General features: G+C 34.2%; 2 protein-coding genes across 2 annotated transcripts; both read left to right on the top strand.

Moving 5' to 3' along the window:
- Window positions 1-25642: 25642 nt before the first annotated feature.
- Window positions 25643-27618, top strand: LOC128984628 (protein enabled homolog). The gene is made up of 2 exons (XM_054403963.1): window positions 25643-25781; window positions 27203-27618. The coding sequence occupies exons 1-2, from the start codon at window positions 25643-25645 to the stop codon at window positions 27616-27618; spliced, it is 555 nt and encodes a 184-aa protein (XP_054259938.1).
- Window positions 27619-39597: 11979 nt separating this feature from the next.
- On the top strand, window positions 39598-40343 carry LOC128984627 (uncharacterized). The gene is made up of 2 exons (XM_054403962.1): window positions 39598-39729; window positions 39936-40343. Exons 1-2 carry the CDS (start codon window positions 39598-39600, stop codon window positions 40341-40343), a joined length of 540 nt encoding a protein of 179 aa, XP_054259937.1.
- The last annotated feature ends 31746 nt before the right edge of the window (window positions 40344-72089 follow it).

Below are 72089 nucleotides of genomic sequence, written 5' to 3'. Positions count from 1 at the left end.
CACAAAAATTTAACTGTTGTTTGCCACCAACTTAAGAGGTTTCTTACATACTGCTGTAATAAATTTTACTAACCAACTGATTTGTGGTTTATACTATTTTATATAAATAGATAAAAACATTAATTCTTGTGTAATATTTTTCAGTCTATGAATAACCCAGAATTTACCCTACCTGCAGCAGCAGCAGGTAGAATCTAGACATTACGGAGTGAACTACTAACTATAGCCAACCTTGCCGGAAATACGCTAGAAGGATATTCCTACGCATGTGGTCTACAACCTACAGCTATATCCGCTCTATGGGAGGACCTCCGTAGCACTTTAGAGGGTGTGCTAAGGCAGGCTACTAGCCAAATAGATACTATGATACCACAAAGGACCCCACGACCATCAAACCCCCCAATTAATTCGGTAGCATGTCAAATTTGTCTAGAGAACGCACCCACGGTTGCTTTACAACCGTGTGGACATACGTTATGCCCTAATTGTGCACACAGGGTATATAGATGCCCTTTTTGTAGAGAATTTATAGCCGATAGACTGAATATATATCTTTCTGAATAAACCTAGTATTTTTATTTATCCTCAAAAACCCTGTATTATTAATACACTTGCATTATAATACAAATTCACATACGTATATTAGGTGTGAGAGATTATGTGTGGTGGATCATTTTGATCTTATCGATGAGCGAGTAGTAGAAGGGGCTCACACGTTCACTAGGTGTTGGAAGTATTGTAGGAGTTGGTTTCACGACGACGTAGTGCGGTACACCCTTCGCACAGTGGAAGTTAGGAACGCATTGGGATATGTGGCAATTCTTTTAGGTGCGGATGTTTGAGTCAAATTGTATTTTTGCCTAAGTGTGTTTAAGGCTCCATCATTGAATAGTTAAAGGGAAATTAAGGGTCAAAACTGTTGAATGTTAAATTTTCCTTGTATGATGTAGGAAGGGCAATAAAAGAAACTGCTGGAGTTGAGTGTGAGGAAGTTAAGCTGGATAGGAAAGCTATTTAACAAGCCATGTACTTGCAATTGTTTGTAGTGTAGTACGTTATTAGAGATATAATTTATTACTAACAACTTATAAATAGTAGTGTTAGTTACACAATTGTAGAGGAGAAACCATTCTTAACAGTTTCATTAATCAACAGGATTGAGGTAAACTCGGAAGGGGAGATGAAAACGGATGATGAAAGTGTTGCTCGAGCACATTCTAGATTTTACCGGTCGTGATCTGGACCTTTTAATGAATTTAACGAATTAAGAAATATATTCAGTGGAAACTTAAAAACGGCGATGAGGAAAATAAGGACTTGTGTTTTTTGTTAATTTCAGTGGGATCAAAAATTAAAAGTAGTATTCAAAACCTTTTAAGTGACTATGGGGCTTTAAAGTTCAATATACTTAGAGAATGTACTTATATCAAACCAGTGACAGATGAAATTCAGCTTAGAACGTTTAAAACATAAAATAAGGCTGTGCTGGAAAGTTCTTCAATAAACACTCAATTTTGAGAATGTTTCGTAAGCTGTGTAAAGAAGAACACGAATACAAAGGGAGAGTTCGGGATGGACACTATCAACAGTTGATGGATTGCTTCTGAGATTTATTTAGCAGGTATAGGCCAATCTTCCTTCTTACTTAAGAACACGAAATTTTAAATACTAATTCATAATATCTCAATTATTATGTTGTAGAACAACTGACTTTGTTAAAAGCCATAGTTGCTAAACTAGGGTGTATAAATGATTTTTGAATTAACAAACATTCTGCACTGAGCTAACTTGAACTATCGACCGCAACGTGTCATTAACTTCAAGTGTCCGGTGTATATAAAACAGCCCGGTGACTGATTGGCATTTATTCTATTCTATTCTCGAGTAATCATCTGCACCCACTCACTCGTGACGACCCCCCTCAGGCAAGAAGTTACTCTGGCTGCTGCAAGGTATGTCTGATTAGGTGTCTGGCTCGTTCAGTCAATTATTCCCTCCCTTAAAGTAAATTAAAATCTAAATTAAATTCAGATTGGGTCCTGGTATTTAGTGCAAAAATCATGTTACGTATTGTATATTAGTATTGTAGTATATTTAGGGTCAAATAAAGAATATTTGTTGTTTGTCACTTTGCATTTAATTCACCCTGGCTCGCCAACCTTGACAGTTAATGTGAGGTGTAATTTTTTTTTTTTTTTTTTTTTAGGAGGGCTTGTTAAGGGGCGAGATTAGGAGTAATAATTTATTTTGTAAACCCTAAGCCTAATCTTTTTTTTTTATTGTTTGTTCAAATGTCAGAAGAAATTACTTTGCTCAAGGATAAGTTGTTTTTTGATAATTTTGAATTGGTTGCTAATAGTAGTCAAGTTGTTTTGCTAGTTACATTTCACTACCGATTGGGGCATACGTATATTAGGTGTGAGAGATTATGTGTGGTGGAACATTTTGATCTTATCGATGAGCGAGTAGTAGAAGGGGCTCACACGTTCACTAGGTGTTGGAAGTATTGTAGGAGTTGGTTTCACGACGACGTAGTGCGGTACATCCTTCGCACAGTGGAAGTTAGGAACGCATTGGGATATGTGGCAATTCTTTTAGTTGCGGATGTTTGAGTCAAATTGTATTTTTGCCTAAGTGTGTTTAAGGCTCCATCATTGAATAGTTAAAGGGAAATTAAGGGTCAAGACTGTTGAATGTAAAATTGTCTTTTGATGTTTAATGTAATTTAACTTAGAAGGAAAGATTATGTACTAAATGGGTGGTAATCGGGAAGTTCAACTTTGGTATATTAATCATTCGAAAGAACGTAGGAGACAACTATTGAATGCTATTGTTGACCAAGTACTTGTAATTGAACGGACTATCGAAGGGTGTAAGGCCATGTTGATCCAATTATTGCAACGCGAGTGTAAATTAATTCTAAGTAAGTCGTAGATGTCCAACTGTTTCAGTAAGGCGGCGTGTGCCACCGCGGGCGTTATCGCTGCGGGAAGCCGGAAAATGATAAGCCTCTGTCTCTGTTGTAACTTTGCTGTTGTAACTTCGTATCAAATATGAATATATACTAACCATAGAATATTTTAGATATTGGTTTTAACATTGCTATGGTGTAGCTTTAATGCTTAGACAAGCAGAGAATTCCCCTTAGAGCATCTCCTATATTTGTAAGGGCCGAGGATCATTTAACATAAACAAAACAAATAGTTCTTTCAAAATTCTTTTATTTTTGGTAAAAGTTAGACCACTTGAGTGTGGTCTCACTTTTAGAAAGAAGGGGCGAATGTTGTGTATTCACATGGGTTAATTTATTAGTTTACAGTTTGAGTCCGTTTATATCTGGAGCAGGGAGCTCAGTCAAAAGTTAATAGTTTTCAACTTTGAGATTTTGTAACATTATTTAGTACCAAATATGGTTTGAGGTAATTCTGGAAACCAGCATTTGTGTCACAAGCCCCCACCACTCTTGAGGTTAGATATGGTTGATCCTTGTGAACCACCAACTTACATTCAGAGTCGTCTGGACCATCCTAGACTACAGTCCACCTCCTTCGGTTGGACATGACTCTCCCACTGTTGATCTTAGCAGGTATGTGGTGATAGGCTATTAGGAGATATACATTGCCCGACCCTTGGTTCAGTAGTAGGTAGCCCTCCCTCTAAATTATATCTTATAGTAATGGGGAATTTCTCTGTGATATTAGCGTAGTCATGTAATTGTAAGATACTATCATGTATTAATATACTGCTTATCCGCTTAATAAATTAACCCAATTAATTTACGCCCGAGTATTTATTCTGGACACCCCACCCACTAGCGGATACAACATTTCCTTTAAAGAAAATTAAGTATAAATTAGTTAATATGTTTACACTACACTAAACTTTTCACACAAAAATTTAACTGTTGTTTGCCACCAACTTAAGAGGTTTCTTACATACTGCTGTAATAAATTTTACTAACCAACTGATTTGTGGTTTATACTATTTTATATAAATAGATAAAAACATTAATTCTTGTGTAATATTTTTCAGTCTATGAATGACCCAGAATTTACCCTACCTGCAGCAGCAGCAGGTAGAATCTCGACATTACGGAGTGAACTACTAACTATAGCCTCGTAAATTAAACCGGGTAAATTAAATCATGTTACGTTGTATATTAGCATTGTAGTATATGTAGGGTCAAATAAAGAATATTGGTTGTTTGTCACTTTGCATTTAATTTACCCTGGCTCGCCAACCTTGACAGTTGGTGTCAGGTGTAAATTTGTTTTTTTTTTCTTGGTAGGAGGGCTTGTTAAGGGGCGAGATTAGGAGTAATAATTTATTTTGTAAACCCTAAGCCTAATCGTTTTTTTTTTTTTATTGTTTGTTCAAATGTCAGAAGAAATTACTTTGCTCAAGGATAAGTTGTTTTTTGATAATTTTGAATTGGTTGCTAATAGTAGTCAAGTTGTTTTGCTAGTTACATTTCACTACCGATTGGGGCATACGTATATTAGGTGTGAGAGATTATGTGTGGTGGATCATTTTGATCTTATCGATGAGCGAGTAGTAGAAGGGGCTCACACGTTCACTAGGTGTTGGAAGTATTGTAGGAGTTGGTTTCACGACGACGTAGTGCGGTACACCCTTCGCACAGTGGAAGTTAGGAACGCATTGAGATATGTGGCAATTCTTTTAGTTGCGGATGTTTGAGTCAAATTGTATTTTTGCCTAAGTGTGTTTAAGGCTCCATCATTGAATAGTTAAATGAAAATTAAGGGTCAAGACTGTTGAATGTTAAATTTTCTTTTGATGTTTAATGTAATTTAACTTAGAAGGAAAGATGATGTACTAAATGGGTGGTAATCGGGAAGTTCAACTTTGGTATATTAATCATTCGAAAGAACGTAGGAGACAACTATTGAATGCTATTGTGGACCAAGTACTTGTAATTTAACGAACTATCAAAGGGCGTAAGGCCATGTTGATCCAATTATTGCAGCGCGAGTGTAAAGTAATTCTAAGTAAAATTAACTAAAAGTGCTGGCGATCTGTCGGTCGATGTTGGCGGAAAACAGTGAAGTGAAGCTGTCCTGTTTGTTGGATGTAGGCATTGATGATATAGAGTTCGATATTTTGCTATTTTTCCTTCATGTATGCATTATTATTTTAGTGGCTGCCCATAGTTGATTAAGCTGGGAAATAAGGGAGGTAAACTTAAAGAGCCGTGTATGGAGCAGGCATCGTCATCCAGACCATTTGGTACTGCTCCAGGAGAGTTAAGTTCGACACAATCAAGAAATAAATTTGAAACGTCTTTATTTACCCGAGTTGGGTCAAGATCTGCCGTTATCACAGCCTTTTACGATCACGAACAGCCTCAATCTAGTACCGGATCCAGTAATAGTCAAGTTAGTATAAGAAGTTTGCCGGAACCGACACAACGCGCCCCACCTATTCCGAAAATTAATAGGCCTACACCGGTAAAATCGGAAGAAGACCCAACATACGTACCAATGTACGAAGTTCCAAAGCCTAATGTCCGCTTCTAAGAAACCGGAATATTATATAACAGTGATCGATTCCGATTTGTTAATTGAAGGTTGTCAACATTTTGTTGCGTGCATTAGTCACTAGAATTATTGAGGGTAAGATAAATAACCGTACCAACTATACATCCGAAGCGGGTATCAAGAGAGTTAAAGTGACGAAAATTGTGATAGAATATTTGAACTAAATGTAATTAAGACATGGCTAAATAATTTTGTATTTGATTATATTTATTTTTTTCTTCTCAAAAGTGTAGTGTAATGATGAAACTAATTTAATTTTTTTTTGTTGAATTTTGTTGTAATATTTTTACATTTTGATTTGATATTTTTATATTAGATTAATTAAATGTGGTCTTTATTTAAGGGAATTGTCATTGGGGTAATGCTAGGATTGAGCACCGCGATTATTTGTTTCCTAGTGTTAACTCTTATCGCAGACCACAATTCATCCACGTGTGTACGTCACTTTGTAGTAAATAGTACGCGACGCCTTATCAATTAATGAATGATAAAGTCGATAGGAGATAGAAGGTCCCCTTATAAATCTACATTGACATATTTAAACATGCCCGGAGACGGGGATTAATTGGAGCAGGCGGTTGCGCGTCTTGAAAAATTGCACACCATGGATTTAGGGGTGGCTTCTATGCTGGAAACGTGGGGATGGGACAGGACCATCAATTTAGGATTTCCTGGGTCAATTAGACCAAGCTGCCATATTAGGGGGATGAAAACAACAATTTAAGGTTGCAATTATAAGATTAAAAACACGGGGACCTGCTGAAACATTTTTAGCTTCAAAATTCGATTTTAGCAAATTATGGGGTGATGGCTTGCCTGAAGCTAAGGAGGATGAGGTGCGTAAAGCTTTGTTAGAACGATTCACTAGTAAGAGAAATGATCACTTTAATTACATGTAATTGCAGAGTGCGTCACAAAAACGTGGCGAGGGGGTCGAGCAATTTGCCGAAAGGGTTAGGCACTTAGGGGCTCTCACGGAACGGAAAGTATGAAAGGAAGTATGGTATGGAAAGTCATGAAGACTCAGGACCTACCGCCAGCTGGACGAGCCACGAGGGGGTACACCTGCATATCCCTCGACCAGAACAGCGAAGACATCCGAGCGCCAGGGTACATCAGCCTCGGGGAGATCCGCAGTTGCCATCATCAACGGAAGGGACATCTTTATGAACCGCATGCCTTAGTTAATTAATTGTAAATAAGTATTAAGTAAGAGTAGAATATGAAAAAAATCAATATGGTATTTTAGCAATGTGAGATTTCAAAAACAATTGTGTTATTAAAAGTATAAACACTCGTGTGCCGAACTTCGTGTGCTTCGTGTGCACTCGTGTGCTCGTAGCCTAGAGGAGGCTACGCCCCCCCCCCCCCCCCCGAGAGGTAACAACCGCAGCCTACCTAGAAGTCAGCAAAGCGGAGGTGGTAATAACTCATTCAGGAAGCCGCCGCAAGAAAACGCTCTCACAGAGGTGCCCAAGCCTCAGCATCTCAGTAAAGTAGCGTCGGAGGAAAAGAACGATCCTCTCTACTCAGAGAGCTTCTTTACCGACGAGTCCCAAGCCTTGGCAACCGAGCCGGACCAGCAAGAAATACACTCCGGTTTCGAATGTTTGGATCTTTTAGCATCAACGATTCACGGATACTGCGTCTCCCATCAGACTGGGTTTGCAAAACGCGTTCCTGAGTCGGTACTAGCATACTACTGCGCAGTCTATGTATACGCTCGTATGTTAGATGTCCAGCAGTCAAATTTCAGAGGCCTTTCTCATGATGAGAAAGAATTTTTATTCAAAGTAAAACAGTTTGAGAATGAGATACCCAAATCATTGAGCACAATCTTAGCTGGACTAGGAAATACAGTCTGTCCCAATGGGAGAGAACTGAAATTCCGGATGCTACAACCAGAATACGCCGAAGGTGAGTTCCAGGATGTCAACATTCCAGGGTACTTTGGACAAGCAGGCCCTGAAACTCAACCTTTCTACAAGGCGTACCATTGTATTGCAGTGTATGCTCAGCGCATACTTGCTGACATTGGAGGTCACCAGAATTGGGATCTACCACAAGGGATAAGACCTGATGACGCCACGGCCGTACATCCCACATCAAACATGTTGGGGTACAAACCATCCGTGCATTTATCACACGAGCAGTTAGCGTTTCCGTCGAAAGTCGGCATTACGCACAATCAATTCCCGTTCCATAGTGGAACCATTGCTCTTAACATTTCACTAATCCTCGCAGTTCAACGCGAGCTAAGTCAAGTCTAAGGTCTCGATTTAAATTGTGGGAAGGAGAGCGGAAGCCGCAATCTATTGTTGAGGTCGGCACACGACATGATTAATTCACCATTGTTTATTCGACAAGGCGCGCGCCAGGGAATGTAAATTAGTGAAGGGGGAACCGTGTTTGTGTTTGAGAGAATTGGGATAATAAGTGTGTTTGTATATAATTGTTTTAAATATAAATTCCTTGTATTGATTCCTTTCATTGTAAAAAAAATGTATCTACATTAAGTATGTTTATAAAGTTTGTGTTTATGTTCTGTTGCCATTTAACTTATTTGTTTTTCTTAAATAAAGGAATAAAGGATTTTAATGAACTATCCATGGTATTGTGGAGTATTATTGTGTGTGTACTTGTATTGAGATTTTTAGTTTTCATGTTAATTGGTGTGATAGGAATGTAAACCAATCTATTATCATTTTAGCAGAGTACTAAGTATTGTGTATTTTTATTGTGTGTATTGTTATTTTTTATTGTGTGTATTTTTAATTAAAATATTTTGGGATGTCTTAGTAATTTAGTAGGAATGCTTTCCAATTGAGTCAATTTGATTTGTTTATTGTAAAAAAAAACCTACTTCGTAAGAACCTGAACATTCGTGGGTTACAAGTAAATGAGCTCATCCAAATTATTTGTGAGCCAAATTATTTGAGTTATCGAGTTGAAATTTGGTATGGAGGTCGATGGCAGTGTCTAGTTTGTTTTAATACACAAAAATCCGATTAGTGGATGGACCTGCGTGTTTTGCATGCAATTGTGTGAATGTTTTAAATTCACATTACTGGTTACATAGGGGGTTAAACTGTGCAACCGTTCAGATGAGGACTTAATGGTAGAGAGGGTAGACAGTATTGCACAATTAATTTGTGAAAATTTTTGCTATCCACTGGTGTATGAATTGGCTTGTATGGAGGACAAAGAAAGAGGCGCAGGAGGTTTTTGTTCTACAGGGCGATATATTGTAATCTTTAATTTAGCATTATTAGCAATTAAATATAATGAATATTTCCTTACTCGTGTGATAATAACATAACACTAGTAAATTTATTTATTTACAGTAATGGCTCTGACACCATCAAAACAAGAAGGCATAGCTTCAAAACATCAAATGAAAATGCTGCAAATATTTAAAAAATATAAGAAAAAGTTTTATAAGCTTGTTGTATAATAGGATTTCTGGATAAGTAGGTTTCTTTTGATAGTAATGCAATAGATTTAGTAATGGGTTAGTAGTGAGGATGTAAACTACATTTAAGTTTAAACCCCAAAGCTCAAAACCAAATATTAATATTTCATAAAATGCTATTGTAAGTTTTAAAAAATTTAACATTCTTTACACATTTGCAGTCATGATTTCTCAGACACCATCTAAACAGCCAGTTTAAGAGGGCATTAAAAAATCTACAGTGGACATGATCAGTCCACTACATATGGTACAAAATCTAATTACTCTTGGATTAAATTCAGTAGAACGGTGGCTGAATGTAATTCCAAAATTACGAGACTCTGAACGATTTTATTCTCATCCTGAACATGCAAATCTCCAATTATTGCTAACTCAGATATATCCGAATGTTTCCCAATGGTCTATCACAAGAAAAACTCCTAAGACTCTTGGCCAAGGAAATCCCACCAAAAGATCTAATTAAATGCATCAAACCTTTGCTAAAGAAAAAAATTCAGAGATAGGTTCTTCTCAATTGAAGCAAGCAATTTTTTGAGCAGTACAGTGGAAGATTATTTGGCTGTTTTACATTGCGGTTTACCTGAGCCTGAGGTTAACATGATTGATCAGGATGATAATGATAAACCTTCAGTTCCAAAAAGGAGCCATGAGTCCAGTGTTAAGGTTTCCCTCAAGAGGAAAAGAAATCGTTCACCCTCTCCATCTGAATCATCTGTAGCATCATCGGGCGATGAACCTTCCGATGAACCTGATTCTGGGTCTGAATCAGATAAGTCAGACAAACTTGATCTATTATTTGTTTTAAAATCTACAAAAATTCTCAAACATTTGAAATCCAAAAGAAAATATTAAGGAAGAAACTTATTGCACCCGGTGAGGAGGGGCGTTACATGACACAAATTGAGCTAACTGACCCTAAAGACCTTAGGAAATGTCCACCAAGCAAGTTTTGGACTTAAGTATCAACAAAAGCTATTTTCTTGACAGAACCAAAAACACAAATTTTCAAAAAGATTAAGAATGCCTTGTATGATGTAGTAAGGGCAATAAAAGAAACTGCTGGAGTTGAGTGTGAGGAAGTTAAGCTGGATAGGAAAGCTATTTAACAAGCCATGTACTTGCAATTGTTTGTAGTGTAGTACGTTATTAGAGAGATAATTTATTACTAACAACTTATAAATAGTAGTGTTAGTTACACAATTGTACAGGAGAAACTATTCTTAACAGTTTCATTAATCCACAGGATGGAGGTAACCGGAAGGGGAGATGAAAACGGATGATGAAAGTGTTGCTCGAGCACATTCTAGATTTTACCGGTCGTGATCTGGACCTTTTAATGAATTTGACGAATTAAGAAATGCATTCAGTGGACACTTTAAAAAGTTTTAACTTAAAAACGGCGTTGAGGAAAATAAGGACTTGTGTTTTTTTGTTAATTTCAGTGGAATCAAAAATTAAAAGTAGTATTCAAAACTTTTTAAGTGACTATGGGGCTTTAAAGTTCAATATACTTAGAGAATGTACTTATATCAAACTAGTGACAGATGAAATTCAGCTTAGAACGTTTAAAACATAAAATAAGGCTGTGCTGGAAAGTTCTTCAATAAACTCAATTTTGAGAATGTTTCGTAAGCTGTGTAAAGAAGAACATGAATACAAAGAGAGAGGTCGGGATGGACACTATCAACAGTTGATGGATTGCTTCTGAGATTTATTTAGCAGGTATAGGCCATTGCGAGGAAGCACCTATATTCATGTATCAAAGGAAATCGCATTAAAGAAAGCAGTCATCAACCCCTAAAATCATCAGGATACGAACTGTTTTGAATGGTCTCTCCTAGCAAAATACACTAATGAATATAGAATATCTGCTAAAACTTTAGAACACAGACACAAATGTGACTTCACAGAAATTTCCTTTCCCACACCAATCAAACAAATAAGTAAATTTGAAAAACAAAACCACGGAACCAGCGTTAACGTTTAAGGTTTAAATCAGCAGAACATCGTCTATCCTTTAAGAATAACCAATGAAGACAAACCTAACCATTTTGACTTGCTGTTTATCTAAAAAAAAATAGGATTAACCATTACTGTTATATTCAAGATTTAGTAGATTAATTAGGTAGGAGTAAGTTAACTTAACAATTAACTACCAACACTGGAAAATTGTCTATCTGTAAACGATGTTTTAAACATTACCAAGGTCCTAAGAGGAAAGTAAATCTAACTGCCCATTTATCTGACTGTTCCAAACAGACCCGTCAAAAATTTTGAAGTTCAAAAATCATTACTATTTATTTAAACTGTCAATTGTTTGCTATGTAGATTATGAGTGTTTGCTATTAAAAACAAACCAAAACGTTTCTGATAAGACCTATATTAATAATGTTCATGAACCAATGAGCTTTGGAGTGTACGTTGCTTATGATGATTCTCTACCCGCTTGTATATTTGCCTAAAGAACCATAAATTTATCGAGGGTCAGATGCTCCTGAAAAATGTATGCATTCATGAAAACTCTGGCTAATTTAATTGGTGATTTAACACAATTAAATTTCCCTGAGCTACTTTTGACAAATGATGAGAAATAACATTTTTTAAATGCTACAAACTATGAACTGTGTGACTGTGAATTAACATTAATTAATTGTCCCGTTCGTGATCACTGCCACTTTAGTGGACGATTTAGGAATGTGCTGTGTTCACAATGTAATCTAAAGAGGCAATCTCAAAAAATTTACCATTATTTAAGCATGGTAGTTCTAACTATGACAACCATTTTGCAATACGAGATTTAGGATGTGATAATTATAAAGTGGGTTTTATACCTAATTCAAAAGGAAAAATAAGTTACATTCCAAATATACTCAATCAGGCATTACTTTAAGATTCGTGGATACTTATAGTTTTATTGATAGATTATTAAGTGAGTTGGCGAATGTTCTGGCAAAATAATAATTGAGTATGTAGGTTTGCGGGTAAAGCTTAACTGTTATGAAATATTTGAACAGTTATTTAAGAAAAAGGCTAAAGGTGTTAACAAAAAGGTTGTGGAAAAAGCCATCAACTTTGATGATTTTAAAAAGTCTTTGTTTAGTAGAGACTTAAATATTTGAAAGAAACAAACTCTGTTTCGATCAAAAGACCTTAGAATTAGAACTATTAACGTTAATAAAATTGAACTGAACGCAAATGATGACAAAATACATATTCTAGATGATGTTATTAACACATTGGCTTATGGACACTATAAATTATGTTATTGAAATATGTAAATAAACTTGTATATGTGATATTAATTTGTGTTTTCAATTTCCTTTATTACACTGGTAGAAAGTTAACATATAACAACTTTTTTTTTAAACATGATTTTTATACACTATTTACATAACCTTTTTGACAATTCCAGGCAATGGAAAGTATAGCCAACCATTTATAACAATATGCTATATTTTTGCTACTACACTCATTCGCTTATAATTGTGCCTTTTCTACTCTAAAGGCTTTATATCTTTCGAAGATGAGTAAAGTTTGAATGATCCATTATTAATATACAAAATTCTTGCATTTGAGTTTTGTTTGTATACTAAATATTTGAAAAATAAAAGATATACGTCTAATAACACTACTGATAATATATGTACACTTATGCTGTTTAATCACAAGACGGTAAATACATATGAAAGTTGGTAAGTGGTGATCGATTTCGATTGGACACTCGAATCATCATCCGACCCACTAGGCGAATGTATATACTAAATATTCCTCCTATTAGGATTACATTAAAATAGGAATTCATTGAATATCAAATTTAATTACAATAACATCATATTGTATCAATCAATTTATCAAAATTAATATGGATATATTGCAGTTAATATCAATATATCGAAGTTAACAGACATTTTAGTGTTTTGATTATCAGTGCATCGGAATGTTGTAACAATCTTAAATTATCAAGGACTTTCTGACCTTTGGGAGACCTTGTTTGTTCAAATTTGGTTTTATCATCAATTGCTCTATTGCATCAATTTAAAATGGAATTTAAATTATTTGCAAACTGATTGATAAAATTGATGGTGTGTTTTATGAGAGGGACCCATTCCAGGTTTCCCACATGAGGAAATTACAAATATGATAATGCTGGAGCCTTCAGGTTTTTTACGAATGTTTTCATCGGAACATGTAGGTAGCATTACCTGAACAAGCTATTACTAATACTTATTTTATTTTCAACAGTTCTCTCCTACTGCACTTCATTCAGCACCTTCAACTTCAGCTGCATCTCAAACACCATCAACAGATGGAATTTGGCTGACTGTAAATAGGTCATTATCATCAAATACACAGGCTAATGCTACAGTGACTACTGAATCAGCTGGACCATCCCAACCTTCTAGGCATATACAGCCTGTAGTAAGTATTTCAACATTAAAAGACATATAAAGGTTAACACTAGTGGCTTGTAGGAACAAGTACAAATTATTATTAACAACAAACTCAAAATTAAACCATTGCTGATATAGTTAGGTAATAACTTTAAAGGTTTTAACTCTACTAAAGATATTAGCTTACTAAGCCTTCTTTAATTAGTAATAATAAACTTCCCTAATTATCTTCATAATATATACAGCAAATAAAGGTGTTGAGATACAACTACTAAATTTCCCCTATTATTTATCTCTTTTTTAAAGATTTAACAAAATAAAAACACCCCATTTATCAAACTTATTAATCTTTGTAGCTGTTAATCTGATAAAATTTTACACCTGAATGGAGTTGCATTAATTAGGTAACTAATCACAAAATTACTTCAACACATATATTTTTAGTTCTAACAACTTATAGGTTTTACATCCCAACAGTAGGCTATACCTGGTTTACAAACCATATTATTTTCCACTCATTGGGAATTTACATAGTACTTGAACAAATATTTCACCTATACAGATCTATTTTATTCTGTTTTATAGAAAGAATATTAGTTAAACACTACATCATTAAATCTACAGATGTTTATATAAATCTGTGGTATATGTTTTTAAAGCAGAGGTTTATTCAGTTATTTTAATTCCTTCAACAATAAACTTTAAATTAGAAGAGAAAGCCACCCTAGTTTTATATGATATAAATTAAGTAGTAAATGAGTGATCCAAATATAATATTGCCTACTGGCCTTATGATAAATCAACTAGTAAGTAAAACTCAAAATTAAACCATTGCTGATACCATTGGTGTTTGAGATGCAGCTGAAGTTGAAGGTGCTGAATGAAGTGCAGTAGGAGAGAACTGTAAAAATAAAATAAGTATTAGTAATAGCTTGGGTGTAATTATCGATGGCAGGAGGTGGACTCCTCTGAATGCTCAACCGAAGAAGAAGATGAAAGTAACAGAGACACCGTGTCACACATCAACACAGGAGGAAGCTGGATCAGCGAGTGGGCAGCAGACAACCGCCTCCCGAGGGATGCCGCTGCGGTCCTTCCTCATGATGGTCTCGCGAACGATCTTATGCTGTCATCATCTTCTTCTTGCAGCTCTATGGACGTCACAGATGGAGGAAGAGGTGGAAACGATGGAAGAGGTCAACGAGATGTTCATGGTGGACATAATAGAAGTGATGGACTCAATAATAAATCTGATAAAGAAGGAGACAGATGCTGGACATGGGGATAGGTCGTTGATTCAATCCTTAGTCTTGTCAACAAGTACCTACTGGTCGAGATGTACAAGTGTGAAGGAGAGGGGCCTGATCAAGACTTTATTTCAGAACTTGCAAATGAAGATAAAAGACGGTCTGTCCCAATCAGATACAGAGCTGAACAACACTACTATGTCTCATACCACAACCGACCAAACTTCCAACACTTCCACTGTTTGCACGTCTGCTCATGGAATTCTTCAAACTGCCGGTGTGCCCGCCTCACAAACTGGCGCAGGTACCCCATCATATTCAGGAAGGCCATCCCAATCTACCGGTTGGACGGTGAAAGCCTCCTCGGCATCTGCATTTATCACATGGAGGAACCAAAACAAGTCCTTTACTGTGAGAAATCCGGACAACCAGGGGGAATTCATCGCCAAGGTGGAGCTTTACCGACGTCAGGATGTGGAGCATCTCTCACCCCAGGAGTGGTGGAAATATGCTATCCACCGGAGCCGAATCCAGCTGAACCCGGACGATCCCATGGGCCGAGCCTTAGCGAACTATACCGCCGGGGCAGAGAACCTATGGGTAGACTGGGAGACAGGCGTCCACAGAATTCCTGGGATAATTGCAGAGATGACGTCAGCCAAGGCTCCACCTCCTCCACCGGCACAGCAGTTCAACAAGAGCAGTGGCTGGTACTGATGGAGAACTTTTCAAACAGTAAGTACAGAGTCAAAAGTAGTGACCTTGTATTACTGATGAAACGTTTCCTCATATGTCCCACTAATGGGTTGCCCTATTCTAGAGACTGGTTCCGTATAGAAAAATTGCAAGAAGTGTCGCATACAGGTCTGTTGTTTGATAATGCGTTGAGGCAGTTTAGATCAGAAATCAACGACATGACAGGCAAAGAACTGTACGACCTTCAAACGAAGGGCTTCACCCTAAATGTTTATTCAGCCGGGTCAAGTGACCAGATAAGGAAAGTGTACTGGTCTTGTAAAGAGTCTGTTTTTATGCTGTCGGGCCTCCTCCATTTTCAATTCAATTCTGATCTGGAGGAGGCAAAGAAGTTTTTGAAAGTAGTATACGACATCTTCGAGAAGACCAGTGGCAAACAGAACTGTCTGTGTCTGATTGGCCCGGCTAATTGCGGTAAGAACTTTTTTATAGATGGCATTTGTGATTTTACCCTGAACCCTGGAAAGATGGAGAATCCTTCCAGGGGTCACAACTTTGCTTTTTCCTCTTGCCATAATAGAAGAGTCATTAAATGGGATGAGTGCAATTTTGACCGTAGTTTTGATGAAACTGTACTCAATTTACTCCAGGGCAAACCATTCTTGGCAAACATTAAATTCAGGAATCCAGAACCAGTGTATAGGACTCCTGTGTTTGTTATGGCCAATACATACCCCTTCTCACTCGAACCGCGGTTTGACCATCGTGTGGTAAGAGTGGATTGGCAGGTTTGTAATCGCCTTAAAAAATAGAAGGAAAAACAGCCCTATCCACTGGCCCACGGTCTCTTGGTGATGTGGGCAAATGGTCTTCTTAATGATGCTACTGACCGAACACACACTGAAATGTGGAACATACTAAATGAAAGGTACAATTGATGTTTGTAAATATATTATTTTATTCTGTTAACAATATATTATATTTTCCATCTTTTTCTTGAATTATTTCACAACCTGTTATACCCTAAAAGTGTCTTATATTAGATAGACTTTTTAATACATGTTGAACAATTTCATCAGTTAAACACTCTATTGAAGTAAATAAAAATCAGCTTAATATATATATATGTTTCTATTTTTACTTATTTATCGTTTCAGAATCCTGCTTCAACTATACCTGAATGTCGTAGCTGTCAACAGAGCGCTCGTATTGAAACTTTTCGCGGAAGATTGATTCAAAGAGTAGGTATCCTTTAAAGAAAATTAAGTATAAATTAGTTAATATGTTTACACTACACTAAACTTTTCACACAAAAATTTAACTGTTGTTTGCCACCAACTTAAGAGGTTTCTTACATACTGCTGTAATAAATTTTACTAACCAACTGATTTGTGGTTTATACTATTTTATATAAATAGATAAAAACATTAATTCTTGTGTAATATTTTTCAGTCTATGAATAACCCAGAATTCACCCTACCTGCAGCAGCAGCAGCAGGTAGAATCTCGACATTACGGAGTGAACTACTAGCTATAGCCAACCTTGACGGAAATACGCTAGAAGGATATTCCTACGCATGTGGTCTACAACCTACAGCTATATCCGCTCTATGGGAGGACCTCCGTAGCACTTTAGAGGGTGTGCTAAGGCAGGCTACTAGCCAAATAGATACTATGATAACACAAAGGACCCCACGACCATCAAACCCCCCAATTAATTCGGTAGCATGTCAAATTTGTCTAGAGAACGCACCCACGATTGCTTTACAACCGTGTGGACATACGTTATGCCCTAATTGTGCACACAGGGTATATAGATGCCCTTTTTGTAGAGAATTTATAGCCGATAGGCTGAATATATATTTTTCTGAATAAACCTAGTATTTTTATTTATCCTCAAAAACCCTGTATTATTAATACACTTGTATTATAATACAAATTCAGAATAGTATTAGTTTTGATAAATAGTTACTTATAAATACTTACCCATAATAGAAGCTGTAATACTGATGCCGTCTCATAACAAACTATACACAGTAAAGTCATATAATCAGTTGTTACTAATTAACAAAGCGTTGGCTTGAGGTTACGTAATCAACCGAGATAGTAAGAATCACTGCTACATGATAACAAGTTTGTAAACTATGGCAACTTAGAGTAAAACATTTATACAAGATGTATTAAAATATAGTACAAGTAATACATAGATGTAATCCATTATAAAGAATCTTATATATTTTTACATTCATTACTATAATTATACCATCAACACTAGCACTCTAGTATAATAGACCTGTTTAACTTGTGGTTACATACATAAAGTCATATAACCAGCTAGGTTAGAATTAAACCCATAGACCTCCAACCTAGACAGGATCAAACCTCCAATACAAAAAAAACAACCCAAAATGACTCATTTTGCATAAAGTCAAACATACTATATTTGGTAGTTTTTAATAGTAAAGTTAAGCCTTCTTTCAACTGTTTTACATTTATTATACACTATAGCAGCATATATATATATATATATATATATATATATATATATATATAGTATAACATTCAACATTTACCAATTAGGCTCAACGATAAAGTTTAAACATTATACACTACAGCATATGAACCCCATGAACCTCTAAACCAGGTGACGTCTACAGCTAATCAGCTGAAATAAACAGCTGTGATTAGATTACATCCAGGATTGAACCCATAGACCTCTAAATGATAGGATAGGATTGAACCTCTAAAACTATTAAATATTTAGCATAGGTTAGGATTGAACCCATAGACCTCCATATGTTAGGTTAGGATTGAACCCATGAACCTCTAAAACTACTACATATTTAGCATATGTTAGGATTGAACCCGATAACCGGAAATGATTGGTTAAAATCGAACCCGTGAACCTCCAATGACATGATTTGTGATTGGTTAAAATTGAACCCATGAACCAGGTTAAAATCAAACCTCCAATACACACCCTGTATATATAAGGTAAGGTGTCATTTACCAATATAAGACCTATACCCATAACTGCTGTTGTAGCTCAATGGTAACGCTTCCGACAACCAATAAAAAGAACCGAGTTCGAACCCCGGTCAAGCCGACACTTTTTATCCATAATTTATTTAATATAAACACCTACTGACGTCACGTGGTCAGCTGCGGTCAACTAATCAGCTGAGAGTACCCTATCTACACCTAGATCATCTCAAGGTCAATTTTGCCCCGATCTGGGCGACGTCTACTGGCATTCATTCCATTCCATTCTATTCTCGAGTACTCTCTACATCCACTCACTCGTGACGACCCGCCCTCAGGCAAGAAGTTACTCTGGCTGCTGCAAGGTATGTCTGATTAGGTGTCTGGCTCGTTCAGTCAATTATTCCCTCCCTTAAAGTAAATTAAAATCTAAATTAAATTCAGATTGGGTCCTGGTATTTAGTGCAAAAATCATGTTACGTTGTATATTAGCATTGTAGTATATTTAGGGTCAAATAAAGAATATTGGTTGTTTCTCACTTTGCATTTAATTCACCCTGGCTCGCCAACCTTGACAGTTGGTGTCAGGTGTAAATTTGTTTTTTTTCTTGGTAGGAGGGCTTGTTAAGGGGCGAGATTAGGAGTAATAATTTATTTTGTAAACCCTAAGCCTAATCGTTTTTTTTTAATTGTTTGTTCAAATGTCAGAAGAAATTACTTTGCTTAAGGATAAGTTGTTTTTTGATAATTTTGAATTGGTTGCTAATAGTAGTCAAGTTGTTTTGCTAGTTACATTTCACTACCGATTGGGGCATACGTATATTAGGTGTGAGAGATTATGTGTGGTGGATCATTTTGATCTTATCGATGAGCGAGTAGTAGAAGGGGCTCACACGTTCACTAGGTGTTGGAAGTATTGTAGGAGTTGGTTTCACGACGACGTAGTGCGTACACCCTTCGCACAGTGGAAGTTAGGAACGCATTGAGATATGTGGCAATTCTTTTAGTTGCGGATGTTTGAGTCAAATTGTATTTTTGCCTAAGTGTGTTTAAGGCTCCATCATTGAATAGTTAAATGAAAATTAAGGGTCAAGACTGTTGAATGTTAAATTTTCTTTTGATGTTTAATGTAATTTAACTTGGAAGGAAAGATGATGTACTAAATGGGTGGTAATCGGGAAGTTCAACTTTGGTATATTAATCATTCGAAAGAACGTAGGAGACAACTATTGAAACATACATACCAATGTACGAAGTTCCAAAGCCTAATGTCCGCTTCTAAGAAACCGGAATATTATGTACCAGTGATCGATCCCGATTTGTTAATTGAAGGTTGTCAAAATTTGTTGCGTGCATTAGTCACTAGAATTATTGAGAGTAGGATAAATAACCGTACCAACTATACATCCGAAGCGGGTATCAAGAGAGTTAAAGTGACGAAAATTGTGATAGAATAATTGAAGTAAATGTAATTAAGACATGGTTAAATCATTTTGTATTTGATTATTTTAATTTTTTTCTTCTCAAAAGTGTAGTGTAATGATGAAACTAATTTAATTTTATTGTTGAATTTTGTTGTAATATTTTTACATTTTGATTTGATATTTTGATATTAGGTTAATTAAATGTAGTCTTTATTTAAGGGAATTGTCATTGGGTTAATGCTAGGATTGAGCACAGCAATTATTTGTTTCCTAGTGTTAACTCTTATCGCAGACCACAATTCATCCACGTGTGTACGTCACTTTGTAGTAAATAATACGCGACGCCTTATCAATTAGTGAATGATAAAGTCGATAGGAGATAGAAGGTCCCCTCAGAAAATGTATAAATCTACATTGACATATTTAAACATGCCCGGAGACGGGGATTAATTGGAGCAGGCGGTTGCGCGACTTGAAAAATTGCACACCATGGATTTAGGGGTGGCTTCTATGCTGGAAACGTTCCGTGGGGATGGGGCAGGACCATCAATTAAGGATTTCCTGGGTCAATTAGACCAAGCTTCCATATTAGAGGGATGAAAACAACAATTTAAGGTTGCAATTATAAGATTAAAAACACGGGGACCTGCTGAAACATTTTTAGCTTCAAAATTCGATTTTAGCAAATTAGGGGGTGATGGCTTGCCTGAAGCTAAGGAGGATGAGGTGCGTAAAGCTTTGTTAGAACGATTCACTAGTAAGAGAAATGATCACTTTAATTACATGTAATTGCAGAGTGCGTCACAAAAACGTGGCGAGGGGGTCGAGCAATTTGCCGAAAGGGTTAGGCACTTAGGGGCTCTCACGGAACGGAAAGTATGAAAGGAAGTATGGTATGGAAAGTCATGAAGACTCAGGACCTACCGCTAGCTGGACGAGCCACGACCAGTAAATAAGTATTAAGAAGAAGTAGAATATGAAAGAAATCAATATGGTATTTTAGCAATGTGAGATTTTAAAAACAATTGTGTTATTAAAAGTATAAACACTCGTGTGCCGAACTTCGTGTGCTTCGTGTGCACTCGTGTGCTCGTAGCCTAGAGGAGGCTACGGCCCCCCCCCCCCCCCCCCCCGAGAGGTAACAACCGCAGCCGACCTAGAAGTCAGCGCCAACGCGGAGGTGGCAATAACTCATTCAGGAAGCCGCCGCAAGAAAACGTTCTCACAGAGGTGCCCAAGCCTCAGCATCTCAGTAAAGTAGCGTCGGAGGAAAAGAACGATCCTCTCTACTCAGAGAGCTTCTTTACCGACGAGTCCCAAGCCTTGGCTCCCGAGCCGGACCAGCAAGAAATACACTCCGGTTTCGAAGGTTTGGATCTTTTAGCATCAACGATTCACGGATACTGCGTCTCCCATCAGACTGGGTTTGCAAAACGCGTTCCTGAGTCGGTACTAGCATACTACTGCGCAGTCTATGCGTACGCTCGTATGTTAGTTGTCCAGCAGTTAAATTTCAGAGGCCTTTCTCATGATGAGAAAGAATTTTTATTCAAAGTAAAACAGTTTGAGAACGAGATACCCACATCATTGAGCACAATCTTAGCTGGACTAGGAAATACAGTCTGTCCCAATGGGAGAGAACTGAAATTCCGGATGCTACAACCAGAATACGCCGAAGGTGAGTTCCAGGATGTCAACATTCCAGGGTACTTTGGACAAGCAGGCCCTTAAACTCAACCTTTCTACAAGGCGTACCCTTGTATTGCATTGTATTTACGTTCTGTTGCCATTTAACTTATGTGTTTTTCTTAAATAAAGGTATAAAGGATTTTAATGAACTATCCATGGTATTGTGGAGTATTATTGTGTGTGTATTTGTATTGAGATTTTTAGTTTTCATGTTAATTGGTGTGATAGGAATTTAAACCAATTTATTATCATTTTAGCAGAGTACTAAGTATTGTGTATTTTTATTGTGTGTATTGTTATTTTTTATTGTGTGTATTTTTAATTAACATATTTTGGGATGTCTTAGTAATTTAGTAGGAATGCTTTCCAATTGAGTCAATTAGATTTGTTTATTGTAAAAAAAAAACCTACTTCGTAAGAACCTGAACATTCGCGGGTTGCAAGTGAATGAGCTCATCCCCTGTTACAACCCTTTTTTATTTGTAAAATGGTTAGGGTTTGATCATACGAAGTGGAATTCTTGGAAACCAAAAGAAAATGTTGTACAATGATTCATTTGTTAATTTTATTAAACAGTTGTGTAATAGAACCACCTGCCTTGCAACTGAAACAATGAAATACACCTAATTTTAAATTCACACTCGTACTAGGATTTTTATCCACATGAAAAATACAATAATTTTTAAAAATATCTTCATGAGTTTGGAAATGTTTTTTATAAAACTGGTTTTATGTTCTACTTGTAAAAAAGCATTTAAAACAAAAGAAGATTTGAAGAGCCATTTTGTTGTGCATACCGATAAAAGACCTTATGAATGTGACTATTGGAAAAAAAACTTTAAAAGAAAAGGCTGCATACAAAGACACATTAAGACCCACATGGGAGAAAACCCCTTTAAGTGTCTTGTCTACCATCAACATTTGAAATGAACACCATCTCCAATGGTACAGGTTTCATTTTAGAAGTAGATTTAAAATATCCTTACAATACCGGTCACATAGACTATCCACTATGCCCTTACCACGATGAAGGTACATTAATTTTTTTTTTCATTATATGGGCTTTTTTCATATATAATTATATTTTACTAATAATTTAATGACAATTTCAAATGATGTTTCAGATTTAATTTAAAATTTGGTTTTCTTACCTATTAAACCTGAATCCAATAGATGGATAGATATCTTTTTGTTTATGCTTTACAAAAAAATTTTTACATTCACCTTAAAAATATTACAATTATAGTTAATAGTTATTGTTATATATAGATCATAAGTTGTTTTAGTTTAATAGTGGTTGTAAAAATGAACTAACAGAATTTGATTAATATTTTAAAGTAATATCAGCAATATTATTGACAATTTATGTGAATAAATATATATAAATAAAGTATTGTACATAATGTAATATATAAATTTAACATTACATAATCATTACATAACATAATTTTACTAATGAAATAATTAATTTTGAAATATTTATTATGTCAATTGTTTAAAACGATATATTTTGTCTTTATATTACTTTTTTACAGAATACAAAGAAGGATAAGATCACATAGCACATCAAATTTCACTATTGTTCCAAGGTCTCTTCAATCAAGAGGTTTGGCAACTACGAGTCAGCCTTGCTGGAGCGGACCTCACTGTCCTGCAAACAAAGCATCTGGCAGAATTGAAACGGAAGATTGCTAGCGAGAATGATCAGTGATTTCGAGAATAATAGTAGTATAGTATTTAATAATTATATAAAATATTTGTATGGTTATGAACCAATAATTTTTATCGAATCAGCCGCAAAATGTCATCTTCTGTAAAATATTTAACTTGTAAAACCTTAAAGATAAAAAAAAATATAATGAGTCTACACACACACATTATAGGAAAGCTAGGCGATCTGAGCACTTAGAGATCTAAAGCTGAAGAGTTCCTTGAACTCGCATCTGCAATTGATTGGGACTGCATTTCATCTCTTGAAAGTGTAAATGACGTAGTACTGGCCATAAATGAGAAAATACTTTTTATCTATGATTTATGTGCACCGGTTGTAAGGAAGCGAGTCACAAAGAAGAAAGCTCCATGGATAGAGAAAAAATATTGCATTGCTAACAATTACAAGAATATACTTTTTAAATCAAAGGAACAGTGAAACAAGAGTGGCATACTGTAAAGCAAGAATATAAGATTAATGTAGCTTTAAGAAATAAAAAAGAACGTTTCTTTGAAAAGTATGTGCAATGTAATGATCCAAAAAGTTTCTGGGCATCTTTGAAAGTCACTGGGGCGATGAGTCCTACTAGAGATAAGGATTGTTCTTTTACCCCTCAGGGTAAAAGAAGAGGAGGGGAGGGGGAGGTCTCTTTTACCTCTACTATAAGAAGTAACAAAAATTGTCCTACTAGTGCAGACAGATTGAAATTTTATTATTCAGTATTACAATCGGTAGTTTTACTCTTTAAGGAACTTGTATTTTAATTTAATTTAATTTGTTATAGTTGACAAAAGTTTTAATGTAAAACAGATCTTTGATCTGATATACGCTGGCTAATAAAAACGTTATTTATTTATTATTTATTTACAGTGTAGCTGGTTTGTTTGTGAAACCCTAGAGAAATATGCCAAACTTTTAAATCTTAGTTTGGACAGTAGATTATTCTTTATTCTTATTACAGTAACTTCTGTTGTTGGAACATTCTCGGAACCATCAGAACCAGGAGGATTCACGAGCCCGTGTAGCCGACCAACTCTGCAATCCACACCATCTGGTTCGAGAGAGGATGCTCATGAACCATCCGATGGATTCATGAACCCGTGTAGCCCACCAACTCTGTAATCCACACCATCTGGTTCGAGAGAGGATGCTCATGAACCATCCGATGGATTCATGAACCCGTGTAGCCCACCAACTCTGCAATCCACACCATCTGGTTCGAGAGAGGATGCTCATGAACCATCCGATGGATTCATGAACCCGTGTAGCCCACCAACTCTGTAATCCACACCATCTCGTTCAAGAGAGGATGCTCATGAACCATCCGATGGATTCATGAACCCGTGTAGCCCACCAACTCTGCAATCCACACCATCTGGTTCGAGAGAGGATTTTTACTGAACCATCAGATAGATTGATGAGCCCGTGTAGCCCACCAACTCTGCAATCCACACCATCTGGTTCAAGAGAGGATGCTCATGAATCATCCGATGGATTCATGAACCCGTGTAGCCCACCAACTCTGCAATCCACACCATCTGGTTCGAGAGAGGATGTTCCTGAACCATTAGATGGATTCATGAGCCCGTGTAGCCCACCAACTCAGCAATCCACACCATCTGATTCGGTTTAGTTCCCTGGTTCAAATGACTGGTTTGAACCTCTATGACCTGGCTCGGAAGGAGATCAACAGCCTAGACGACGCTTTTACTGTTGCAAAAGCAAAAAGGAGAGGCTTAAAAAAGCTCCAGTCTCACTGAATAATGAAAAGAGGAAGGTAATTTAACTGTTTCATTTGAAATAAACACAAAACTTTAAAAAATATGTTATCCAAAACCCCATTTTTGTGTTTGCGCTGTACCCATACTTAAAAAGTTAAAACCAAGAAGAGTAAGGGCGAAAGAATGAACCCTTGAGGTACACCATCTGTAATTAATCTATAATCAGACTTAATCCCCAGTGACTGCAAATTTATACACTGTGGTCTGTTGGATAGAAATTAAACCAACAATTAAAACCATAAAATTTTGTACGATAAAATTGATACCATAAAACCACAACTTCTGAATCAGTATATCATGGTGTACACAGTCGAACGCTCTTGACAGGTAACAGAAGAGACTAATACATTCTGCGACCAGTAGATATATAATCCTCTATCTTAACTACTACTAACACTACTTTTGTACTTGCAGTGCCTGAGAAACAAAGTATGAAACGGCGACTTGTACGGTGCACGCTGCCGACCTTGTCTGGCTTGCGAGCGTTCAGTGTCTGGGCCGACATGTGGTCGTCATTGTCTCTGTGACCGAGTGCACTGGGTCACAAGGTGTATATTGCAATATGTAGGTGACCGACTGCACTTAATGCAACCAGGTAAAATTAGGTGACCAACTTGCGAAGTCAGGGTAAACCCCTTAGTGTGGATTGGGTATAAATGCATGTAGAGAAGAATATGCAGTCAGTCACATCATGTCGCGGTTTGCGGTACTATTTAAATTTGACAACGAGGAGGAGGCGATTGCAGCGTTGAGAGATCTACGAGCCCACCACACGGTTAAGGAGTCAAGATCGTACGAGATCACCGAGGTGGTCTCCAATTATACTCCAGGTTAGTAAATAAACAAAATTATGATTTAGAGTATTTATTGAAAAATCTGAACATTAGGGGACCTTCCGGTCTTCTCGGTACATTTAACTTTGTACCCGCCAGCTGCGATGTGTCTATCTCAGCTTGAGTCAGGTTCAAAGCGAAGCGTTTCGGTAGAAACACAATGTGTGGCGTCCTGTCAAATATTATGTCTAGAATCACACTTGTGCCGTACTCCCGGTGAGAATGTAGCCTCGCACCAGTGGTTGGATAACCAGCTCGATCTATCAAATCTGATATAGCTGCCCTCGGCGGACCTCTGCTTACTTCCAAATTGTTCAATTTTGACTTGAAGTCTGACATTATACTGTAAATAAAAACCACAATAGAGTTAGTTGATTATAGACTGGGTTTATATAATTTAGGACAACGGGTAGTACTTTGTGACGGTCAGTTGGATTGACTAATGTGATATATTGTAAAGTTATACAAAAGTAGTAAAGTAGTTGTGTTTACAAATTGTACCTGTTCAAGTAGAGAACATAACTACTGTATAGTCAAGATAATCGTCTGCCAGCATATGGTAGTAAAATACATTATGTATAACTTGTACGAACAACTGTTAGACTTATGTAAAACAAATATAGATTTTAAACAGTATTATACTATGTTGATCAAACAAATTTGATCCTAACTAAAAAGTCAGTATTTACTTTAACGAATGTTATAGGGATTTATAAAATTGAATGTTGATAATAAATACACGAGTCCCCTTAAAGTTTGTATAATTGTTAGCAGGTTCATGTACACATGTTTAAAGTAAATCCAAAATGTACACCACCTTGTATGTCAATAAAACAAATATATTACTAAACATATGTTTGTGTAGTGAATGCAAATAATGAAATTATTGGATCACGTTGACTAATATAATCAATCTACGAGTGTCTCTAAAGTAACATTTGTTAGGAGTATGGTTCACGTATACAAAGTCAATCTGAAACGTATTTGTTTATAACACATTGTCGATAAAACAAATATCTCTTTACTAAACTTTTGATAAAACGGGTTTTAACGGAACGTCAATAGTTGATAGTGCCAATACAATAAATATATGAATCTCTATGTATAAACGAGTACTGTAGTATGGAAATTATATGAAATAAAACCAGACTCAGAAATACAACACTTGCATAAACACAAGGGTAATTTATGAAACAATGGACTGTTTTGTGCAAGGTTTCTTGTTATAACAATTAATTTCAAGTGTACGGTTTATGAGTGAGTGACTTTTAGTTATCTTAAAAGCTCTTGGGGAGTATGATTACAAACTACTAAGCTTGTCAAGTGTAACGACAACTTAAAAATATACACTAGTCAAGTGCAACAGTGTCTATATAGCCAGTCAGAGTAAGTTGTATAAACATATTTATATATTTCAGCGGGATTGATGGCAGCAGTGATGCGCTGCGAGACGACCCAGAGATACGAGGTGCAACTCGGCAGAAAGAGAAAACCTACAGCGGTCGTAAGTGGCATTCCAGCTGTGCGTCGGAGATTTACGCCTCCGCCGGCACCGTTGCCGCTTGCAGCAAACACGTCGTCACCGCTGCCGTTTGCAGCAACCACGCCGTCACCGCTGCCGCTGGAGTCAGTTCCACCGCTGTCGCCGATGCTGCTATATCCACCAGCTCCACTGTCGCCACAGCCATCAACATCTTGGCATACCCCGCCGCCACCACCTCCTCTACCACTCACGCCGCAGCCGTCGCGGCAAACCCCACCGCCACATAAACCGTCACCAGAAATTATCAATATATCCTCTGACAAAGATAGTCTAGATGGACTATTAGCTTAAGCTTCAGCTAGTAGTTCATCTGGCTATGTGTCGTTAGCAGGTTCATGTACACATGTTCAAAATGTAAACCACTTTGTATGTCAAAATATATTACTAAAAATACGTTTGTGTAGTGAATGCAAATAATGAAATTATTGGATCACGTTGACTAATATAATCAATCTACGAGTGTCTCTAAAGTAACATTTGTTAGGAGTATGGTTCACGTATACAAAGTCAATCTGAAACGTATTTGTTTATAACACATTGTCGATAAAACAAATATATCTTTACTAAACTTTTGATAAAACGGGTTTTAACGGAACGTCAATAGTTGATAGTGCCAATACAATAAATATATGAATCCCTATGTATAAACGAGTACTGTAGTATGGAAATTATAGTTAATAAAACCAGACTCAGAAATACAACACTTGCATAAACACAAGGGAAACAATGGACGGTTTTGTGCCAGGTTTCTTGTTATAACAATTAATTTCAAGTGTAAGGTTTATGAGTGAGTGACTTATCTTAAAAGCTTATGGGGAGTATGGTTACAAACTACTAAGCTTATCAAGTGTAACGACAACTTAAAAATATACACTAGTCAAGTGCAACAGTGTCTATATAGCCAGTCAGAGTAAGTTGTATAAACATATTTATATATTTCAGCGGGATTGATGGCAGCAGTGATGCGCTGCGAGACGACCCAGCGATACGAGGTGGAACTCGGCAGAAAGAGAAAACCTACAGCGGTCGTAAGTGGCATTCCAGCTGTGCGTCGGAGATTTACGCCTCCGCCGGCACCGCTGCCGCTTGCAGCAACCGCGCCGTCACCGCTGCCGCTGGGGTCAGTTCCACCGCTGTCGCCGCTGCTGCTATTTCCACCAGCTCCACTGTCGCCACAGCAATCAACATCTTGGCATACCCCGCCGCCACCGCCTCCTCTACCACTCACGCCGCAGCCGTCGCGGCAAACATCGCCGCCACCGCCTGAGGATGTGGTTGAGGAACCACTCACGCCGCAGCCGTCGCGGCAAACCCCACCGCCACCTCAACCTTCACCAGAAATTATCAATATATCCTCTGACGAAGATAGTCTAGATGGACTACTAGCTGAAGCTTCAGCTAGTAGTTCATCTGGCTATGTGTCGTTAGAGGACGATTTTTTACTTGAACTTTTCAATTAAAAAAAACCCCCAACCAATAGCTCTTGTTATTTCTTATCCTGTCAATAAGTAAGTGTGTACGTCTGTGAGCAGAGTGTAAAGTATTGTCAAAGTGTAAAAAGTTGTGAGTAGATGTAAAAAGAGAAACCAGTAGCACTTACCAAGAAGGTGTGCAGCGGATGTGAGCGCAAAGCAAACTGTGCTTTTGCAGCTTGAACCGATAGTCTTATAAACCCGCAGTTGAGGCCCCCCTCCCTATTCCGGGGTGGGGCGACCCACTGATCCGAATAAAATTTAGGACATGGTCGAGGACTGAAAATCTAGATCTTGGTCAGTAGGTTGAGGACCGATTGAGGTAAGTAGGTCGAGGACTGATTGTGGTCAGTAGGTCGAGGACTGATCCCGGCCAGTAGGTCGAGGACTGATCCCGGCCAGTAGGTCGAGGACTGACTGGTTGATGTCAGTAGGTCGAGGATTGAGAATCTAGAACGAGGTTGATACCAAAAACTGATGAGTTTTTCGCACAAGCCTACCTACTTGGCTTAGAACCGGACATAGTGAAAGCTTCACGCCTTTGCGGAGATATTAACTTCACACTCGTTAGAGGCGAAGCTAATGTAAACGTAGCCAGAGCTGCAGTCCTGTGGTACTAAACCACGCTCTGCTACCATCGTGACGCGAAATTATAGGTGATGATTGAGTTTTTTCTTGTCCAGTAAGAAGCTTAATTGTGGAAGCGGGTATATAAATTTAGTTAGTTGAATAAAGTTTAGTTTTAAGTGTCTTATTAATTAGTAAATATGAGTTAAGAATTGTATAACTAATGTTAATAACTCCTTAGATGTGCAAACATTATGCACTTTAGTTAAGAACCAGATTAAAGCTAGGGAAAAGGCACACCTTCTTGTAGGTGCTAGCTCTTCCAAATCATCTAACCCAGGATATGGGAGGGATAGGACTTTTAGATAGGAGTACACTTTCGACGACACAGGCGCTTTCTTCCTATGAAGAACGAACTTCCTTTCATTCTTGCATTTTCTGCATGGAAGGGAAGTTCCAGAACCACACTCAATGTAAAAAAGTTCTCCAGTCCACGGTCCGCAGTCACTAGTGTGACAGTTTGCTGTCACATTTTTTATAGTATACCAACCAGGATTTGTTATAGTACATGTGTGAGTCGTCGATCTGTTTATTTCGTTGGCCGTGGGGGACGCCAAGAGTTGTTCGTTCCGCCTTCTGCTCTTAATAATGTAGTTCTCGTGCTTTTAAGTAATTTCTGCTAGATTTATTAGTATTTTATTAAATGTTCTTTATTGCTCCTGTTTGTGACTATTCTCTATTTCAATATTAAACTTCCAAATCAAGATCTGGTACTTGAGTCTTTTGTTTGGGATTCACACTGCTCTAATATCCCTCCGCCGCGAGCAGGCTTGGGTTTTTACTATTCAGTTTTGGGTATAATGTTATCTAGGGTGTGGGTCTACCGCTGGTTTGTGGGATGGACTGCTCTTCCCTCTACATTTGGCATAGGCCTACCAACCGTCATGGCTCGGCTGCTCCGGTCTTGTACCGGCGCAGAACTCAGGCGCCCCTTGGACTGTATCAGCTAAGAATTTTTTTTTATTTTAACTTAAAATGTAATCGGCTAGCCTAACCAATTAATAGGGGATCCCCAAATTTCTTTTCATTAGAATTTAACTTAAATTTATATTTTTTTTTTACTCGAATTTTAAAATGTATTCTCTTGGTCCATGAAATCGGCCAGATTTTATAGTTTTATTCACTTATTAAATTAACACTCTTTTGATAAATTGTTTTAACTTCAACCTGATTAATAGATTTTTAATTTCTCAATAATTCTGCTATTTTGCAAATAGCCTTTTTAAATTCTTCTTAAAGTAGCCTACCCTAAATGGGTGATTAAAATTAATCCTGGTTTGTTTCGGAGTCTCCGAGTTAGGTTAAGTTTGTGTTGTTGTGTGTGATAAAAATGAGGCTATTATTTGAAAATTAAATTGTCTGTTTTTAAGTACCGTACATTTTGGTTATTATTTGGCCTACCGAAGTCCTAGAGTTGTTTTTTGTGACCTTAAGGTAAGCTAAACCTTGTTGTTTTTTTTTTTTTTTTTTTTTTTTTTTTTTTTTTTTTTTTTTTTTTTTTGGAGGTCACACTACTGATGATTGTGAGCTTTCCTCTCGACCTCTTTACTCGGATCGCCCCAAGGGTAGCGCCTGAGTGGTACAGGGTGACGGTATCATTGAACACCGAGACTCTGCAGTCAACTGTTCAGGTTATCCGGGTCGCCGACGGTGTCTGGCTATACTATTAATTTTTTTATAAATCTCGATATATTAAAAATATAATGCAATATCTGATAAAAGCTTGAGACATTTAAATTTTGTTTCCGATGGTATGAGCATAAGAAAGTAAATGATATACGATAGAGAAAACCGTTGGATATATTACTTTTGGAAATTAAATAAATTGAAAATTGTAGATAGTGAGGCACCTTTGACTTTGGAAGCCCTAGTTTCCCATATTGCATCCCAGAAAGGCAACATATATTGCACCATTTCGTACTTTTTTATTATCTAAATATGTGCTCATGTTATATACGTTAAACATGTTGTTGTATTGGAAATGACAATAATGATGAAAGTTCCTGACAGTGGTAGTTTTTTAGAACATGTCATTATCGATAAAAAAACAGCACTGATCTTAAAAAATTGCTGAGGTAAATAAAGTATGTTGTAAAATATTTAAAATGCTCAACGTATATCGTAAATAGAGAATTAATATAATTTAAATATATTTCAAACACACTAAACCTTGTTTCAATATATTTGAAATGTATTATCATTTATATATAATAATAAATCTAATTGTTTATGTTTCAAAAATATGAATATCATGCTTTCGAAAGGTATATTTAACATACTTATTGTAATGTAAAACAAATGTAATAGAAATATAAGATGATTACATTCAAATAATATATTAAATATATGGACAAAATATATTCATTATAAATTTATAAAAAAAAACATTCAAGGCTTATAGCTTATACATTCAATTCATATTTATACTAAAACGTATTCCAAATAAACTAATAAAAACTTAAAGAATCTATTTCAAATATATTTATAGGTATATAAAATAAATAAATTTGAAATGAAAAATAATTTATTTTTTTATTATGGATATATTATTATATTATTAAATGGACTTATTTAAATAATAAAAACTACCAATGGTCTAATTTTTGTCCCTTTAGGTAAAGCTAAAGTTACATTTAATAAGCCAATCATTTAATATAGGTTTAACAGTCCTATAACTTAGCCAAATTTCCTAAGATCTTTGGAGCTAAAAACCTTAGTCTCTGGTATGTGGACACAGACAGTTTCATTTATGATATTAAATGTGTGTATAGTAAATTTGTAAACATAATTATGTTTACGTACATTTGTTTGATACAAATAATTATGATTTACATCATCCATGCTTTATAGAAATGTGGAAAAAACAAAAAGGATACATGAAATAAATTTCAGTTTGGCGGAATTCCTCCTAAAACGTACATGTATCTAGGTCTTAGAAGCAAATTTTTTTTAATAGATTTATTCACTTTAGACTGTATCAAAAGAGCTAAAGTATAAAAAAAATGTTAAAGAAAATCAAATTAAGTTTAGCAAATTTGAAGCAACTCTGTTTAGTAATGTAAATTTATACAAAGGTGACAATTTCATTCAAAGCTATCATATTATGTACATTGTACACTATAAATTTGAACAATCTAGCTCATTATATTTTGATGATAAATGAGTATTTTTAAGTGATAATATTCACACATTACCGTATGGGCATTATGCTCTTGTTTCAGATAGAAAACATTAAAAAGAGATTTTTGAGGAGTTGACGAATAAAAGAATGAAACGAAAATAACATAAATTTTAAAACTATTTTACTAATTTTATTTTTCTGTTTGTTCTATTTCAGATACACGGTATCAAATTAATAAACCTCAGTTACTTTATGTAGACATTAATAAAATTCTTGCCTTTAATTAAACATATTTCATATAAATATAACATATTATAATAGTATTTCTTTTTGTTTCTAATTTACAGATTGCTATCATCAAAGAAACATTGTCAAAATACGTAAATCACTTATGCATGAAGTGTACGAGCAGTTAGTGGCGATTCCAAGCCATGTGACCACTGGCAGCAGTGGGACTGATTTACACGCACATCTCCCTTTAACGTGTAATAAAATGCAAATTTACCCCTCTCGTAAATCATTTCAACGGGGATTGAAATTGAAATCCCTCCAGGGTTCGAGGGACAGATTAGACGATAATGTGAAAATTGCTCAGTGAGTAATTTCTTAAGTGGTTTCAGATTATCAAGGGGGAAATTTTTGTAACTATACTGAATCAGGTTGACATAAGTTTCGAATTGATTGTCAATATGAAAATTGCTCAGTGAGTAATTTTTAAAGTGGATTAATATTATCAGGGGGGAAATATCAGTAACTATACTGAATTAGTTTGTTAGAATTTTCGAAATGACTGACAATGTGAGAGTTGTTCCGTTTTTAATTTCTAAACTGGAATAAATTAAATGGTCACTTACTGATGCTCTTAGTCAGAGCAAGCAAGGTATGTTGTGATGGGTTCGGATCTACAAGGATCCACGGTTTGAGCTAGACTCGTCGGTTGATGATGATGATGACAATGTAAATAATTATTCTATTGAAGGTAATGATGGTGATGCTTGCAACGATGATGATAGTAAATTGAGGTCAGAACAGGACCTAAATTAAATTACAGTAGTAAATTAAAGAAGTTTTTTTATCATTGTATATTTATGTTGAACTATAAAACAACATTTGTAACTTTTATATGTTATGTAAATAACATTAACATGTAAATGTATCATTTTATGTAAACATGATTTAAATAAAGCAGCTTTATTTCTCTCAACAAATTTGTAGTTATTCTTTTATATACAAATCATTTGTAATATATTCAATGTTAAATACATACGACACTGAAACAATTTCACACACTTATATACTGTTGGATTTTTATCAGTAATATTACAAAATGCATCGCAAAAACGTGGCGAAGGCATAGACCAGTTTGCAGAGAAGGTTAGATATTTAGGTGCTCTTACAGTGCGGAAGGTAGACGACGACGCTGAGCAACGAGTTATTGACTCGGAAACTGAGCTACGTATGTGCGGATTTTTGAAATGGTCTGAAGGGTGAAGTAAGCGAGATTGCACGTTGTCGGTTTCCTAAAACTTGGCAAGAGGAAATGGAAATCGCATTTATGGCAGAAGATGAACAAAGTAGGCCGTCTATAGTAAAATAATAATCTGTACAATAAGTTTTTTTAGTAGATTTAAATGATTATAAAATAAAACAGGTCGATGTGATAACGAATATTTATCAGAATATAATAGTTTTTTAAATGATTTATGTTTATTAAATAAAGATATATTAAGTAAATCAAATTAGGAAAAATTAAACTCATCCAAATATAAAATACCCCCGTCGCAGCAAACCTGCATACTAAGCGAATTTCCATTTACCCAGCTTGATTTCTACTAAAATATTCCCTATAAATTTTCAGATTTATTTCCTATTTAAATAACATTAATTTTAGTGAGTAGTTAGGTTTGCTGCTACGGGGAAGATGTTGAGGTGTGTTTTTTCAATTAAAATATTGATAGCTTAGAATGAAATAAACCAAATTGCCAAATTTGATTAAAATATATCCATAAACAAGCAAACTAGAACAGTTTATTTATTCTCCATAAGAATAACATGGGAATTTTAAATGTACAATTTTTTTAATTTTCTCCGTAGTCAATGAACATTCAAAGACACTTCAATATACTAAATTATTTGTTTTTTTAAGCTCTTCAAAATGGTCTAGAGAGAAATTTAGAAATTTAAAGTTTTTAGGGTCTAAAATGAGAAAAATCCATTTTTACCCCATAAAACCCCCCATAAACTCCTGATCCCATGGTCCGATTATGCTGGTTCGCGAACTCGTTCGAATAAATGTAGGTTTACACGTTTGTACCAAATTTCATCAAAATCGGATCAATTTTGCTCGAGTTATCGCGCTAACGGACACATATATATATATATATATATATATATATATATATATATATATGTGAATTTGAACGGATGGTGTTTTTAGCCTCTGGGGACCTCAAAACGAAAAAGTAAATCGGTCCCGGGTCTAGGTCTTACCATGAGACCTACGGTAATAGCTTATTCCCTATATGGGAAATTCGCTAAAAATGTGTTGAAACATCTTTTGGAATAAAATGTTAAGCAAATAAATCTATAAATCTTATTACCAATTTCAGCAGAAGAAAGCCAGGTTGGTCAACAGATAGATACTATGTCAATGTTGTAGTGCCATAGTTTAGTGACAGTTTGTAATCAGTTTTGATCTTTATGTGAATTACTTCCAACTCACAACAACAATTAACTCCAAGTGGAGACTGTTGTTCATCAATAAGGGTAGGGTTTTCAAGAATGCTTGTGATAATTATCAATAGAGGCCCACATAAATATGTCAAATTGTATAACTTAGGTCTCAGCCCTCTGTTTTCTTGAGATAAGGAGAGCACTTATCTGTTTAGTTGATCCTTAACTCTGTCAACCCTATCTATTTTATGAAGCTATATGTTAAAGCCTAACCCAACACTTTGACACTTCCTAGATGATACTTAACTTTGTTAATGGACAGTTCTCAAACTATTTTATTAGACATTTATTGATATTGCTAGAAGGTTCTAGAAGGAGGGTTGCGCCCCCACTTAGAGATCCGTATTTAAGCTGGACTCTGGAGCAGATCCAAAACTTCTCGGTTAGGACCTGCTACTGGAGGGTGTTCTCAGAGAGCCCGTCAGTGCAGCTATCAACTGTTTAGTCGCATTTTGAGACTTAGAACTATTAGTCAATATATAGACTTAGTCAATATATCGTGTTTTACTAGAAGCTCGGTTGATTTTAATCATTTAACTTCCCAATCGAACCCCCACATTCGTGTTGTACCGGCAGCCACTCGACGGATACAACATCAACAACAACCGTGACACAGTCTCACACGCAAACACCGGAGGCAAATGGATCGGGGAACACGTCGCAGAACATTTACATTTTCAATTGGAATTTCTGTTGTGTAGTAATAGTACTACTTGTACTTGAAATATTTTCTTGAGTTACAATTTAACTACTTGGTTCAACTGTAGTCTGTAATTGCTGTGGCTTAGTAGATTTAAATGCGACTCCAGAGTCAGCTGCTGCTAGTGTGTCCTTCCGGGCAGACTGGGTTCCAGTGTCTCCGTATGTTTCTATTCTGGACCTATAACCATACCAGTTGTAGGGATATCCGTCAAGTTTCAATAAATCCGTGTTGAAGGTGCTGGCAGCCTGTGGTGTACCAAGACTCATAAATGGATCCATAAACTGTTGGGAAGCTTCAATTTCAATATGTGTAGTTATATGCCAAGTTACAGTAGCCGGCACGAACTTTTTATTATCAGGTAATTAATTCCATGATGCTATTGGCATAACACCTACGTGTAATGAAGGTGGTAAGAAGCCACCGGAGAAGATGTTGATATCTTCAAACGACATGTCAATAAAATTATTATTAGAATTGGTTCAGTATTATAATAATACATAGGAAATGGCATTTCCTTGCCACTGTTACATCCCAAGTCGTTGTATATAGGCATACTACCCGTACGGTTACCCCAGAAGATGGCAGGATCCCAGCCATAATATGAGGCAACTTCAAAACCGGTTATTATGGTTGGATAACTTGCAGATACAGTAGGGATCCCATGTTTGCCTTCGTACTTGTTTTCCAACCCATGTGCATGCATGCAGTGAATGGTTTGATTTGAGTTCACATAATTAACTGCACTCTGACCAGTTTGAAATGGCGTAGTATAAAACTTAATATTTTGCATATGATGCCCCCTTAAAGTATTTTTGTAAATTATATATTATTTATATTTCTAATTTTGTTGCGGGTGGTGAAGAAATATTACTGTATAGAGGTATTGATTTATAAACTTTTAATTGTTGTATATTAATTCTTTTTCAGATTGAGGGTGTTAATTGTTGTTGAAAATTAATTTTTTTCAGATTGAAGGTGTACATTCTACAACTATATATTATATATCAACTAACTTGTGTACTCATATATTTTCTTTTGTTGTGCCAGATGCGCGGACCAATTATTCTATCACCAAGAGATATGCTGATCGTGGAGCCAGATGAATGTATCAATGATTAAGACATAGCTACCTCCGACTACTCGAGCTGCGCAGCTCTTGTGCAGCAGATTATCCACGGGTCTTGAATCTTGTCGCGGCGTTTTTTGTGGACTTTGAACAGGGACATGTAGATAGGGTAATGAAACGGTTTCGTACGATTAACCCTCTTACCTACGGCCTAATCCTTGCCTCACTACATATTCCAGTGGGGACTGGACACTGGGCTCTTGTTTCTACTGACCTAAGTAAATTTAGGATCAAGTGTTATGATTCATTGAGGTATATAATCATGAATCTCATTTGAGATTCATGTTTAAAGCCCTTGAAAATACGCAGAAAACAAAGGGGAAGAATGGAATTTGCCACGATGGCACCTCGAAGACACTAGTGACAATGGTGTTGTTCAGGAGAACGATAAGGATTGTGAGGAGTTTTTTTTTGTTACGTGGATGGCGGAACGACTATCCCGTAACAAATCAATTCCACACAAGTCATACAGTCTGGACATCCGTTGATGGAGGTGCCATATGAAGGCCATATTGACCAAACAAACACTTTATTTTGACGAAGGTGATTGTTTGGACGATTCACTAGAAGCAATGGTTTTTCCAGCCATTGACTTTGATGATATTAATATTAGTCCTTCAGACTATGATAAGTCTTTGGCTGATCTACTTCAGCCCCCTGACCGGGCTCCTGAGGAAGATCAGGACCAAGTTTCTTGGGATTTCATATTGGAACCTCTTGCATTAGAGGGTGTGCAAGGGGATACCAATATCCCCTTTCAAAGCCCATTTTCAATATTATCACTCCATTGTTCGGAGAATTTTTTTGAAGAAATGGGCATTGAAGAGACCAGTGTCCCCCAAAGCCCAAGCAAATTTGTCACTCCTATAGAACCTGTTCCTTCAACTAGAAGTTTAACTACAAAGAGAGGGAAAAAAAGAAAAAGAAAACAAAAACTATTTTTTCCCTGGGTTTCAACTGAAAATAAATAAAAGATTTTTGCAATAACTTACTTATTGAAAAAAATCTTTTATTTACTTTTACTACTTAATGTTTACTAAAATTTAAAATAATAGGCCTATTTAAAATTATACAAGATTAACCTACGGCTTTAAAATATTCAAAATTTTATAACATTAATCAGTAAGATTATTATCTACATATGTATAAAAATATAAAACAAATTCATGTAAACTTTTTGATTTGTTTAATTTGTCTTTGTCACCATTAACTTTTTTGATTCATTGGATTAATAGAATTTAAGAAGAAACAGGTTCTAATATAATGGTTATTATTTGTATTATATCATATTTTGGTATATTATGTGTGTTATATATTATGTATGTTATATGTGTATGTTGTTAGCTCAAATATAGTAAACTTTGTATAGTTTTAATAACCTTGTGCGTAAGGAATAGTTAAAGAGTCTATTATTACCTCGTAAAATTGGTGAAACCTTTTAATTTTTGACATTAAACTTAAGTTTTGGGCGTCAAGGAGTAAAGTTACGAAAAATACATGTATGTAACAAACCGAAAGTAAACCAAGTAAAATACAAAGTATTAATAATATTTGCAAAAAGGAATTATTTAAGTATGAAAATGAAAAAATTGCGGAAACTGGTAAAAATTTGAAAAAAATTACAAATTTTTGGAAGTAGGACGTTTTATAGGGGTGAAGGGGTACGAACACTTTTTAACAATAACCAGATGACAATGATATTTTTCACACAATCCCTCTAACCTTTGACCTTATTCTTGTTCCACTACATGGTCCAATAGGAAAGAAGGGACACTGGGCTCTTGTTTCTGTTGACCTAAAGAAATTTAGGATACAAAGTTTTGATAGCTTGGGATTTAAACATGAACCTCATTTGAGAATCATGTTTAAATCCCTTGAAAAATACGCAGAAAACAAAGGGGAAGAATGGAATTCGCCACGATGGCACCTCGAAGACACTAGTGACAATGGTGTTGTTCAGGAGAACGATAAGGAAAATAAGATGTCTGAAAAGAAGATATACACAACACACCAATTTGATGCTGTAATTTGAATTCAGATGGATCTTATGTCACGTATGGCTGCTTGTGAGCGTCAGGCCGACTACCCGAAGATTGCGGTGAGGGAGCTCACCAGACCAGCTAAGATTATGGCTGCACGAAAAGTAAGCACAAAGTTCGGAAGACCTACAATCCTGCTGGACATCGAAACGGCAGAGGGAGACAAGAAGGTCACATTTCTTCCGGCACGATTTGTGGACGCATTGACGTCGGGGGATCTACAGGAGTTCACCTCGACGAAAGCATACAGCGTTCAATGTACAGTCTCTACAGGACCATCACCAGATGTAAAAATATTTAAACATTGAAAGAGTCAATAAACACAATGTTTGTATGAAACTCCTGTTTGTTTTTATTTTTAACCCTACCCCCTCAAACGGAGGAAGTGGTGGGGAAAAAGGATGGTATAAAAGTAGCTCTTGTTTCCTTTGTCACACAGAATTGCCAAGATGCTTGTGGGTCTATTATTTCTGGTGCTTGGAGCTGTTGCGCAGCCTCCTCCTCCGAGGAGGACAAACGAGCCGCAACCTTCCACCTTGTTCGCCGCAGCGAATTGGTCGCCTCCTCCTCAAACCCCTGAGGTAACAAATAGTGTTGTCTTTAACTACTGTAATAGATGTAGATTTTAGTTTTTCCACTTTTTAGGTCTTACCCAAAATCTCTGCTTCCCATATCACCTCTTCCATGCCTGTGTGTATGATGCATATATATATATATATATATATATATGTGTGTGTGTGTGTAAGTAAAATAAACCATTGTGACCGAAATGTTATTTGATTTGCAGAATTACTCCTCTCGCACTCCATCTCCTGATTACATTGATTTGCGCACTCCATCTCCCGACAGTAGGCCATCTTCTGCGGCTATAAGGGAGTTTCTGCGAACCCCAGATGACTTCTTTGTCAGACGCCCTCCATCTCCCGACAGTCGGCCATCTTCTGCGGCTGTAAGGGAGTTTCTACGCACACCAGATGACTTCTTTGTCAGAGGTCCTCTGTCTGCCAACAGTCGACCACCTTCTGCAGCTGAAAGAGACTCTCGGTGGGCACCGTCTCCCTCATTTGACAGACCGCCATCCCCTAACACCTTAGGGAACTTCTTAAGAGAATACGGAGTGACATCGAGGAACGTAGAGGCTCTAGACCTGGCAGAATCTTCAAGGCCTTCCACTTCCTACTCTCCAGCTCCATAACCGCTGGACTTATCAATACGTTGTAATGAGGTGAGTCATATTTTCCATTTTTTAGGAACCACCACCACCATCCCCAAGCAGTGGTGAATCTAGGCCGTCCATTTTACGGTCGGAGTGTACTCATTGTGGATGTGTCTACTGCTTGAACATTCCATTCAATCAACGGTTGGAACGAGTAGACAAATTTTTCCAGGTAATTATCACAAAAAAAGCTCGTGCATTTTTGTGTGTGTGTGTGTGTGTGTGTGTGTGTGTGTGTGTGTGTGTGGTTATAATCTATAGCTTTTTAGCATGTTCATATTTTTTCAGCAATACAATCGATTCCCCATTCCTAAAGTCGAAAGTCCAGAGGAGGCCTGGCATGATATAAATAAACTGCATATGGATCTTTCCGACCTCACTTGGATTGTCAATAATATTGCCTTAGAGAGCCAGGACCTTCGATATACGGCGGCCCAGGGGACACTCCAGCTAATGGTGTCATCGTTATTCTCAATAGTGGTGGGCATCACCCGTTGGCTTCAAGAGCAGCACCCCAATCAAGATCCGGAACCATCAAGAGAGGTCCGCTGTGCTGTTTGTTTAACGCCCCTCCCGAATATTTTCATTCAACCTTGTGGGAACACCTGCTGCACAGATTGTGCCTACAGGCTCAATACCTGCCCGATATGTCGGGCACCAATTCTAGGCAGATTTACAATCTATTTTGATTAAATCTTTCTCAGCCTAAAATAAGGGAGGGGGTATTATGTGTTATGCTAACGTATCTACCAGCTAGTCTAGCTATTAATTTCTGGATTGACGTTCAGCATCATATAATACCCTAACCTGGGGGTGTCCTACAGGCTCTCGGACAGTCCCACACCCTGTCCTGCAGGCTGCAGGAAACTTGTGTTTTGTTTCAGATGACCAATAGTAATATCCGGCAAAAGTGGTGCAACATAGTAGCAACAATCAGAACTACATAAACCTGCGGTCAAAATAAGAACTGCCGTCCCCAGAGGGCATTGTACCACTGTATTGAAACGGGATTTTTCCCCAGGTAAGGTTTTTAAACACAGAGTAATAACCGAGCGGGGATTTTTGTGGATCGGGATATTTGCACAGGGATCCCGGTGCGGGGATTTATCCCGCTACCACCACTTAGTGGAACCAAACTCGCAGGACCTAGTGGTGAAAATCAGAACTACACACGCCACCCCCGGGGGCGGCAATCACCTAGCGGCCAGAATCAGAACTCCGTCAATCTCTTACACCGCACAGCGAATTCCCACGGGATTTTTTTTCCACCAGAGACACGCGGGACACCTAGCGGCCAAAATCAAAACTCCGTCACCCCTCTGGTGGCCAAAATCAAAACCAAACACACCTAGTGGACAAAATCAGAACTCCATCACCCCTCTGGTGGCCAAAATCAAAACCAGACATATTAGCTGCGGCGGCGGCGACGAATTTAGCTACCACGGCAGCTATCACCTCCATATACCCCCTTACACTCTTGTCTAATTAACTGCCATTGTAGCCGAGTGGATAGCGTACTCGCCTCTCACCCAGGCGCCCCGGGTTCGAGACCTCAACCCCCCAAACACTTTTTATCCTATATACACACCTCCAAGTCTATTATACCACCTTACACTCTTATCCTATTAACTGCCGTTGTGGCCGAGTGGATAGCGTACTCGCCTCTCATCCAGGCGGACCGTGTTCGATCCCCCAAGCCGCCAAGTACTTTTTATCCCATGTCCAAATATGGAGCTCCCATAAGAGTCCATGTAAGTTCTATCTTCGCCCACATACTACTATTATCTAATAAATTATTTTCATATAATATAAAATCATCATAGTAAATGAAAATTAACATATAGCTATTATAAACCGAAGATATGAGTACAAAAATCATATATATTCAGTATAAAAACAGTGTGTAAAATTTGGGAAAATAACAATATTCAATTTTCAGTATAGATCCAAATGTAATATTAAACATTAAATTCAAACACATACATATGAGTACTGTATCTTCTTAAACTCTAGAACATTGGGGTTTTTATTCTGTCTTCGGCCAGTCATTCCTGTTGTTTTCAGTTCGTAACCAGAGTTTTTTATTTGTAGTAAGTCCTCGTCCGTTAGTTCTAGGTTAAATCTAGTCGGTAGATATGTGTTTGCATGCCTCTTATCAGGCATTATGATTTCGCAAACTATCGAGATGCCAAACCTCGTCTCCACTCTTCTAGCATCTACGATCGCATAGCCATCTTGGTTTTTAAGCTCTTTAGTAGAGACAATTGGCAGAGACGGTACGTGTTGGAGAGCCTGAAGCTTTTTGTTCAAGTTTGACATGATTCTGAAATAAAACACCATGTTTTTTATAAAATCAAATTAATCTTAAACATATTATGAATACTGCGATATTAACTTTTTTACTTTACAGACTCCCCTTCAGTTGTCCATTTCATGGATAACAAAAACCCAAACTGGGACCACGTAAATGAGGAAGCCAACTTTAACCCTTCATTAGTCCCAGTCTTGGGGAGACTTGAGGAGGAGGAGCCCTGCCCTATGTTGGAGACACCAGAGGAGGAGCCCTGCCCTACGTTGAAGAGACCTCCACGTGTCCGCCCTCGTCGCTCGAAGAGGGTCTCCAGGAGGCCGCAAGATCAGCCTCCGTTGTACTCCGGAGACCAGACCCGGGCGAGGAGGTGTGCAAGGAGAAGAAAAAGGAGGTCTCTCCAAAGTAACACGAAACAAATTGTAGGACAAATGGTCATTTCTAAACAAAATATTTACAATATAAAATTTTAAGTTAAATAAAAAATTTAAATGATCTGTGTATATGTTCCTAGAAACCCAAATTTTAAGAATATTAGTTTTGTATAAGTGAGAGCCAAATAAAACTCACAAGTATATATCACAGTACCAAACACAGAATCCAGAACGTGTTAACTTTAAATAAAACCAAGCTGGATACAAAATAGGTTTTATGCTATAAATGTGCATGTTTGGCAAACAGTAACACAAGTTGAGATGAGAAATATATTGAAACTGTGTTAGATTCACTATAAAATATAAATGTAGTCAGATAAACCCCGCTTCTTATATATCCTAAAGACCTTGTAACGATATATGTTAATACTAAAATTATTAACTCAAAGTATTAGGAAAACGAGAGTACCGATGAAAGATGAGTAAACAAACAAATATTGCATACAAACTCTGTATTGGAATATATTGAAAGAGAAAAATCCTAGCTCGAGCGATATAAGTTAATTAAGTTATTAATTTAAGTTAATGAACAATGCCTGTTTTGGCAAAAGCCTACAGAATAATAGGAGGCATATGGATGTCCGTCTTGAGACGACAAAGGAGGAGTTTGAGAAATATGTGAGACAAGCGCGCTTTGTAGACAGAACCATCCTAAAACATGTTGATGAAGAAGGTATCATCTTGGTTTTTCTAAGAAAGAATTCAATTTTACTGAATAGACCTATTTTTGTTTAATGAATTTGACGTATTAAGAAATGCATTCAATGGAAACTTAAAAACATTTTAACTTAAAAACGGTGATGAGGAAAATAAGGACTTGTGTTTTTTGTTAATTTCAGTGGAATCAAAAATTAAAAGTTGTATTCAAAACCTTTTAAGTGACTATGGGGCTTTATAGTTCAATATACTTAGTGAATGTACTTATATTAAACCATTGACAGATGAAATTCCGCTTAGAACGTTTAAAACCAAAAACAAGGCTGTGCTGGAAAGTTCTATTCTACATTTATCAAAGGGTCAGATGCTCCTGAAAAATGTAGGCATTCATGAAAACTCTGGCTAATTTAATTGGTGATTTAACACAATTAAATGTCCCTAACAGTTTAAAAATGCTACAGACTATGAACTGTGTGACTGTGAATTAACATTAATTAATTGTCCCGTTCGTGATCACTGCGACTTTAGTGGACGATTTAGGAATATGCTGTGTTCACAATGTAATCTTAAGAATTTTACCAGTATTTATGCATGGGAGTTCTAACTATGACAACCATTTTTTGATACGAGAATTAGGATGTGATAATTATAGAGTGGGTTTAATACATAATTCAAAGGAAAAATATTTTACATTCCAAATGTACTCAATCAGGCATTACTTCCCATCGATCGATGGTGTTTTTGGGGTTGTTTAAGTTAGTTGTGTGGTTGGATATTTCGCGAACTTGCCGATCCAGCCTAACTTGATGTGATCTTATTTAATTTGATACAGTGTGACCTGTTTAATAAATCGATGGTAAAGGTTGTATGTATATATTGTGTCGGTTTGGATATATATTTAATATTTAAATAATCGTTTATAATTCTGAGTAATTAGTTTTGACAATATATTTGTCAGCGAGTTGACGTAGTGGATATAGTTTGACCTGTCAAATAAATCGAGGAGGGTAAAGGTTGTATGCTTATATTGGGCAGGTTTGATATTTATTAAATATTTAAATAATGGTTTATAATTTTGAGTAATAAGTTTCGACAATATATTTGTCAGCGAGTTGGCGTGGTGGATATCATCTTGGACTATCAACCTAGCGGCCCGGGTTCGATTCTCCAATTTATTAAGGGGATATGGCACTGAAATAATGATTTTTTTTCTTCAAAAAAGTGATTTTTTAAATTTGTCTATTATTTTTATTTGTAATGCTAAAAATAAGAAAAATTGGTCAAAAATAAAAATAAATTTTTTTTGTGCTTAGGCTATATTAAAAAAAATACGGAAGATATTTTTAAAAAATCCGGTCATTGACTTATTTTAGTAATAATAATAATTATTATCATTATTCTTAATATTAATTATATAATAATTAAGTAATAATTACCTAATAATATAATAAATAATAATAAAATGCTTGCATAAACAAAAAATTGATCCATAACTCAACAATAAGTATCACCATGGTTACACTGCCAAGTGTAACTTTAGCGTGCGATTCCCGCTAATCAGTTTTTTAACGTCTTTAACTACTTAATTTGATATATCTTCAAAACGGTTTATGCTACATGATTCAAATTTAACCAAGTGTTTAGAATGTCGTTATCTAAATAATTAGGAAGAATTGTAAATGTATGTCAATTCTAAAGTTAAAAAAGATTTTTTATTTCCACAGAAAACCAATTTATTTTTTTTTAAATTACAAAATGACCCATAAAAAATTAAATTAAAGATACTGTTATAATTCTACCTAAATATTTAGAGGGCATTATTCCCTGCAAACTGATGGTTAAATTATTAAAATCCAATAATTATAACTGAAGTTATATCAAATTTAGTTAATTACCTGAAAAAAAATATATTAAGGGTGTAACTTAACGAAAAAATTTACTTTTAACTATGTTTATACCTATTCTTATGCCTATAAAACACATGGTATAAGTTTGAAAGACCTAGTGATAATGTTAAGGAAATTAGCATTTTCAGTGCCATATCCCCTTAAGGTAAGTAAACTAATATAATTTCTTTTTTTTTTGTTCAATGGTGTGGTGAGTGCACCTGACTGTTCACAACCAGCTGGACAATGATTTGTTTTTTAAATAGTTTAAATTTTGTTTTTGTTTACTCTAATACGTTTGCATAGTTACGAAATTAGTTCATTCCTGGTTTTTTATAATTCATACACTTATGTTTTTGTCATGCTTATTAAATTCTATTTTCTATCAGTTTCTTGAATAATTTTATCATAAAAGTTACAAAAATAGTTAAAGAAGAACCTACTTCTTCAGTGTTGACCCCGACGTGATTATTTCTTACCAAAATTGAGCAAAATTACAATACAATGTCTACTACTCAAGAAGGTTAACATGCAAAAGCAAAAGCACGTGCAGTTTAGAAAAGATCGAGAAGCCATCCAAGCTACCATGAGTGACCAAAGTACAAAAAGCACCGAAGCGTTAGAGTCCATCACTAGGAGTTTCTACAGGTTAAATATCAATCTGCGTGACCTGTCCCGAGTATATGAAGAAACCGGTGACATCACTAAGGCCCTGGCGCACTTCAAGATCTGTGAAGGGTCAAATGACACAGTGGATCGACAACTCGAGATCGCGTTGCGGATCAGGTCAAGGGTTCCGTGTGAGAGCAGAATCAATAGGTATCTTAAGGGGGGCAGCGAACTGCTTAGTTGGCTCAACAGCATCCACAGCGAGAGGTGCAGAATCGCCAGTCCGATGATACGACAGTCCATAACCGCTTTTGCCACCCTTCCCCAGTTAATATCAGTTACCAGAGTACTGCTTGAAGTTCCGGCGAGAGGCACAGCTGAATATCGCGACAAAATCAGCGAACTATGGCTCCGCCCAGATCCCATGAACTTCAATCCACCAACTATTAAGGTAAATAAACACCAATGGAATCTGACTGAGGACCACGTGGAGGCATTCTTCGGTCATTTAAAAAAAAGAGAGAAGAAGGCTAGAACAGACATCTTTGTGGGACAAGCAACTCGCATTTCAATCGCTGGCCTCCGCAATGAAGACTGGTTGGGAAGCAGCTAGGGAAGAGGATTACATCATTCACGTTCCATATGACCTCACTTTCCTGCTCGAAGTTGCAATGTTTCACGAGTGTCCCATTGTCCATGCTCTCTGTACTTTTATGTGCGAAATCCATGCAGCCAACGAGTGAACCAATTCCATTGCACTTATTACTCATAAAATCACATGTGCTCAGTCCGTGTGACTGTTTGATTGACACAAGTTGTTTGCTTATTAACAAATAGACGTATAGTATATAACCTTCAAATCTTTTGTCTCTTATCACTCATGGCATCATCATCATCAGCGCTAACAACCCCGAGCACATGGGACGTTAGTCTCGTTGAAGATGGCGGCTTGGAGACAATCGAGGATCTGCACATAGTTTTGAAGAGTGTATTTCCTCAAGGAAATGTCGAGGTAAAACAATTTGTTTAATATTTGCTAAAGTATTTATGTTTAACTAGCTTTTATCCATGGGCTTCACCCTGTTTGACTTCATAAGTAATAATATAACTATTGATTGGTTAAGTTACCCTGAAATAAACGAAATACAGTAAAACAAACAAATAATCACAACTGATTTTAATAAGGTAATAAATTGAAAGAATTACAAACAAGTATAGCTGAGGTATTTTTAACATTATATGGAAAGTTCTCTTTAGAAAGGAATTACGACCATAAAGGCAATTTATGAAATAATAGTTAGTTTTGTGCAAGGTTTCTCGTCATGACAAACATTTTAAGGATATGGTTTATGAGGGTGTGACTTATAGTTTTCTTAAAAGTTCATGTGTACTTTTGGTGTTATATTTAGATAATGTTGTAATAAATTTCTTTATTTATTAATTTATTTTTCATATTTTTGGCTTATAAAATCAGTTTTTAAATGTATAATTATGTTTGAAAATAATTAAAAGAATTTGTATTTGATATTGGAAGATGAAACAAAGAATTTCATAGTTTCCTAGTTTGAAGAAAGATACTAAAACGATTGCATATGATAAAATAAATGTCACATAACATAACACGATAAATATCACATAACATAACACTACACAACATTAAGATAGTTTATCTAATTGAATTAATATTATTCAAATTGTTTTACAAAGATTTTTGTTGTCTTTATTTATTTATTTTACAGATAAAGAAGAAAGACGAGATCACTTTCAGAGTACGGCTGCCGTATTTTACGAAGCTCGTAACTATCAGGAGCAAGTTCGCCGACTATGAGTCAACGATAAATATCGTGAGTGCTGGGACAGACCTTACTATCGAAGAGACCAAGCGGCTTTCTGAACTGAAGCGAAAAAATAGCTCAGAATAACAATGGTTAGTGAATTTGTTATACCAATGTTAGTTAGGTAGTTATGAATTTATTTAATATATCCACATAACAACATGGAAAAATTCATATCTACAATTAAGTTAAAAAAGTGTAAGCTATGTGATATATGGTATAGAGAAGGTGACGACCATTCGAAGAGAAAGTATAGTGGGATAGAGAAAGTGATCTTGAACACTTAAAAAACATTTACGGTTATGAACCTATAGTTCTGATTGAGTCTGCTGCAAAATATCGTCTTCAAACATATTATATGAAAAATGGGTTATAATATAATATGTAATAACGTTCCTCAAATGCTTCACTGATTGTAGGAAATATGGCTTGAAATTTTTTCCATCTTTCACCATCCAATAAGTGATAGTTTAATTTCATCATCAATTTTCACATAAGGCATTATCCAGATAAGTTTGGTTATTTCAAATTCAACCGTTTGTAAAGATGTCGTAGCTTGTAATATTACACTTTTGTCAGATCTCTTTCATCAGAAACCTTAAAAATACTAGTTTAACAACATTTCTTTTAAATCTTCAACAAAACCAAGCAACAGCTTAAGTGGGATACAAAATGAAAATTTGAATTTATTTTCAAGTACAACAATCTTAGGCAAAGTCTAGCCAGTTTTGAATTGTAATACTGTATTACGATTTATCACTATATATTCAACAACCAATTATAAAATGATTTTACCAAGATACTTAGATTTAAGAGCCTCTATGTGGATGCTTTAGTCAGCAGTATGAAGATTAACGCTGTACAAAACTTACGCATGGATGGATATTGCAGTCTAACTTTGCAATAATCCCATAATTACTCGTTTACATCAATCCGAATGAGATTTATATAAGAAAATATTATAATTTTACTTTTATTTTGGTTTATTTATCGACGAATTGAAGTTGGTGAGTTCAAAATTTGGGTTAGGCTATTTGGAAATAATGTTTACTTACCAAACCTTTTTATGTTTATACAAAAGCTATAGCTGATTCTTGCATTCATAATGTTTCACAAAACAATTTTTTTGTTTATTACAAACTAGTTGGGAACCTAGGATATATAATTCGTAACAAAAAGTAGATATATAGTATACCAATACAATTAAACAGTTTTATAAAATACATGCTAAATACATACATATTATTTAATATATTCATTTGATTTATCATTATTGAACAAAAACTTATCATTTACGAGGTAAGAACAATTTTAAAACACTCAAAATAATCAGTTACGATAAAAATTTAACAAAACCCCGTATTAGCATAAAAATATTTAAATTTATAAAATTTATCCAACAAATAATTTGTTTATATTTATTCAAAAATAATAATTCCTGAATTGATATAAAAAATAAAAAATATTTTATTTAAAAATCAAATGAACTGCATATAATATTTAAAAAAAATATTAACTGTTTTATTTATATAGCAGGATATTTATTTTATTTCTGCAATTAAAAGAGCTTTTTGATGGTATTTTTATTGTACAGTATTTAATTAGATATTTTATAAACTTATTTTCATTTTTTTTTTTAGAAAAAATGAATACTAACTCATCCACCACCCAGCGGACTATAAAGAAAGGACGTCAGCAATTTCTTACTATTTACAAAATATTTCACCGTTAGTACATATTATAAATTGTATTTGGAAGATAATATCTCTATAAACTTATGGTCTTTAAAAGTTAGTAATAGATACTAATGTCACTAAAACATTACACTCCTAACAGCAGTTTAAGCTTGATAATGAAGCAAAGGTTGATTATATGATGAGGAATCATTGAGTACATGTACTTGACTCTTAAACAACCCGTTAATTACATCAAGATGCTCAAAAGCTGAGTATAAACAAATAACAAGACACTAAAGTGATAAACAAAAGTTTACAGCCTGATACCCCTTAGACTTACTAATTAATAAGAATTAGAAAACCCATTAAAAGATGAATTTGTAATAATGCTTTCATTAAAACAAGTTTAAATATAAGTTCTTTAATTATACTAATTCATAAGAGTGTTTCATTAATATTTTAGACAAATTTGGGTGTTCTTGAGCAGGATGTGACATTGTACCGTTCAATTTAACAGTCACACCAAGACTGAGTGCATACAGTTGGCTATACCACCTTAAAAAAATAGGACAGTCAAAATTAAATGAAGACCACAAGTACAGACAGTATAGGTTTCCATTTTTTGTGACACAAGTATCAGGTTGCTAAAAGTTAATGGCAAACAGGCTTCCCTGGTTCAATCCCCAGTCATGACAGTTAACTTGTTATAATGAATTATTTAAATACAATTGTTGTGTTTGCTGTTTCCTCGTTGCAGCTTCCACAGTTTTTGTCACGGTGGGTTTCAGCAAAAAGTTTAAGTATTTTACTCAAAAATATGCGAGTTAAATCAATGCTATACTCTAGAGGCACGCGCTTTACCATTGATCTAACTCGATCTCTGATTAAAACTTGTTTATAATGGCATTTACAATTATAAATGGACTTACACCTTGATTGGATAAGCAATATTACATATCCCTCTTTTACAGGATGTCTCATCAAGAGAATAATCAAGGCAAGCAACAGCAGAATCAAGAGCTTCAGCAACAACAGCAAGATCCCCAGCAACAGGCTCAGCAACAGCAACAGCCAAACCTCTATTTGGCTCACTTTCATCCTTATGAGGTTTATTACAATCGGGTCCATCGCACACGACGCTCTGTCACGAAGATCTCTGTGAATTTATATCATCAACTTCTAGAACACCATATGATGTCACTTGGTACAAAGCACAGACGGTATATGCTCCATCTAACACCCTTAATGGAGCAGCACAGGACCCGAGAGTAACATCTAGTGAAGATGATGAAAATAGTCATCATTTAAGAGAACTTTTAAATGATGATCTTTACTAGATGCACCAGTTGCAGCATTAAACTGAGCCAATACTACAAATTCATTGTAATTTTCAATAAATAATTGTGTATAACATGTGTTAGTGATTCATTTACCTTTTATCCTGCTGGCGACATGTCAAATGTTAGAGCCGGTATAGCTACAAAAACAGTCTAAAATAATCAGTGGAATCAAAAGCATCCAACAGACGTTACTAGAATTAAAGGGTATTCCACAGATATACTAATTAAAACAATAATCAAATAATACATTCCCTTTTCTTACACACCCACTAGAATTCATCAGTCGTTAGCCTTCAGTTTACAAGCAATATTAATTATTTTATCTTACTTAAGATGTTTTGCTAATTTAGTTATAATAAATTAGCACTATATTTTCATGAAGCGTTTCAATTGGTTGGCCTCACTGTGAAATTCATACCAAATTTCACAGTTTTGGTTTCACAATTGTTTGGTCGCAGCGTTTACTTTTTGTCACGGCGGGTTTCGGTTGCAGAACATATTTTTCCAGAAAATATGCTGTTACCACAATGTACCACAACTGTACCACAATGAAGCTGTACCACAATGTCCTTGGTTCGGATGTGGTCCTCTACAATGTTTTGGGGAAAGAGGAAAATTACTGTTCTATTTGTTTACTTCACCCTCTTGTATAAATTCTCGAAAGAGAGGAGTGTGTTTTAAAGACTAAACTATCACCATTCAGAGTTAGACTTCGATAATATGATGCATGACTACCGCGTGTATGGTTGTGTAAAAAGACTCAGGATCGTTATAGAGTGAAAAGAGTAACAAAGTGTCTTGTAATAACTTTTTTTTTGTAAATATATGTATATGGTGTTGTGTGAATTTGACTTTTTTTATTGTTTCATTTTACTTTTAATTGTATGTGTATCGGGGCTTGAACGTCAACACGAAATTTTAAACACCGTATCACAAATAATACTTTATATTTAATAAATTAACTAACAAAATGATACTTTCCACAGCCTGAAGGGTCTAAAAAGAGCGTAAAGCAAAGCTTTACAGGTTAGTAAAGATTATGGAGACAGGCCAATATGTCCGGGAAGTGTGTCGACCTCTGTGTATGAACTGTGCACATGCAACCGCAGATTGTACCATGGAGGATTTTCCAGAGACTAAAGGACATACCACGAGACGAGTTAATGGACATAAGCAGTGGTCTAGTCAATAAAAGCAACTTGTTACATTTCTTTTAAAAATCCATTCCTGAATCATATCACACAACACAACACACCACGGCATGATGTGACCGAATTTTAACACACCCTACATTTTAGCTACTCATACATATTTTAGTTTGCCACCAGTCTAATGAGTTTTATTTTTCAGAAAACCGTATGTCTTTAAGCAACAAACGTAACACCCTAGAGAAGAGGTGTATCTACCACGAGTGGAGGTGTCCACTCTGACTGATGAAGCGGGGTACCTGTTGTTGCTTGTAGGATAGTGGCCACCAGGTTTGGACAAGCGATTGTGCTTGACATAGACATCCCAGAAAATGGCGGGCAGTTCAGCACGTTCCTGCTCAAAAGGTACAAAGGATAGCTCTTTATTTATGAAACTACCTATTGAGCTTTTGTATTTAATATTTCAAACGCTTCCATCTATAATAGTGAAATTTATTAAATATTCATATTTTTGGAATATAACAACATTATTTCCAGGCAAAATTTTGACGATTTTACTACTGCATATTTGCAGTCTGAATTAATTGATTCTCCTGAGTATTTAGGTTCATTTACAGGGAAGCAGCTTTTTTTAGGATTATTTTTTCAATTCCACATTTCAAAACAATTCCTGCTACTCGTAAATTTGACATGGAGGTAGTTTTCTAACTCTTATCAGGTTAATTCTATTTTTTTAGTAAGGTATATAATTTTAGTTGAAAGAAACAATATTGTAAATCCAGGGTGTGACTTTTAACACCTGCGAGTGGTCGACGAGGGAAACCCCTGAAGGAACGCCTAGGATTGTGACCAACGAAGCGGCTGATGTTTATGTTCTTGCCTTCGCAGAATTGCTGACAAGAGAGGCCAGCCTGGAGGGGCAACCCATCGGCACACTGCGATGGAGTGTGAAGATCTCCTCCGTACTCCGACGACGACAATTTGACCGGGAAGACACAGGAAGCCTGTAAGTTCGTGGCAGAGATTGGGTTCGTCCCTCAGTAGGATCCCAGCCCGTAAAACCTGCCAAGTTCATGGTCAAGGAGAGAGACGGGAGTGAATCGATGGTGTACCAACAAGACGATCCGTACCGCCGAGTTGGAGCAACCCCTCCGGATCAAAGGATACCCTGGCACCCTCTTCCCCGCCACCCAACAGAAGTCGTGCGGGGTCCAGAAGAAGAGACAGGGAAATGAAGAGCAGCCTGAGCCACTAGAGACGGACAACCCAACAGGGCCAGAGTCACCAACATTCTCGCTGGATCACTCCAACCAGAACAACATCAGAACACCATCGAGACCCAGACGGCCCAAGAAGATTTGCCGGAAGTGGAGACTTGGGGACCGCTTCATGGTGACGGATGACCTAATTCGATTCTTGGAAAGGGCTGAGCAGACCAGCGGTCCACCGACGTGTCGAACGATCTTGGTTTTTCTAAGAAAGAATTCAATTTTACTGGATAGACCTATTTTTGTTTAATGAATTTGGCGTATTAAGAAATGCATTCAATGGAAACTTAAAAACATTTTAACTTAAAAACGGTGATGAGGAAAATAAGGACTTGTGTTTTTTGTTAATTTCAGTGGAATCAAAAATTAAAAGTTGTATTCAAAACCTTTTAAGTGACTATGGGGCTTTAAAGTTCAATATACTTAGTGAATGTACTTATATTAAACCATTGACAGATGAAATTCAGCTTAGAACGTTTAAAACCAAAAACAAGGCTGTGCTGGAAAGTTCTATTCTACATTTATCAAAGGGTCAGATGCTCCTGAAAAATGTAGGCATTCATGAAAACTCTGGCTAATTTAATTGGTGATTTAACACAATTAAATTTCCTTAACAGTTTAAAAATGCTACAGACTATGAACTGTGTGACTGTGAATTAACATTAATTAATTGTCCCGTTCGTGATCACTGCGACTTTAGTGGACGATTTAGGAATATGCTGTGTTCACAATGTAATCTTAAGAATTTTACCAGTATTTATGCATGGAAGTTCTAACTATGACAACCACTTTTTAATACGAGAATTAGGATGTGATAATTATAGAGTGGGTTTAATACATAATTCAAAGGAAAAATATTTTACATTCCAAATGTACTCAATCAGGCATTACTTCCCATCGATCGATGGTGTTTTTGGGGTTGTTTAAGTTAGTTGTGTGGTTGGATATTTCGCGAACTTGCCAATCCAGCCTAACTTAATGTGATCTTATTTAATTTGATACAGTGTGACCTGTTTAATAAATCGATGGTAAAGGTTGTATGTATATATTGTGTCGGTTTGATATATATTTAATATTTAAATAATCGTTTATAATTTTGAGTAATTAGTTTTGACAATATATTTGTCAGCGAGTTGACGTAGTGGATATAGTTTGACCTGTCAAATAAATCGAGGAGGGTAAAGGTTGTATGCTTATATTGGGCAGGTTTGATATTTATTAAATATTTAAATAATGGTTAATAATTTTGAGTAATAAGTTTCGACAATATATTTGTCGCGAGTTGGCGTGGTGGATATCATCTTGGACTATCAACCTAGCGGCCCGGGTTCGATTCTCCAATTTATAAAGGTAAGTAAACTAATATAATTTCTTTTTTTTTTGTTCAATGGTGTGGTGAGTGCACCTGACTGTTCACAACCAGCTGGAGAATGATTTGTTTTTTTAATCGTTTAAATTTAGTTTTTGTTTACTCTAATACGTTTGCATAGTTACCAAATTAGTTCATTCCTGGTTTTTTATCATTCATACACTTATGTTTTCGTCATGCTTATTAAATTCTATTTTCTATCGGTTTCTTGAATAATTTTATCATAAAAGTTACAAAAATAGTTAAAGAAGAACCTACTTCTTCAGTGTTGACCCCGACGTGATTATTTCTTACCAAAATTGAGCAAAATTACAATGCAATGTCTACTACTCAAGAAGGTTAACATGCAAAAGCAAAAGCACGTGCAGTTTAGAAAAGATCGAGAAGCCATCCAAGCTACCATGAGTGACCAAAGTACAAAAAGCACCGAGGCGTTAGAGTCCATCACTAGGAGTTTTTACAGGTTAAATATCAATCTGCGTGACCTGTCCCGAGTATATGAAGAAACCGGTGACATCACTAAGGCCCTAGCGCACTTAAAGATCTGTGAAGGGTCAAATGACACAGTGGATCGACAACTCGAGATCGCGTTGCGGATCAGGTCAAGGGTTCCGTGTGAGAGCAGAATCAATAGGTATCTTAAGGGGGGCAGCGAACTGCTTAGTTGGCTCAACAGCATCCACAGCGAGAGGTGCAGAATCGCCAGTCCTATGATACGACAGTCCATAACCGCTTTTGCCACCCTTCCCCAGTTAATATCAGTTACCAGAGTACTGCTTGAAGTTCCGGCGAGAGGCACAGCTGAATATCGCGACAAAATCAGCGAACTATGGCTCCGCCCAGATCCCATGAACCTCAATCCACCAACTATTAAGGCAAATAAACACCAATGGAATCTGACTGAAGACCACGTGGAGGCATTCTTAGGCCTTTTAAAAAAGATAGAAGAAGGCTAGAACAGACCTCTTTGTGCATTGCATTTCAATCGCTGGCCTCCACAATGAAGACTGGGTGGGAAGCAGCTAGGGAAGAGGACTACATCATTCACGTTCCATATGACCTCACTTTCCTGCTCGAAGTTGCAATGTTTCACGAGTGTCCTATTGTCCAAGCTCTATGTACTTTTATGTGTGAAATCCATGCAGGCAACGAGTGAACCAATTCCATTGCACTTATTACTCATATAATCAGAAGTAGAATGCACTTTGTATTGTTTTATCTTGTATCCCCATTTATTCTCAATTGTTGTTAGCATGTTTAGATTTAATCTTTTGTACTCTACTATTGTATTGTTTTGGGAAGGTTTTTGTATTCAAATTGTTTTACAAGATTGTCTTTATTTATTTATTTTACAGATAGAGAAGAAAGACGAGATCACTTTCAGAGAACGGCTGCCGTATTGTACGAAGCTCGCAACTATCAGTAGCAAGTTCGCCGACTATGAGTCAACGATAAATATCATGAGTGCTGGGGCAGACCTTACTATCGAAGAGACAAGCGGCTTTCTGAACTGAAGCGAAAAATAGCTCAGAAGAACAATGGTTAGTGAATTTGTTATACCAATGTTAGTTAGGTAGTTATGAATTAATTTAATATATCCACATAACAACATGGAAAAATTCATATCTACAATAAAGTTAAAAAAAGTGTAAGCTTATCTATTTTTTATTGTTGTATTGATAAAACTATAAGTTGAAATTTAGAAAATTTAATATTTTTTCATTAAATAAAAAAACAGAAAATCATATAATGAATATTTTAAAAACATTTTCTCATTCTTATGAAAAAAATACTATAATACTTATTTCAGTAAATGATGGTGATAATATAAATAAACTTTTTGAAAAAAAAATAAAAGTAAAGATGAAATTCTTACTTTAAAAATTAATGATAATTCTACTTATAATTTAAAATATACAGATGATGATAAAATATCTATTTTATATGATTTATCTATGGAATCTTTTACAGATGAATATATAATTTATTATAAAGAGTTAATAAAACTTTAAAAAAAAAATAATTTTAAATTAAAACAAACATGGAGTTTTGATCAAATAATAGATAAAGATGTATACTCATCAATTTATGAACACTATACAAGATTTTCTTCTAAAAGATTTTTAACTGATATAGCAGATATAAATTATGAAAATAATGATTTATTAGATATTTTAAGTATTTTTAGATATTATATATTTGAATATAAAAATTATTAATTTTTTTATTGAAAAATAATATATTTAATTTAAAGAAAAGCACATACAAAAAATACTTAAATTAAATATGAGTAATAAAAAAATGTTATTTGATAGTAATGAAAATAAGTTTAATATAATTTTAAATCCTATGACTTATAATTTATCAATCTTTACTAAAAAACAAAGCTCAAAAGAAGTTTTTATAAAATTTGAAAATTTTTTTATTAAAAACTTAATAGAGATAGAAAGTAAACAATTAAAAAATAGAGATAAAAAACTAGAAAATACAATTTTAAAAAAAGAAATAAAATTTGAAACTAGTAGTTTAAAAATTAAAATTCTTTCATATACTTCATATGAAAAAATGTTTAAAAATATAAGTAAAATTTTAGAAAATTATAATGAAAAAATCAATTTTAATTTAGCTTATATGGAAAGATATCCTAAATTAATAACTAATTTTAATTGTTTAGAAAAAGATATGATTAAAATAGAAATGGCAAAATTTGTAAATCTATTTATAAAAAAATTAGAAGAAATTACTAAAAATAAACTTATAGAAAATAAAGATATTTTTTGTGTAATTTATGATACATATAATAAAAAAAATAAAATGTTAATATATATTTCACAAAATTTATATATAAAAATTATTAAACACTATACTAAAGATATGGATAATATTTATAATAATATTTTGTTTAGTATTAAAAGGGAAGATTATGAATTTTTCATTTACAGAATTTATGATTATATGTAAAAAATGTAAAAAATATCATGATAATTTTGATAAAGATAAATTAATATCAAATCCTAATTGTAAAAATTTATGTCAAATCTGTAAAAATGATAAGAATCATATTTGTAAATTATCAAAAACAATTGAATGTAATTTTTGCAAATATTATTTAAAAAAGAAAAAAATATATTCATGATTCTGATAAAAGGTGTTGTGATTATAATAATATTTTGTTTAAAAATTTTATAATAGAAAATAGAAATATAGCTATTGATCTAGAAGATAAAAGAAGAAAAGAAATAACAAAATTATATGACTTTATTAATTTTGATGAAAACAATGATAATAATGATAATAAAATTTAAAAAAAAGAAAAATTTATTCAAGATAAGAAAATTCAGAAATAAAAAAAGAAACATATTCTAAAAATATTTATGAAATATTAAAAACAAAAAATAAAATTAATTTTAAAAATAATACTACTGATGAAGATAGTAGTGATGAAAATAGTAGTGATGAAGATAATAGTAAAAATAGTAATAAAAATAGTATTGAATCTAGTATTGAATCTAGTATTGATGATAGTTCTGAAGAAAAAAACATTTATATTAATGTTGAAACAACTTTAAATAATACTTATTTTAATCTTAATATTGATAATAATATAGATAATAATATTATTGAAAAGGAAACAAATAATAAAAATGAAGAAAAAAAAAGAAAATCAAATAAATAAAAAAACAATAAAAGAATTAGTTGTTAAAGAAATAGAAAAAGAAGAAAAACATATTAGATGTAATGATTTAAGAAATTTGATTAAAAATGATGATGATGATGATACAGATAAAGATTCTGTTTCAAGTCTTTCTGAAGATTAATAAAAAATTTTTTTTTTTGAAAAAATAAATATATTTTTAAATTTATGTATATATAACATAATAAAAAAACACTATATAAAAAAAACAAATTAAATGTTAGAAAATACAAATTTATTTGAATTTAAAGAAAATAAAAATATTTATGAATGTTTTTTAAAGGATAAAAGTTATACATTAAAATTTTTTTTTTAATGTTAATAATAAATCTAAAAATGATGAAATTAAAAATTATGCTTTAACTATCTTATCAGAATTTAAAAAAAATGATAACTTTGAAATAATCAAAATTATTAAATCTGAATATTCTATCGAAAAAAAACTCTTTTAATAGAATATACAAGTACAAACAATTATTCAGATTCATTGCAAGAAATAAATAATTTTAAAAAACAATTTAAAATATATTATTATGATTTTAATATGATGGAAAATATTCCTAAATTAACTTGTAAAGTAAATATTAAAAAGGAAAATTATAGTTATTTTATAGAAAATTTAATAAACGATTTAAATAAAAATCTAAGATATATTATAAAATTTAATGTTAAAGATGAAATTTATGGATTTACATTTTGTACTATTAATAATAGATTAATTTTATATATAAGCTCTACTTTACATTTTAAAATAGTAGAATATATTTTAAAATTTGATAAAAATAACATTTATAAAAACATTCTTTATAAATTTGATTTTGAAGAAAAATATTATAATTTTACAGAATTTGTAACTCTTTGTAAAAAATGTTATTCAATACATTATAACTTTTTTAATGAAAAAATTAATGTTTGTAAATATATTTGTAAATATTGTAAAGAAAAATCTATTAAACATGAATGTTTAGAAAAAAATAAACATAAAATTAGATGCAGATTATGTAAAAGAAGTAAATTAAATTATAAACATTTAAATGATGATAATGAATGTGAATATCTTAAAAATGTTAATAGTAATTTTATAAAATTAAATAGAGATATTGTTAAAAAATTAATTGTTGTAGAAGATATTAAAGTTGAAAAAAAAATTTAAATTAAAAAAAAATTTTCCTAAAATAAAAATCTTAGAAGAAAATTTATCTAGTTCAGATTCTGAAAATGAAATGGATACTTTTAAAAATATTTTATTAAAAAAGAAAAAAATATTTAAAAAAAAAAGAAAAATGTTTAAATAGTTCTTCTGAAGAAGATGAAGAAAAAAATGAATCATATGATTTAGATTATATACCTAGCAGCAGTGATAATTTTGATGATTCTAATGATAATTATTAATATTAATTTTAATATTAATGAAAATTGTAAGTTTCAGTTATTGAAAATGAAATTGTAAAAGAAATTAAAAAAGGTAAATATTCAGAAGTGAATTTTATAATTATTGACAAGCAAAACATCAAAATCAAATTGAAAACTTCAGAAAATTTGGAAAAAGTCTTAGAAGAAAGTTTGAAAATCGCAAAAAGTTTTAAAATGACACTAAATTTAGAATATATGCCAAACACAGCGAAAATAATGACTGTGTATGATTGTGGAAAAAGCACAAAAAACATTAAAAAAAAACATGAAAGAAGTAAAAAAAGAATTTATTGATCAAATTTCTAAAATCATTGAAAAAGATGCTACAGAAGTAAAAAGCAATCTACACATGATAAGTTATGAAGAAAAGAGTTCATTAGTAATATTTTACACGACACTTGAACTCTATGAACAAATTTAAAAAAACAAAAAAACAACATCGAATCATTTGTTCGAAATTGAAATAGAAGAAAATATTCTAAAATGCATAGAATATATGCATTTATGCAAAATCTGTAAAAGCTACCATGCCAACTTTTATAATAACGATAAAACTAATTGTGAATTCTTCAGCATGAAATGCAAGGACAAGAAAAAACACCAGAATTGTGGAGAAAAAAAAAAATAAAATGTAGATTGTGTCATGAAACACATGACAATAATTTGAAAAGTTGTATCTACTTAAATTAATACATAAGAGAAGATTTCATTGAAAGCAATAGAATTGAAGTATATAAAAAATTGAATTTGTTTCAAGAAAAAGAAGAACAGTCTGTTCTTGAAGAACAGTCTCTTCTTGAAGAACAGTCTCTTCTTGAAGAACAGCTTTATGAAGAACAATTAGTTGATGACAAAGAATTCCCTAATCTAAAATTTTCCAATACCTCAACTTCAAGTGAAAGTTCCATTAGCAGCAGTGTTGGAACCAAAAAATTAATTGTTGTAGAAGATATTAAAGTTGAAAAACAAAATTTGAATTAAAAAAAAAATTTCCTAAAATAAAAATCTTAGAAGAAAATTTATCTAGTTCAGATTCTGAAAATGAAATGGATAATTTTAAAAATATTTTATTAAAAAAGAAAAAAATATTTTTTAAAAATGAAAAATGTTTAAATAGTTCTTCTGAAGAAGATGAAGAAAAAATGAATCATATGATTTAGATTATATACCTAGCAGCAGTGATAATTTTGATGATTCTGATGATAATTATTAATATTAATTTTCTAATAATAATTATTAATAATTATATCAATATTTTATTTTTAAATAATTTAAAAAAATGAAACAAGTGAACATATTATATATCTTATTAAAAATTTAATTTTATTGAAAAATAATTATAAAAAATAAAACAAGTGAACATATTATATATCTTATTAAAAATTTAATTTTATTAAAAAATAATTATAAAAAATAAAACAAGTGAACATATTATATATATCTTATTAAAAAAAATATAAAAATGTTTTCACAAACTAAAACTTTAAGTGAAATTTTGCAAAAAGTCAAAAGATATTTTTTAAAATACACCACTAAATTTTTAAAAAGTCATGACAATTTGACAGAAATTGGAAATGAAATTGTAAAAGAAATTAAATAAGGTAAATATTCAGAAGTGAATTTTATAATTATTGACAAGCAAAACATCAAAATCAATTTGAAAACTTCAGAAAATTTGGAAAAAGTCTTAGAAGAAAGTTTGAAAATCGCAAAAAGTTTTAAAATGACACTAAATTTAGAATAAATGCCAAACACAGCGAAAATAATGACTGTGTATGATTGTGGAAAAAGCACAAAAAACATAAAAAAAAACATGAAAGAAGTAAAAAAAGAATTTATTGATCAAATTTCTAAAATCATTGAAAAAGATGCTACAGAAGTAAAAAGCAATCTACACATGATAAGTTATGAAGAAAAGAGTTCATTAGTAATATTTTACACGACACTTGAACTCTATGAACAAATTAAAAAAAACAAAAAAACAACATCGAATCATTTGTTCGAAATTGAAATAGAAGAAAATATTCTAAAATGCATAGAATATATGCATTTATGCAAAATCTGTAAAAGCTACCATGCCAACTTTTATAATAACGATAAAACTAATTGTGAATTCTTCTGCATGAAATGCAAGGATAAGAAAAAACACCAGAATTGTGGAGAAAAAAAAAAATAAAATAAAATGTAGATTGTGTCATGAAACACATGACAATAATTTGAAAAGTTGTATCTACTTAAATTAATACATAAGAGAAGATTTCATTGAAAGCAATAGAATTGAAGTATATAAAAAATTGAATTTGTTTCAAGAAAAAGAAGAACAGTCTGTTCTTGAAGAACAGTCTCTTCTTGAAGAACAGTCTCTTCTTGAAGAACAGCTTTATGAAGAACAATTAGTTGATGACAAAGAATTCCCTAATCTAAAATTTTCCAATACCTCAACTTCAAGTGAAAGTTCCATTAGCAGCAGTGTTGGAACCAAAAAATTAATTGTTGTAGAAGATATTAAAGTTGAAAAACAAAATTTGAATTAAAAAAAAAATTTCCTAAAATAAAAATCTTAGAAGAAAATTTATCTAGTTCAGATTCTGAAAATGAAATGGATAATTTTAAAAATATTTTATTAAAAAAGAAAAAAATATTTTTTAAAAATGAAAAATGTTTAAATAGTTCTTCTGAAGAAGATGAAGAAAAAATGAATCATATGATTTAGATTATATACCTAGCAGCAGTGATAATTTTGATGATTCTGATGATAATTATTAATATTAATTTTCTAATAATAATTATTAATAATTATATCAATATTTTATTTTTAAATAATTTAAAAAAATGAAACAAGTGAACATATTATATATCTTATTAAAAATTAAATTTTATTGAAAAATAATTATAAAAAATAAAACAAGTGAACATATTATATATCTCATTAAAAATTTAATGTTATTGAAAAATAATTATAAAAATAAAACAAGTGAACATATTATATATATCTTATTAAAAAAATTATAAAAATGTTTTCACAAACTAAAACTTTAAGTGAAATTTTGCAAAAAGACAAAAGTTATTTTTTTAAATACACCACTAAATTTTTAAAAAGTCATGACAATTTGACAGAAATTGGAAATGAAATTGTAAAAGAAATTAAAAAAGGTAAATATTCAGAAGTGAATTTCATAATTATTGACAAGCAAAACATCAAAATCAATTTCAAAACTTCAGAAAATTTGGAAAAAGTCTTAGAAGAAAGTTTGAAAATCGCAAAAAGTTTTAAAATGACACTAAATTTAGAATATATGCCAAACACAGCGAAAATAATGACTGTGTATGATTGTGGAAAAAGCACAAAAAACATTAAAAAAACATGAAAGAAGTAAAAAAAGAATTTATTGATCAAATTTCTAAAATCATTGAAAAAGATGCTACAGAAGTAAAAAGCAATCTACACATGATAAGTTATGAAGAAAAGAGTTCATTAGTAATATTTTACACGACACTTGAACTCTATGAACAAATTTTAAAAAACAAAAAAAAAACATCGAATCATTTGTTCGAAATTGAAATAGAAGAAAATATTCTAAAATGCATAGAATATATGCATTTATGCAAAATCTGTAAAAGCTACCATGCCAACTTTTATAATAACGATAAAACTAATTGTGAATTCTTCTGCATGAAATGCAAGGATAAGAAAAAACACCAGAATTGTGGAGGAAAAAAATAAAATGTAGATTGTGTCATGAAACACATGACAATAATTTAAAAAGTTGTATCTACTTAAATAAATACATGGGAGAAGAAATGGGAGAGACCATGCAACAAATACACGAGGATAGCCCATGTTAACATACGCTCTTTGGGCACAGGTTTTGAAGAACTGAAATCTGTGGTTGAAGACTTTGATTTTGATGTTTTAGGTGTAACAGAAACATGGTTGAACCTAATGTTGGCCGACGACTGTTGTAATATCAATGGTTATTCTCTATGGCGAAAAGATAGAAGGGAGGGTACAAATGGTCTACCATCCAGTGGAGGCGGAATTGCACTTTACGTTAAGAATGGGCTCACTTTCAAACAAATTGATTTAGAAAATGTTGACACCAGTGTGGAATATATGTGTGGTACGGTTCGTTTGAAGAGCACTTTATTTAATGTCTGTATTGCTTACAAGCCACCAAATGTTGCATATTCTAGTTTAAGACCTTTGTTCCAAGCCTTATTTATCGATAAAAAGATGGAGGTCGATGAGGTCGTCTTGCTTGGAGATTTGAATATAAATCTTTTTGACACTCATGAAGGTGGCACAAGGTTCATAAACAAGATGCTTGATGAAATGAGTCTTGTTCAAGTTATTAAGGAACCAACAAGGGTTACTGATACTTCATCTTCTTTGATTGATCATATTATAATAGAAGATAAACTGAATTATAGGTCAGCTGGGGTTATTGACACTTCGAAATTACTGGATTACAGAGGAGTCAAGATCACAGATCACAGACTCATATATTGTGACTTGTATTTGCCCAAAAATAAAGCTCCTGCAAAATTTATTACGTATCGATCATATGAGAAGTTCAATTTGAATGCCTTTATAGATCTGGTTGCTAGTGTTGAGTGGAATAATATGAGTATGCTGAATGATGTTGACGCAATCGCAGAAGCATTATCATCTAAGATTGGAGAAATATATGACTCATGCGCCCCACTTGTCACGAAAAGAGTGACTAAGTGCAAGGCCCCCTGGAGAAATGACGAAATTAAAAACCTAACAAAGTTAAAGCGTAAATTTAAATCTAGATTTCTGCAATCAAAGAGCACACATGATCAATTGATGTATGTTAAATTTCGCAACATGGTAAATGGGGCAATAAGGAAAGCTAAGCGATTGTATTTTAAAGATAACATAGATTTCAAGGATTCAAAATCCTTTGGAAGGTCTTGCGAACTGGAGGATAGTGAAAAGTAATGAAAAAATAAATTGCTCGTTTTCCCCTGATGATCTAAATACATATTTTGTCAGCATGGGCTCTAGGAACAAGGCTTCTCAAAGTAAAATTGATTACTATAGACACAACTTATGTGACAAAGTTTATACAAAATTTATTTTTAAATCTGTAAATGATAACGATATAAAGAAATTTATGAATGATATCAAAACAACTGCATGTGGAACTGATGGAATTTCCATTCAAATGTTAAAGGCAGTGAGTCCATATTGTTTGGGGGTTATTACTAAGCTAGTTAACTTATCAATTATGACTGGGCGCTTTCCAAAGAGTTGGAAAAATGCATTGGTATTTCCTCTGCCAAAAACAAAGCAACCCCAATTTATGTCTCATTTCAGACCAATTTCTATTCTTCCAGCTGTATCCAAACTACTTGAGAAAGTAGTGGCAAGCCAGATTGAGGTTTTTATAGATCGTGTTTTACCTGAAAACCAATCCGGTTTTAGGCGAGGTTTTAGCACCACTTCAGCTTTGTTAAATATAATGGACCAGCTTTACAGAGCAAAGGATGAAAGGCTTGATAGTGCTTTAGTGGCTTTGGACTTTTCCCAGGCATTTGATTCGGTCGACTTTGAGTTGCTGATGGCCAAGTTAAAATTTTATAGGTTTGGTGAAATAGCTCAAAGCTGGTTTCAATCTTACCTTGTAAATAGGAAGCAGATAACTAGGGTGGATGGTGTCTCTTCGGAGCCTCTCCCAAAGAACTGTGGAGTACCTCAAGGAAGTTTACTTGGGCCTCTGTTGTTCATTATTTACACTGCTGACATGGGTGAAGAATTATCTCACTGCTCACTGTTTTCGTATGCAGATGATTCGCAACTTCTCTTTTCTTTCAAGCCCACAGATATCTTGCAAGCACAACAGTTGATAAACCATGATTTGATGAAAATTTCTCACTGGTCGAAGAACCATGGACTGGCTTTGAATGTTGAGAAGTGCTCATTATTACATTTCACTAATCCTCGCAGCATGCATTCTTTAATTCACAAACACGATCTCAATGTAGTTCTGGAGAACATGATATTAAAGTCTACTGAGACAATTAAAGTTCTTGGTCTCACAATTGACGTGGAGTTAAAATTTTCAAAACAAGTAAAATCAATTGTTCAAAAGGTCATGACTTTGCTCAGGATGTTTAATAGATTTAGGAAAATACTGGCAGAAGATGTAAAACTACAGATAGTGAAGTCTTTGGTAAAGCCTGTCATTAATTATGCTTTGCCTGCCTTTGGTTTCAGTCTGTCAATTGAACAAACTAATTTGATAAATCGTTTACAAAACAATGCCTTAAGATTTGTATATGACTTGAGAAAATTTGACCACATATCTTCCTTCAGAAAGCAAAGTGGGATGTTGCCTGTGCAGACGGAATGTTTGTTAGAGACTGTGGCTATTGTTCATAGGGTCACCAACACTAGCAGACCGACTTATCTGAAAGATAAGTTGAAAAGTAGGAGAGATGTGAGAGATAGGAGTACAAGACAGGATGGCCTGCTGCACTTGCCTCGCGTCCAGTTGGAATATGGTAAAAAGGGATTTTCTTTTTTTGCTCCTCAGAAATACAATCAACTGCCAGAAAATGTAAAAAAACTTAGTTATAAAGCTTTTCGACTGAACTCCAAAAAATGTCTTTTGTAAATATAAGTTAAGGTATTGTTAGTTAATAAGTCATTTATTGGTATTGTAATATTTCTTTTGTTTGTATTGACTTGAGTAGTTTTGAAAAACAGTATTGTTACTGAAAACCGCTTTAAATAAAAGACGTTTATTATTATTATTATTATTATTACATAAGAGAAGATTTCATTAAAAGCAATAGAATTAAAGTATATAAAAAATTGAATTTGTTTCAAGAAAAAGAAGAAGAACAGTCTGTTCTTGAAGAACAGCCTCTTCTTGAAGAACAGCTTTATGAAGAACAATTAGTTGATGACAAAGAATTCCCAAATCTAAAATTTTCCAATACCTCAACTTCAAGTGAAAGTTCCATTAGCAGCAGTGTTGGAACCAATTTGGATTATAAAACAGCTTTGAAAAAACTAATGATAAAAAAAAGAAACTTAAAAAAAAATAAAAAAAACAAAGGTGAATACCTATCTGAATCTGAAGATGAGGAAGAATAAAAAAGTAAAAAAAAAATAAAAAAAATAAAAAAAATAAAAAAAAATTATTATATCTTATTATTTTATTTTATTATCTTATTATATCTTATTATATTATATTATATTATATATTTTTTAATCATATTATATTATTATATATTTTTTTTTATTATATCATATTATATAATTTTAAAAAATATTTAATTTTTTTGTATTAAAAACCTCTATTAATAAATCCTTGATTAAAAAATTTTTCTTCTATTCTATTTTTATAATCATCATAATTTTCTGAGTAAAATAATAAACAAGATTTTGTTTCTATTTTTATTTTAGCTTCTTCATTAGATATAAACATATCTTGAATTGATATTTTACCATCATAAATATTATTTTTAATTTTTTCTATATTATTATTTAAAGTAGTTTCATCCATTTTAGGATTTTCTCTGGTAAAATTTAAAATAGCATTATTTATAAAATTTTCAATTCTACTAGGAATTAAAAAAGTATTTGTATTATATTCTAAACAACCATTTGATGTGTTAATTAAAGCAAAAGTTCCAATTTTATTTTGAATAGGTATTTTTGTATCAAAAGGATTTTTATTTAAAATATTAATTTCATCATCAATAAAATCATAACATAAAACAGCTTTTAAATTATAATCTATTTTAGAAATATTTAAAGTTTCTTCAATAGTTATAGGTGTTATATTAATATATTCATTTACATTAACTTTATTCATATAAAACTGTGGATGTGAAGGATTAGGATAAAATCTATTTTGTTCTCTATTAACACTAATAATAAAAATACCATTTGTTAATAATATTGAAACAGGTAAAAATGTTTTATAATTTTCTTGAATTATTCCAGCTCTTGTTATTAATGCAGGAAAATCAACTTCTATTTTTTGTGTTGTTAAAGCATCTATATATTCATTTAATAATTCTTGATGATTTAGATTAAACACATTAGAATTCTCATTAAAAACAAAAACTACTTTTTCTGTAGTTGGATTATAACTTATATTTCTTAAGTTTGCATTGGTTATAAAAGCTCTATTATCATTATTAAAAACATTCATATCAGGTAAAGGATATTCTATATTATAAACAGAACTTGGTATAGCATATGCTATTGATTCATTTTTAAAATTAAATATATTATTACCAAAATTATTTATAATTCTTGATTGATTAATTATTCCTGAATTGATATAAAAAATAAAAAATATTTTATTTAAAAATAAAATGAACTGCATATAATACAAAAAGTATTAACTGTTTTATTTATATAGCAGGATATTTATTTTATTTCTGCAATTAAAAGAGCTTTTTGATGGTATTTTTATTGTACAGTATTTAATTGGATATTTTATAAACTTATTTTTATTTTTTAGAAAAAATGAATACTAACTCATCCACCACCCAGCGGACTATAAAGAAAGGACGTCAGCAATTTCTTAATATTTACAAAAAATTTCACTATAAGTACATATTATAAATTGTATTTGGAAGATAAAATCTTTATAAACTTATGGTCTTCAAAAGTTAGTAATAGATACTAATGTCACTAAAACATTACACTCCTACAACAGTTTAAGCTTGATAATGAAGCAAAAGGTTGATTATAAGATGTTCAGAAGCTGAGTATAAACAAATAACAAGACGCTAAAGTGTCAAACAAAAGTTTACAGCCTTATACCCCTAAGATTTACTAATTAATAAGAATTAGGAAACCCATTAAAAGATGAATTTGTAATTAAGCTTTCTTTAAAACAAGTTTAAATATAAGTTCTTTAATTATATTAATTCATTAGAGTGTTTCATTAATATTTTAGACAAATTTGGGTGTTCTTGAGCAGGATGTGACATTGTACTGTTCAATTTAACTGGTGTGAACCAAGACTGAGTGCATACAGTTGGCTATACTACCTTAAAAAAATAGGACAGTCAATATTAAATGAAGACCACAAGTACAGACAATATAGGTTTCCATTTTTTGTGACACAAGTATCAGGTTGCTAGAAGTTGATGGCAAACAGGCTTACCTGGTTCAATCCCCACAGTCATGACAGTTAACTTGTTATAATGAATTATTTAAATACAATTGTTGTGTTTGCTGTTTCCTCGTTGCAGCTTCCACAGTTTTTGTCACGGTGGGTTTCAGCAAAAAGTTTAAATATTTTACTAAAAAATATGCAAGTTAAATCAATGCTATACTCTAGAGGCACGCGCTTTACCATTGATCTAACTCGATCTCTAATAAAAACTTGTTTATAATGGCATTTAAAATTATAAATGGACTTAAACCTTGATTGGATAAGCAATATTACATATCCCTCTTTTACAGGATGTCTCATCAAGAGAATAATCAAGGCAGGCAACAGCAGAATCAAGAGCTTTAGCAACAACAGCAAGATCCCCAGCAACAGGCTCAGCAACAGCAAGAGCCAAACCTCTATTTGGCTCACTTTCATCCTTTTGAGGTTTATTACAATCGGGTACATCGCACACGGCACACTGTCCAAAGTGGATTTATATCATCAACTTCTAGAACACCATATGATGTCACTTGGTACAAAGCACAGACGGTATATGCTCCATCTAACACCCTTAATGGAGCAGCGCAGGACCCGAGAGTAACATCTAGTGAAGATGATGAAAATAGTCATCATTTAAGAGAACTTTTAAATGATGATCTTTACTAGATGCACCAGTTGCGGCGTTTAACTGAGCCAATACTACAAATTCATTGTAATTTTCAATAAATAATTGTGTATAACATGTGTTAGTGATTCATTTACCTTTTATCCTGCTGGCGATATGTCAAATGTTAGAGCCGGTATAGCTACAAAAACATTCTAAAATAATCAGTGGAATCAAAAGCATCCGACAGAAGTCACTAGAATTAAAGGGTATTCCATAGATATACTAATTAAAACAATAATCAAATAATACATTTCCTTTTCTTACTCACCCACTAGAATTCATCAGTGCGTAAATAAATCCAGGGTGTGACTTTAAACACCTGCGAGTGGTCGACGAGGGAAACCCCTGAAGGAACGCCTAGGATTGTGACCAACGAAGCGGCTGATGTTTATGTTCTTGCCTTCGCAGAATTGCTGACAAGAGAGACCAGCCTGGAGGGGCAACCCATCGGCACACTGCGATGGAGTGTGAAGATCTCCTCCGTACTCCGACGACGACAATTTGACCGGGAAGACACAGGAAGCCTGTAAGTTCGTGGCAGAGATTGGGTTCGTCCCTCAGTAGGATCCCAGCCCGTAAAACCTGCCAAGTTCATGGTCAAGGAGAGAGACGGGAGTGAATCGATGGTGTACCAACAAGACGATCCGACCACCGCCGAGTTGGAGCAACCCCTCCGGATCAAAGGATACCCTGGCACCCTCTTCCCCGCCACCCAACCGGCCTGATGGCAGCCGGCCGGATGGCATGTGGCTGCGACGCCACATGCCATCGGCAGGTGGCGACCTTGTGTAATCAGTGGGTTAGCGGGTCCGTTGTGTAATGTCAAGTGCAGTTGCAATGCGGATAGTGAGTTATTAGTTTAAGGTGTGTGCAGTTCAAGGTAACCGAAAACTGCAATTTGGGTTATGGCCGGTGAGTGGAGCCGATAGTATAAAGACTAAGTACTCCCAAACTCAATATCAGTTTCGAACATGATCTTCAACGTCTTGTTTGAGTTCGAGTCCATCGCCGAGGGGAGAGAAGCTCTGGCGAAGCTTCGACGCCACTTTGAGGTTGTACCATCGAAGACGTACGAAGTGGTAGAAGACGTCACCAGCTATTCACCAGGTAAATAAGGTAGTGGAATAATAACAAATTTCTGTTAATATGTGTCATATTTTGTCTCATTGAAAAATTACAACATTTGGAGAGCGGTTGGTGACGCCGGTACATTTTACTTTGTACGTCCCGTTAGCCAGCGTATCTACATCCGATTGGGACAGAGTTTGTCCGAACCGTTTTGGTAGAAACACCATTTTCACAATGTTGTCCACCAATATCTCTAGAATAACGCTAATCCCGTATTGTGCGTGGCTGTGTAATCGTGCCGCTGTGATTATGTACCCAGCATGGTTGGTAAGCTCGGTCATTGCGATTCTAGAGGGTCCCTCGACAACCTCCAGCTTGTTCAGTTTTGTACGGAGATCAGCAGACATGGTTCTGAAACATATAATCCTGTTAGAGTGAATGCCGCGATCGTGTCACCTGCCGCTGCTTTGTGTTTGGAGACCGGGGTTTATTTATCTAGTACGAATGGTAAATGAGCTTTTCACCACACTATGGTGTTTTTGGCTGTATTACATACGTTAATTGGTGGCTGAAAGTTACGTTTTGCTGGCCATGCCAGCTGTCATCGTAATTTGGGGACCGAGCAGGTTTTTATAGGCCGGGGCCGCAAAATCAGCTGTCCGCTTACTTACTTAAAACATGAATGCATTTTAAATACACAATCAAAATCCATAGCATTGCAATAGCATTTGTGTTATTATCACCGTTGCCTAGCAACTACAGTATTTATTTTTATTTTTGCTGATTCCTCAAATTATTTCTTCACATAACCTTGTAGTTGTGTTGACTGTAGTCGTGAATAGTGGTAATAGGGTGTGGTGAAAAATAGCGTTCGTACCACGGACCGAAATGGTTTTGCAGCTCTCAATCGATTTCTCGACTTCGTCTGGAACTTTAAAATATCTCGAGCCGGCAAAACCTAATTTTCGGCCCTAGGTACGAAATATACTATTGTAGTAATTGTCCGAATAACACTTGAGCAGTTGTTAAAAGATTAACAAACGTAGTCAAAGTAAACATGAGAAAATAACAACCTTCCTAAGAAACCAATACAGCCTGCGACCTAGATCCAGCTTTACGGTAAACTCGCTCTAAACAGACGAATGACGGTAGTAATATTATAAATCTGATAATGTTACAAGGCGTAACTACTCTATAT

This window comes from Macrosteles quadrilineatus, unplaced genomic scaffold (genome assembly GCF_028750875.1).
Source record: "Macrosteles quadrilineatus isolate MER2022 unplaced genomic scaffold, UCM_ALF_1.0 Scaffold_2__2_contigs__length_208266976, whole genome shotgun sequence".
NCBI classification, from domain to species: Eukaryota; Metazoa; Arthropoda; class Insecta; order Hemiptera; family Cicadellidae; genus Macrosteles; species Macrosteles quadrilineatus.
Note: the sequence above shows the minus strand (reverse complement) of the source record. Positions and strands in the feature narration are given on the sequence as shown.

Bases quoted from the DNA above. Each gene is read 5' to 3' on its own strand.
- LOC128984628 (XM_054403963.1), top strand. From the start codon at position 25,643: ATGTCGCGGTTTGCGGTACTATTTAAATTTGACAACGAGGAGGAGGCG. The intron at 25,782-27,202 runs GTTAGTAAATAA...TATATATTTCAG, and splicing joins GGTCTCCAATTATACTCCAG to CGGGATTGATGGCAGCAGTG.
- LOC128984627 (XM_054403962.1), top strand. From the start codon at position 39,598: ATGCTTGTGGGTCTATTATTTCTGGTGCTTGGAGCTGTTGCGCAGCCT. The intron at 39,730-39,935 runs GTAACAAATAGT...TTTGATTTGCAG, and splicing joins CTCCTCCTCAAACCCCTGAG to AATTACTCCTCTCGCACTCC.